Below are 71272 nucleotides of genomic sequence, written 5' to 3'. Positions count from 1 at the left end.
GCTCTTTCCCCACAGGTACTGAAAACCAGAAGTTCATGGGGGTTTATGTTTCCCTCCTCCAGCCCCACCGTGCGCCCGCAGGCCCCTCAGCCAGTGCCTGATTGAGCAGGTGTGTTCAGACCCAGCTTTCTTGCTTCCAGGAGGGGCAGCTCGGACATGGGCCTGACCCTCCAGAGCCCCGCGTGGGCTCAGGCGGGGGCCACCCTCAGCAGGGCCTTGCCTGCCTCCGCCCCCTTTCCTGGCCTGCTTCCCCATGCCCTGACCAGTTTGTCTTGGGATCACTTCTTTAATAAACCACTTGTACCTAAATTCTTGCCCCATGGTCTGCCTCTGGGGACCCGGACAGCGGTGAACACAACAGCCGAGACCTGCCAGCTCCTCCTGGACACCCTTGGGTCCCCATGTAGATTCTCTCACTGTCTGCATGCTCAGGGCCACCCCTTGGTGTGGCTTTGTCACCTGAGACAATGCACCGAGCGTCTCCCAGATCCCGGGGTACAGGCTCATCCACTCAGGTCCCCTCCAGCCAGCCCTGGAACACAAATCTGATTGCGGCCTTTTCCCACTCAAAGCCTCCCAGCCAACCTGACAAAAACACGGGCAAAAACATAATCCACTCCATACCCATGAGATGGCTAAAATGAAAAAACAAAATGCAATGAAATAAAACCAAACCCAGCAATATGAAGTGCTGTCAGAGATGACGAGCAGCTCTGACTCTCATACACTGCTGGTGGGAATAAAAATGGTACAGCCGTCCTTTAAAAATGGACAATTTCTTGTAAAGGTAAGCATAGGTTTTGCCCTTTGGGCATTTACCCTAGAGAAATGAAACCTGTCCACACCAACACCTATGCATAGATGTTTATAGAAATTTTATCCACAAATGCCCCACACGTAACAACCCAAATTTGGTGGTGGTTATGCAACTATACGTATTTGTCAAAACCAGGCACAAAAAAGAGAGTGAATATCACTGTGTGTAAATCATACCTCAATAAATCTGACTTTAAAAAAAAACCCTGCCCTGTTAAGTGTGAATTGGCACAATCACTTTGGAAAACTGGCAATATCTATAAGAAGTGAAACATACGCTACCCTCTGACCCGGAAATTCTACCCTTAGGGACACCCCCAACGAAAAGGAGAGCGTAGGTCCACCTGAAGATGTGCATACAATGCTCACAACCTCTTGCACTGTCATCTTGAAATTCCAGGAACAATTCAAATGTCCCTCAACAGGAGAATAGATAAATAGATCCACTGGTGATATAGTCACATGAATGAACACTCCATGGCAATGAGAAAGAACAGAGCACGTCTACGCACAGCAACATGGCTGAATCTCATGGACATGTGTTCAGTGAAAGAAGCCAGACACAGAGAACACACTGATTCTGTTCATGTGAAATTCAAGAGCAAACAAAACCACTCCCAGGTGACAGAAGTCAGGGTAGTAATTTCTTCTGGAGGGTCGGTACTCATTGGGAAGAGAGGCACGGGAGCCTTCTAGGGGCATGAAATTGTTTTGTCTTGATCTGAGTGGTGGTCGCATGGGTGTGTGCCTAACTAAAAAATCATTCAGCTGCATGCTTCAGATTTGTGCACGTACTGCCTGTATACTAGGCTTTAATACAAAACTAAATATATTCAGCACACAGTGGTTTCAGTGACCACTGCAAGTGGCCGGGGGTGGTCAAAGAAGAGGAATTCATGATCCCAACTGTGGGGCCAGATGGGATTGCTTCCTATGAGGGGTACAGTCACCCACAGAGGAGATCAGGTGGCCCAGGAAAGGAAGGCAGCTTCATTAGGTCCTGCTTAATCTAACATACGTGTGATGATAATCCCTCTGTCACACCCTTGGCACCACCTGTGCATTAGCTGTCACATCCTTACTTGCTCAATGACCCTGCTGTGTCCCAACATACTCAAATCTCTCATTCAAGAACAAGTCCCTCTGAAGGAAAACTGAAGGAACAAAACAGCAGCAGAATCACAGAACCCAAGAATGGACTAATAGTTACCAAAGAGAAAGGGACTGGGGACGATGGGTGGGAAGGGAGGGATAAGGGGGAGGGGAAAGAAAGAGGGCATTACGATTAGCATGTATAGTGCGTGGGGGGCACGGGGAGGGCTGTGCAACACAGAGAAGACAAGTAGTGATTTTACAGCATCTTACTACACAGATGGACAGTGACTGTGAAGGGGTATGTGGGGGGAACTTGGTGAAGGGGGAAACCTAGTAAACATAATGTTCTTTCTGTAATTGTAGATTAATGATACCAAAATAAAAAAAAAGAATTATGAAAAAAAAAAAAGAACAAGTCCCTCTGGCCCCTGCCTCCCCTCCTCTCTTTCCGTCCTTCCCTTCCTGGGTGGCCTCCCTCTTCTGACCACCTTCTTTCACAGAGGTCCCCCAAAGCCCCTTGGGTGTACCGTTCTTTCTTCATTCCGCTTCCAACTTTTCTGCTCACAGCCCGTGGCTGCCCACTCCCTCCCTGCAGAAATGCTCTCCCCCCTTATTGCAGCACATCCCCCTGTTGCCCCCAACCCCCACCTGGACCTTCCCAGGTCTCTTTTCTGGCCTTTTCTTCTTGAGCCAGTGCCACTGTCCTGGTGAGGCCCCTGGATTCTTCTCCTCAGTGTGTGCTCAGCATCATGGACTGTGTCTTCCTTCGTGGCTGGGAGTTCGGGGCTAGAGTTGGTCTCTGAGTTGTAGGCAGGCTACCAAAGCGCCCTGGCTACCACCATGCTGGATGCAGCTCGGGCCCCTCCCCACCGGGGTCCATCCAGTCGGCTCAGGCCTTCTTATCCACCTCCTCCGTGGTCCCCAGAGCTGCTGGCTCCAGAAATGCTGCTGGCTTCTGCCCTGTCCTCCCTGTAACTTTGTCTTGTCTCCTGTCGTGCTCTTGCTGGGCCTCCTCACCCGCTCCCTGGGTCAAAGGGCTCCCATATTCAGACTCACTCTGTGCCAGTTAGTCTCCACACAGGAATGCAAGTCACATCTCAGGCCCACAGTGCTCCCCATTGCTCTTAGAATAAACTCTGACAAGGCCCCGTGTGAGGCCTGCCCATCCCACCTCCATCCTACCACTCCTCGTCCTACCACTTGCTCTCTTTTGCAGCCACACTGGCCTCTTTGCCATTCCTGGAATATACCAAGCTTGTTCCTAAGACAGAGCCCTTGCTCTGGAGGCTCTATGTAATGGGTTGAATTGCACGCCCCAACATTCATGTGTTGAAGTCATAGACCAGTATCTCTGAATAGCCACTTGAATATATTTAGCCAATTAGCAAATACTTAGTGAGAACTGATGCTGAGGAACAGAACAGCCTGAGTCCCTGTCGTCACGATATAGATGGAGCACCCCATTGGCAGGCAAAAAGACCCACAGAAACAAGAAATCCCACAAGAAGTCAGCTATGAGGGAGAGGGACCTGTCTGTGGCTATGGGAGTGTAATGGTCTTCAAGGAAGGCTGTACCTGAGGGTGATCCTTGGGTTAAGACCAAACCAGAGCAGGCATTAGCTAGTTGAAGCAAGGGGCTCATGTCAAAAGGGAAGTATGTTCAAACAGCAGGAACAACATTTGCAAAGGCTCTGAGGCAGGAAGAAGAGGACAATGTGTAAGGGACTAACAGACTCTTGTGGTTGGAGTGTAGTGTGGAGGGCAGAGTGGTAGGGGATGAGGTTGGAAAGGAAGGCAGAGGCCCAGAATTCTGCACTACGGATTTTATTCTAAGGGCAGTGGGGAGCCACTGATTGTTCTAAGCAGTGGAGTTTGTTTAAAGCAAGAGTGACCCAGGCGGAAGAGGTCAGGGGTTATCACAGTCAGAGCAGAGTGGAAATTGCACCTGGACCAGGGAGGCAGTGGGGATAGAAACGAGGGCCTGAGAAATATTAGGAAGACTGAGCAGACTGGGCTTGGGTCTGACTGTGGGTCTCATGAGAGGAGTGAGGTCAAGGATGCCCTTCACTTCAGCATGAATGAGACCGGTGAGCTGCCAGGTGGGCATTGTTATCGGGGTGTGGAGCCCAGTGCTGGGCTTGGGCGGGCTGGACATCTGGGAATCTGTATCAGGTATTTACAGTGACGGGGTGGAGACAGTGTGGGTGAGAAGAGGAAAGGGCTTCAACACTGAGGACACAGTGAGGAGAGATCCTGATAAGGGATGTGGAAGGGAGCAGCCAGGAGGAGAGGGGAGAAGCAGAGAGGGCGGCATCGGGCACCTGGGGCAAGGCTGTGGAGGGGCAGCGTGGACGGCTGGCCGGGACCTGGACAAGAACAGTCCGGGGCCTTGGTGGGAGCCGACCTGGCCTGCAGCGTGGGAGCAGACGGTGATCTGCCCGATGGTGATGGGCAGCTGGAGGGTGTGGGTCCAGGGAGCATCTTCTCAGGAAGGTGTGGTAGGATTGGGGTCCGCTGCCAAGGGAGTGAGGGCTTGCAGGTCAGGAGGGGGTTAGCTCTGGAGGGCTGGGTTGGGTGTGGTCTGGAACCCCCAGAAGGGGTGGGTCTGGGGACACCGCCCGAGGGGTCATCCTCCCCTTGGGATTGGACAGAGGTGAGGTTGTGCGACCCTGGAGCAGGCACACAGCCATCTGGTGGGACGGGCAGGGTGGAGCAGGGGGTCCTTGTGGAAAGTGGGGAATGTGTGGAGTAGTTGCTGGGAACTGGAGGGGAAGCTTCTGGAGAGACAGGGGAGGATGAAGGCCCTGTGCCTGGCGAGGTGGGATGGGGCCATTCTGCCATGCCAGGTGGCTTCATCTCCCCCAGGCTTCCCAAAGCCCAAGATGTCCTAAACCAAACCCGTCATCTTCCCTGGGAGCTGCTCCTTACAGTCTGGCCCCGAGAGGAGCGCTGTGAACACCCAGCCTTTCTCCCAGGTGGCAGCCTGGGCATAGGTACCCACTGCTCCCTTCCTGCACCCCCACATATGATGGGTTGGCTCATCCTGTGTGCCGTCTGCCTGGTGTCAGGCCCAACCATCACAACAGGGCCCGGGGTGGCCTTGGGGGCGGGAGAATGGGCACTCACCCCTTACATGTATTAATTTTCAATTAAAAGTAGTAAATGGATGTAAGGACTGTTAGTGCCTTCCAGCATTTTCCCAAGTTGCCCCCTCCCTCCCTAGAGGAGTCACTGGCCTTACCAAGGCTCCCACGGCCACTTTCCAGAGCAGCAGAGAGGGGCCCAGCCCTGTGAGGGTGAACTCTGCTGGGCTCCCCAGGGCCCAGCCCCCTCCCCTCCAACCCACTGGAAGCTCGTCTTTGGGGGTGCCCACTGACCGCTGGAGCCCCGCTACTCTGGTTCCATGACGCTGGACAGTGACATCCCTTCAGGTCCATGGGCAGCCAACTGGCTCCTGGGGGCTGCAGTGGCATCGCCATCCATAGGGCAGATGGCCCAGGGATCCTGAGGGTCTGCGGCGATCCGGGCCCCAAATGGTGGAAGGAGGGGGCGACCTCTCATCCAAATCCGTACCCACCATTTCTACAGCCAGAGGTACTGAGACCCAGATGGGGGCCCCCTGCCTGGAATCCCAGAATGAGGGAGGGGAAAGGCACTGCGGCTGCCGTGACCTGCCTGACCTGGTCTCAGAGCCCCTGGGGCTTCCTCGCAGTCCTGCCCCGGCCTCCACGGACTGAGGGGCCGCTGAGGCAAGGGGGGCGCAGGCCTTGGGAATGCCTGCAGCCTCACCACGCGGGGCCACCGCGCGACCAGCAGCCTCGCCTCCACCCTGCCCCCACTGCCCCCCGCACCCTGCCGCCCTGCCCTTTCCAGACGTTCCATTCACGTCCTCTTGACACTCCAGTTGGTTTCAACAATTGGGAAAAAAAAAATGGAGCTGCATTTCAGACATCTCATTTCATGTCAGAAAGCGTTTCTTGGGCAGCCACCAGGATTAACGCGGTTGCCAGGTGCGGAGGGTGATTCAAAGGCGCGGGCGGTGCTTCCAGCTGAGGGGCAGGACAAAACCCAGAGTGCGAGCGGCTGCCAGGCCCCGGGGCGGCCACAGGGCCCAGAAGAGCGCCGAGCCCACGGTTTTTGGCAGCAGGAGAATGATTTAATTTTGTTTCATTCAATGAAACACGTGTTCTCGTCCAAAACGAATTTCCCACTGCCACACGGGTCCCTGATGCCCCCAGCTCATGTGTCCCTCTGTCCCAGCACTCACTCGGGGGCTCCCCTCCCTAAAGAGCTTTAATATTCTGAAATCTATTTTCTGTGTATTTACAAAGTTCCAGAATTCCACATTGTGCAATTTTATTTTCTGTCCCCAGAAGGATATGCTGCTTGCCTTTAGGAAGGGGACCTGGGGACCAGGTGGAGAAGAGTGGGAGACAGACTTTTCATCAGGCATTCTTTTGTAGGTTTTGAATTTTGAATTTTGAGAATATATTTTCTAATTAAAACTTTTCATTAAACAATGGTTTCTATTAAAAAAATCAAACCTTTCTGGAGCCTGCTGTCCTTCCTAGCTCCTCTCACGCCACCTTCCTTCAAAGCCAGACCCTTGATTGCCTCCCTGTTTGGGATTCCCACGGCTTCCCCTGAGGCTGCTCTGGCAAAGACTCTCCAAGGCCTTCCCACGGTCAGGTCGCTTTGTCTGACCTCTCTGATCACGGCCCCAGATTGGCCACCTTTTGGAGGGCCTGTCCTCCCTGCATCTGCCCTCTGGTCCCTCCGTTTCAATCTCCCTGGTGGGCCCCTCTAAATACTGGCCTCTGCCTGGCCCTTGCCCACAGTAGCACCCATTCCTAGAGCTTCCACCCCCTCCTGGAACCAGTGACCTTAGTGTGCCCTCCCTCATCTGCACAGGCTTGAGGCAAGTCAGGGTCCTTCCCTGTGTGGTGGCTGCTCTTAACCAATCTCCCCACTGAGTCCCAGAGCCTGGATCCACCTGCTTGGTGGGCTCCCCCATTTGTTTATCTAGGAGACCTCACACCAGCGTGTCCAGATTGCCTGGCTTCAAATCAGTACTCTGTCCCTTCCTTGCTGGGGGCAAGTTTCTCAACCTTTGTGTCTGTTCTTTCATGTGTAAATGGCAATCAATGAGGTAGCAGCTAATCTTATAGGTCGTAAGAATAAATGAATTAATGTAGGTAAAGTTTAGAACAGTGTTGGGCACATCACCAAAGCCAGATATATTTATTAGATAAAAATATTCCAAAGGGAACTCTAGATCTTCCTCTTGCAAACCTGATCATCTTCCAGGGTCCCCACTGCCATTTCAGTCCCTTCTGAACGCCAGAAACCCCGGGGTCTTGCCTGACACTGTTCTCCACCGCCCTTCATCCACTATGCACCCCACTATTACTAACTCTGGGCCATTTTACCTCCTAAGTCTCTCTCCACCTCCACCCCCTTGTTGGCCCATGATTCCCTGAAATTACTCTTTTTAAGCTCATCAATGTTCCACTAATTGCCAAATCAAAAGAAAATTTTCAGCCTTCATCAGTTTGGAATTTCCTGCTACATTTGGTCCTGCTGATACCCCTTTCCTAGAAAAGCTTCACTAGCTCAGTTTCCATGACAACCCGCGCTCAGCTCTGCTCACAGGGCCACGTGGTGCTGACATTTCCTTCTGTCTGCTGCTTTTGTAGGCACCCTGGGCTCTGCCAGCCCCCGAAATGGCAGGTTGGAGGTCCTTAGACGCTGGTAGGGTCCCTCTTTCTCTCAATCCTGGTGAGCTATGGTCATCAGCATGGCGATCACCCCAGCTGTGTGTCTGCAGGTGTGATGCCCTCTTGAGAACCAGACGGCTGAGCCCTGACTCTCTGCAGGTTCTCTTACCTGGTGTCCTTAGGCCCTTAAAGTCCACTCTGACCTGTGGCAATGACCCTTCCCTAGTCCACCTGCTTCTTCTGAAGTCCCAGGGAGAATCACCAAAAAACAAAAATCTCCATGAAACTCAACTGCTCGAAACTCTTCCATGGCTTCCCATTGTCCACAAGGTTACTACGTCTGAGCTAACTGCTGCCGGCTGACTTTTCCAGTCTTGTTTCCCGCCCCAAACTTCAGGAACACCCAGCTCCTGGTCCCTGCCCTCCTGGCTCTGTTTAGGGTGCTCCCTGCGCCTCTGGTCCTATCTCCTTGAGGAATCAACTGAAGTGTCATCTTCTTCAGGCATCTTCTCTCTGACCCCCACCCCCTTGACCAATTCTGGTCCCCAAAATGAGGTTACATTCCCCTTCTTGTGTTCTTATGACACTCTAGGCATCATCTCCATGCTAGCAAGAATACCTTTGGTTGTAAGCAACAGAATTTGAAACAACTAAGGAAAAAGGGGAATTTTATTGGCTCAGGACAGGCAGGGGTTCATTTGGGTTCTTGGGAAACTAAATGTAGAGATGAGGGATGGGAGGAATGTCCTTGAGACCCAGTTACAGCAATATAATCCCTATGTATTTATTTCTTAATGTAAATACTTATTTAACAGCTTTATTGAGATATAATTGACATACAAATAAATTGCACATACTCAAAGTGTGCAATTTGATAAGTTTTGACATACGTATACTCCTGTGAAACCAGTCAAGATAATGGGAACATACCCATTACCCCAAAAGGTTTCTTGTGTCCTTTTGTGATCTCTTCTTCCCTTCCCTTCCCACCTACCCATCTCCCGCTGTTTCCCAGGCAACCACTGATCTGCTTTCTGTCACTATACATTAATTTGCTGTTCCTAGAATTTTACACAAATGGAGCCATTGTGTAAAATGGAGACATTGTTTTATCTGTTTTCACTCCACGTAATTATTCTAAGATTCATTCATTTTGTTGTGTATTGATAGTTTATTCCTTTTTAATGCCGAGCAGTATTCCACCGTGTGTGTGTGTGTGTGTGTGTACCACAGTTTGTTTGTTCACTCATGGATGGATATTCAGTCTATTTCCACTTTAGCTATTAAAGATAAAATTGCTTTAAACAACAACAAAAAAATTGCTTTAAACATTCATGTACCAGTCGTTGTACGGACTCATGCTTTCATATCTTTTTTGTAAATATTTAGGAGAAGAAAGGCTGGATCAGGTAATAGGTGTATGTTTAACTTTTAAGAAACTGCCAAATTATTTTCTAAAGTGTTTGTACCATTTTATATTCCCATTCACTATGCATGAGAGTTCCAGTTATTTTACATCCTCACCAATACTTGGTATGATCAGTTTTTTAATTTTTACACAATCTGGTGAGTAGGTAGTGGTTTCCCATTGTGGCTTTAATTTGCATCTTCCTAATAACTAATGATGTTGAACATCTTTTCATGTTTTTATTTGCCATCTCGTGCATCTTCTCTGGTAAAGGGTCTGTTCAGATCTTTTGCTCATTTTTCACTGGGTTGTTTGCTTTTTTTATTATTGTGTTTTGAGACTTCTTTGTATATTCTAGATACAAGTCCTTTGTCAGATATAGGACTTACAAACATTTTCTCCCTGTCTGTAGTTGGTTTTTCATTCACTCATCAGTGTCTTTCAAAGAGCATATGCTTTTAATTTTGATGAAGTCCAACTTATCAATTTATTCTATGGATCATGCTTTTGGTGTTACATCCAAGAAATCTTCACCTAACCCAAGATCATAAAGATTTTTTCATATGTTTCATCCTAGAAGTTTTATAATTTTAGAGTTTACCCTTTTAATTTTTTACTTTTATTTTTATGCCTGAGTTAGTTGGAATTGAGTTTTTGGTATTGCAAAGAAGAGAGTTCCTGCCAATATTGTAATCTGTCTAGAAGGAAAAGCTTAAAAACCATTGGCTCCTCATGACCCTTTGGGTAAAATGCTAAACTCCATACTGTGGCTCAAAGGGTCTGCATGAGCTTTCTGGCCTGATTTCCCATCATCTTTCTCCATTCTTTGATCTGGATGTACCAACCCAATGGCAATTTCTTGAGCTCGGTGCCCAAAGCAGTCCTTTCTTTGAGCTTTAGGGCAGGCTGAACCAGATAACCGTGCTGAAGCAAGATTCTTCTCTCCTTGTCCTCCAGATTTGATATTGAGAAGACAATCAGCACCCAACTCACTTAACAGAAGATTAGTGGGCATCGTCTAGGGCTCAACCATATATTTCCCTGTCCTCCATCACAGTTTACTTGTCCTGAGTCCCATGCCCTTAGTTTAGGGTCCCAGCACACTTCCTTTCAGTCTTTTTCACATGTTTTATTTGCTTGTTTGTTTCCAAACATAAACATACAGTTGAGATAATATCCAGTATACAGTCTGCACCCTGGTTTCTCACTTGCTGTTCTACTTATATTTACATGGCATTTTCCAGTGCTTTTTGTAAAAATCACCAGTAGTTGATGAATAATAGTCCATTTGAATAGATATCAAATAATTTGTTTAATATTTTTCCAATATTGGTTATTTTGGTTGTTTCAATTTTGTTTTTGTTATAAACAAGGCCACAGTACTCTCTTTGTACATAAATCTTTGTCAATTTGAGATGATTTCCTTTTGATGGAGTGCAGTAAGTGTAATTACTGGGTCAAAGGCCGTAGTAATTTACATTCCCATCAGCAGTGTTGTCTATTTCATCACACCCTAGCCAGTATGGAGCATTCTCATTAAAATTTTTTTCTTCACTCCGTGATGGGCAAAAAGTGTTATCTCATTGTTGTTTTAATTTACTTTTTAAAACATAATTAGATATTGGAAAATAGGTTCAACCTATGAGCCATAAAAAATTAATCTTCTGTTAATTGAGTGTTCCTATCCCTTCACATTTTTCCAGCAGTGATTTGAATTTTTAAAACTCAATTTGTATGGATTCTTAAACAGCAAGGATATTAACCCTCTGCGTGACATCCTCAAAGTTGTTTTCAATTTTCATATAGTCTAAAATTTAAAACCTATTTTCTTTGTGAATGCTTCCCTTGCTTTTAAGCTTAGAAGGTAACATTCACCCAGAGTTTTGGATGAATATTTACTTCTACTTTATTCAAGTGTGATTTTTAATTTAAATCTTTAATCCGTCTGAACTCAGTGTTGATGTATGACATGAAGTAAAGAATGAAGTGGATTTGCTTTTCCACACAGCTTAGTGATCTTTCCAGCACCTTTTGTTGACTAATCCCGTCTTTCCTCAGGTGCCCATTTTTAACCGTGTGGAGTATGGTAACATTTTCCCCTTATACTGTGTGTGGGCAAAATTCCCTCCACCTCATTCCCTGCCTCACTTTCCAGGCTTTGTGGGTGCACTGCTCTTGGGGGGTAATGACAATATAGAGTCCCTGGCTTGGCTTTTAGCTCCTGGGTGGGTTTTTGTAAGTCAGTAGCACAGACAACAGTTGTGCAGACTTTTGTCTACAGGGGATGCTGCAGAATTAGGACTCTCACTTTTCAGGGCAAGGGCTGGGGCTTGAGAAAGGAAAGACTCTGGAAGCCACAAAGCTTGGAGGATCGGGAGGCAAAGCTAATAGAAGAGGCAGAGTTTATGCATAGACAATAGACTGAAAAGACAATTCACGATACTGTCAGAGCTGGGGGCCCCATGAATGAGCTAAGAGCTCAACCTGTGGGCAGAAGGAGAGAAATCCATGAGGACTGCCTAGAACTTTGGCACTGCCCTGGTCCCCAGGAGAATCTCATGCCCTGACCCCTAGGCTGAGTCCCCAAGAGGAATATGAGGTGTGTCCAAACAAGTTCGGGGATCCCAAAGCAGAAGTCTTGAGTCCAGCCTGGTACTTACATCCAAGAGAGCCCAGGCAGAGTGCCCCCGAGCCCTGTGGGGGCAGGGGAGCACCCGAGCATGTCTGGGCACCCCCAAAGGCACTGGCCGGGCTGAGTGAGCTGGCAGGCCCAGGGAAGACAGGGAAAGCTGGGAAGGATGCAGAACTGTGGGGACAATGGCCGTGCCTGCAGGCGCATGAGGATGGGACCCGAAGAGGCAAGATCCCACCCTGTATGGCTGAGCAGTGTATTTGTCCTGCCTGCGGCCATCTGACATTCCTGAGTCCTGGGGCTTGGACCTGCATCCGGCAGCCGTAGCCTCACTGATGTGGTTTCAAGCTATATTTTGATGTCCAGGAGGGCTTGTCAGACCTTGAGCCCCAGGAAATCCTCTGGTGAATGTCTTCTCTTGAAGACCCACAAACTCTGCTTTCATCTTTTGTAACTTTTGCTTCTGATTTGGACTTGATTTCTGCCAGCAGCCAGCTTTTGAACAGGAGCTGCTGTCGGAGCTCATCCAGGAATGTGCAGAGGCTGGATTGCTAAGTCAGAGGCAAGGAGAGCAGACTACTAACATGCTCGAGGTCTCCCACAGCCAGCGCCCCGTGCTGGTCCCAGCTTCCTTCTCTGCTTGTCTGTAAAGTGGGCCACGCATCCCTCTCTGCCTCACAGGGCTTGTAATGGCCACCTGGGACAATGGCTATGATCCCACTGTACCCACTGTGAAGACCTGAAGACCTGGGCCCCGGCTGGGGGTTGTCCAGGTCCTACTTCATGAGCAGACTCCCTCTCCCCACATCCCATCAGCCCTGCATGGCAAGACACCAACCATTAAGTCCAACCCCTGCCCCCCAAAACTCTCCTACCCCCTCATTTGCTCTCCCATGCAGAACTTAGCACCATAAAAGGTGTTTGTCTGATTGTTCTATTGATCACAAACTCTTCTTGGCTAAAAAAAAATGTTGACCTTCCATTTCAGACAGTTTATTTTAAGTCAGAAAATATTTTCTTTAGCAGTTCTGGGTTGGCTGCCCCAGCCTGTGAATCACCCCAAAACGAATGAGACCACGTCCCAGCCATGGGCAGGATGAAATCTCTGCTGCAGTGAGAAGTGGTTAAATCACAAATGTCACAAGTTCCCTGAAAGAAAGTGGGGCATGGGTTACTTGGTAAAAGGCCAAGTATTGGATTCTCTCCCGGGAGGCTAGATGCATGTTATTGCCCAGAATGGATCCCTCTCACCCATGTGGCCCCAGTTCCTCGGAGGCTCATTTAGCTAATTGCCCCTGTTCTGCAATGGCTCATAGCCCACAGGTGCCTTCCTCTGGAAAAATTCATATGTGAGTATTGCTCTTTTATTAAAACCAAAACCAAATAAAAAAGTCTGCACCCTTTCTTTACTCTCCTCTACACAGACAGAACTCGCTCCTGACCTAACTTCTGCAAAAAACTGGCAAAGGGCCCCAAAGGCCAAGTCCAGGGCAACCAGTCAGCCTTCATCTCCACTGACCTGCTGCCCATGGCCCACCAGTGGCCACTGTGTTTTGGAAACTCTCCTCCCTGGGCTGATGGGGAAGCCCCACCACTTTCCCCCTCTCCTTCTCAGAATCTCTTTCCCATAGCCAGTCCCCTAAATGCTGGTGCTTGCCGGGGCTCAGCCTCTGTCCTCTGCTCGTTCCTGTCATACTATTCCTTACTGTCACACACAATCCCCTGAGCTCCTTCTGCAATACCTCCTCCAAAGTCCGCCCCCATCTTTCTTGGGAAAATGCCCTAAACTTCTCCAGCCTGCTGAGGTCCCAGCTGACTTGCCAGCCTGCTTCCCTCTATTCCCCCAGGCCCTGCTGGCTGGCTGCCTTTCCCTCCCTGGAACATGCCCTGCGCTGCCACTGCAGGGCTTTTGCCTGTGCTGTTCCCTCTGCCTGCAATGTGCTTTCTGATTCCTTTTAGGCTGGTTGATACCCATCATCTTTCAGATTCCCTCCGGGAAAGGTCAGCAGATGCTCTCAATCCCTGAGTCCCGGCTCCCTTGCTGCCCTCGGCATGATACACCTCTGCTTGGCCATTATCATTGGTGGTATTTATTTATAATTTCAGGGGATTGCTTGATTCATGTCCATTTCCCAGTTGAGACCATCAGCTCCATGTGGGCAGGAATGTGTCTGTCTTGCTCACAGGGTCTCCCTCACAGCTAGCCAGCACATAGGAGGTGTTCGAAAATATCTGTGGAATTGAACTGCGAACTTTCTCTTGACTCCACACTTCACTCTCCAGCTTCCAGACAATCCTTTCCAAAAGTTTTCTAATTATCTAAAGTTAATTATCAAAACTTCTGCAAAAGGGGTGTCTCTGCTGACTATCTACCATCCGCAGGCACTGCAGTCCAGGTTCTGCTCCATCTCACCCCCAAAACTGCTCTTGCTGAGGGCTCCGATAACCTCCTAATTACCAACTTCAGTGGGTGTTTTTCCATCCCTATCTTATTGGAATTCTCTGCAGGGTTTGATATTGTTGATCACTCTCGCCTTCTTGAAACGCTCCGCTCTCTTGGTTTCCGTGGCAACACCAGCTCCTTGTTTTTAACCGGTCTCTCTGACGACTTTTCCTTCCCAGTCTCATTTATCAGAGCCTCTGACTCAACCACCCTTGAAATGTAAGGGTCCTGAAGACTCAATATGGTGAAGATGTCAATTCTTTCCAAATTACTGTACAAATTCACTGCCTTCCTGATCAAAATTCCTCCAGGATTTTTAATGGAACTTAATAAGCTGATTCTAGAGGTCACGTGGAAGAGGAGCCGGGCAAGAACAGCCAAGACAATTTTGAGAAAGAAAAACAAGTGATGGGAAGACAGTAGGAGGAAAAAGACTGGACTGGCCCTACTCAGTGACATATGATAAAGCAACTGTGATTTAACAGCATTGCCAGGAATACAATGAACTGCAGAACTGAAGAGTTCAGGATCAGATCCGTGAGCAGAGGGAACTTGCCATATCATAGGAAAGGCACTTCAAATGATGGGCATTGGTCACCAGGAGCACGAAGCTCCCTTTCCTTAGTCCCACCTGGCAGCCTCCCTCCTGCTGGACCATATTCTTCCTTTACTGACCATCCCTCCTCCCCCTCTTCAAAACTTGACTAATGCAGGTTCCATTCCCTTAAGAGCTAACTCTTTTTTTATTTCTTTTTCCTTGATTTTCCTGTTACAAAAGCAATATATGATCTTGGATGGTGAGTATATTGTTCATTATATTATTCTTGTTCTCTTCTGTACTTCTGAAATATATTATAAAAACTCTGATACCTGAACATTGCAGAAAACTTGAGAGTAATTAAGCATGAAGAACAGAGATATCTAGACAAGAATCTCAACACCCACGGTTATATTATGTGAAAACACATCTGAAAAGCACGTTTCTTCTTAGTCTTTTTTATGCATTTGTTTACAATAAATTATTTTATTATCTATATAATTTTGCATCATACTTTAAGCACTGATTATATGTTAAGCATTTCCCTGTGTTAGTCAACATTCTTTGTAATTATTACATTTAATGGCTGCCTAATAATCCATTTAACGAATAAGACATAATTTGGCTAACCATTCTCCTGGGGCTGGAGATTTTGATAGCTTCCTTTTTCCCCCCTTTTTCTTTTCTGCTATTATAAATAAAGCTGTAGTGCACATCTTTCTGCATCAATCATTGGACGTTGTTTTAGATCATTTTCTTAGGACGAGTTTCCTGCAAAAGGAATTCTCATGTCAAACAGTAGAAACCTGTTTGAGGCTCTTCACACATCTTAAGCAAATTGCCTTCTACAAAGGTCTTGCCACTTCACAGTCCTGCCAGCTGTGCTTGAGAGGTCCCATGTCACGGGGACCAAGCCAGCACTGTGAGCTTCTGTTTTGTAGCACTCCTTCGATGGGCCCAAGTGGGATCTCTCCATCCTAATTTACATATATTTTATTATGACTAAATTCAACATTTTCAACTGAATTTGCCTTTTGAACTTCATCTTTTGTAAATGGACTCTTACTCCTTTTATTGCCCCAGCATTTCATTATGACAATTCTTACTGCCTCTGTGAATGTTTTATTTATGAGAATTTTCAACACACAGAGGCTTTATGTTTCCTAGAGTCAATTACATTTGCGTTTTCCATTATAATTCTCTCCATTGTTGTGAAGCTACAATGGCCTACCTCAATCAGTTTGGACGACGAATCATTCCCATTTTTGTTCTAGGTAGTAGTATACTTTTTTTTCTGCATTTAATTACCTGGCATTGATTTGGGTGGTTAGTATAAAGGAGGTAAAAATTGTTTTTTGTTTTCCAAATAGATAAAAATCATTTTCTAGACCCACAGAGTGACAGATCTTTCCATTCTCCATTAATCTGTGATGGCTCTGCTTTCATAAGCCACAGTGGTAGGTATTCTAGGGATCTGCATCCAGGGGCTTTTCTATTCTATTTCACTGAGGTGTTTTTCTTTTACTGACAAAAAGTTTTTTTGTAATTCTGTGTTATATTATACTGTAATATCTGTTAGGATTACAACCTTTGAAATCTGCATTTCATATCAGACCAGTTGTCCAACCATCTGACTCCTTTCTGGGTACTTCTTTCTGGGTATCCTCACCTTAGGTTTCCCACAGCACCACTATTGGACACACCTCTCATTTTCCTAGCTACTTCTCCGGGGAAGTGAAGTTGTATCATGGTGCTCTGCTCAGGCAGGTGCGTGGTGCGGTGTGGCTCTGAAATCTGGAGGCAGGGACTGGAGATGTGGACTTGAGCACTGTAGCTGCTGGCTGTGCACCCTGTCTCAACCCCTCAGTTTCTTTCCTGTAAAGTGGGTTGCAATGACCAAATGAGGTAGACAACATCAGCACAGCTTTGTAGTTCACTAAACAAACGTGTGTGAGGTACAGGAATACCAAAGTGTGCAGGGACAAGATGGTCTCTGAAGAAATGGCTGTCAGGGAGCTTCCAGGAGAGGAAATAAGGTGGGGGCTCTTTTAGGGGACAGCCCTTCAAAATAGAGGAAAACAGTGACTCTGGAGAAATTACTACAAGGGCCATGAGGGAAACGGACAGAAGGCTGAGGAAGGGATGGGCAGGGGCCCTGCTCTGGAGAGGTGGCTGGGGAGGGCCTCTCTGAGGGGACGTGTAAGCCCAAAAGACTGAGAGGAGGGGATGGGGAGAGCTTTCCTTGGATGAGGAACAAGAAGAGCAGAGGCTGTAAGAGAGAAATGAGCTTGGTGCATTTGAGTCGCTGAAGAATATGCTTGTGGCCTCCGGGTGGACAGTGAGTTGGAGCATCCGAGGGGGACTGAAAGACAGCTGGGAAGATCTGAGCCCTGAGAAAGAGACCGAGTTTTGCTGTAAAGGCAGTGGAAGTCACCGAAGGCTGCTGGTGTGGAGGAAAATGATTCCACCCTATTTATGTTTTAAGAAGTCTGCTCTTACTTCTGTGTGGTGAGTGTTGGGTGAGGAGAAAGAAAATCACGAGGCCACTGTCATAAGGAAGTGGGAGATGGAAGGCGGCTGGAAAAAGCAGTGGTAGTGGGGTGAGGAAAGGGCCAGAGCGGGGGGGATTCTGGAAACAGAACCACCAGGGTTCGCCGGGATTGGGCAGGACGTGTGAAAGCAGGGATGATGCTTAGAGGTTGGGTTTGGGAAACCTGGTTGAAAGGTAGGCCTTTTAAGAGAAAGGAAGACAAGGGGGTGGGAGATAAGGTTTTGGGGAGAAGCAGTTAGCATTCGGATTGGCCATGGCAAGTCTGAGGTGTCTGTGAAAAACATCCAAAGAGAGCTATCGGCTGGGGAACTGGGCAGGTCAGGGGATATAAAATGAGAGTCATTAGAGACCATCCAGGGTGAGAATCTAGAGGAAGATGGAAAGAGCCCATATGTGACACTCGAGAGAGCCCACGCTTAGAGGATGGGTGGAGAAGGTGCAGGAAGGGGCCAGTGAGGGTGGAGGTTAATCGTGACGTCTTTGTGTCATGGTAATGTCATGGAGGCCAAGGAGATGTGCTTTCAGGAAGGAGTGGTCAGCTGTGTCAGACGCTGCCACAAGGCCAGTGAGTTTAAGGACAGAAAACATCTGTTGGATGGACAAAGGCAGTTATAGACAGGAACAGCAGAGGTGAACAGGTGAGCAGGGGGCAACTGGGAGAAGTCCTAGCCCTTCCTCCAGTGGACATCCGCTGAGCACATCTTCTGGTGCCCAACCGTGGAACTAACCTGGTGACTTTCCCAACCTCCCAAGCCTTCCACCCCCACCTACCCTAACAGCTTCTTTTCCTGTAATCTCACTCCCTCAGTGTTCCCCTGTCTTTTTAGTCAAAAGAAAATGTTCTGAGCCTCCATTTCAGACATTTGATTTCAAGCAGAAAGTAATTATTCTGCCTCTACCCAGCTTGCTGCCTGTTGCTAGGTGCCGAAAGGTACGAAAACGAGGAAGACAGGGACCCAGACACCAGGCAGGATGAAACCACAGCTAATTAGGGCTGTAGTCAGTGCCCAGAGGGCAGAGGAAAAGCCTCCAGAAGAACATGAAGATCAGGTTCCCTGGTAAAATGTACATGATTTAATTTTGCCCCTTTCCACCAACGCAACTAATCCCTTCACCTCTACACCTAATCCCACACCTCTGGGGCCCCGTTTCACAACAGGTCCCTGCTCCTCAAACTCGGGCTCACACAGCCGTCCTCCCTCCAAATGTCAGCGTGTAAGAGTCAGTGCCCTCCTGGACTCTGCAGGCCCCCCAATAACCCTTTTCCCTCCTGCTTTCTCAGCCAGACTGCAGATCATCCTCCACCCAGGTGGGCTTCTGCTCCTCCCCTAAAGTTGCCGTGGCTAAGGTCCCCAAAGGCCGGGTCCAGGGGTGCCTCACCCTCCTGACCTCTGTGCATTTGGTTCACCCCTAGGTCCTTCCGGAAACTCTCCTCCTTGCGCTTTTGAGATCCTTTCTTTTGTTATGATGCCCTTTCCAGTCTTTCTCAGACTCCCTTTCCATGTCCATTGGTTTCCAGACTTCTTCACTGAACACCTTCTCTCTCGATCCCATGCATACCTAGTCTGCCCTTCTCCTGGGGGCAGATTCCCTCCACTGATAGTTCAATCCAAGCTGTCTAGACCAACACTTGCCTCTTTCTCTTTAGTGGCCACTCTTCCATTTGCAGTCTCCTCTCAGAGTTCTGAAGCCGAGACCAGTCATTTACCAGCATTTCAGGTGTCTCAACCACCTGACCCAGATGAAACTCCTGGTCTGTTTTTTTCAGTTGATTATCTCTCTTTATTCAAATTCCTAATCTTTCTTCCCAAAATTTGTCCTTGTGTGGTGTTTCCTATTCTGGGGCATGACCCCACTGCTCTAGTGGGAGACACTTGTCATCCTAGAATCTTCTGCTTCACAGGCCACATCCTGTTGTTGGTTGATTTACCTCTTGACTGTCGCCAGCAGCAGCAGCAGCAGCAATAGTTTAGTTCCGGCCATCATCTCTTGCTTGGACGACTGCAGTTACCTGCTTATCGGTCGCCCTAAATTTACTCTTTCCTCTGATAATCCAACGCACAGAGAAACCAGAGTGGTCTTTTCAGAATACACATCTTTTTTATACCCACTTCCTACTTAAAACCACTGACTGGCTCTTAGAGAAAAATCACCTTTGATTTCTCCAGCCTCCTCATACACCGTGCCCACCTCCCACCCCACCCCTGCTCCTACACTGTTCCTGCCTAGGAAATCATTTCTCCTTGGTTCTTGCCCCCAGAAGCCACTCTCCATGTAACATAGATTGATCTCTGTTAATCAGGGTGGTCAGGTCCACTTCCTTTGCCAGTGATTGGTTTATGAATAGGCATTTGGTGCAAATCTGATCAAGAGAAATAGTGGTGAAGGGGATGTGGGGGGTCTTCAGGGAAAGGTTTCTTAGTCCTTAAAAAAAGGTATAAGGAAGACCCACTTCATTTCATCCATCTCTGGACATGAGTATGATGGATGCAACCCCTGGAGTGGCTATAGCCATCCTGGGACCATGGGAATAGGAGCCCATAGGCTGAGGATGAGAGAATTGACAGATGAACAGAAACTGGCTTCTTGGTGACATTAGAGCTGCCTCCTTTGGGTCTTCTCATTATGTCTCATAATAAGTCTCTTATTGTTTAAACATTTCTGAGTTGAGTTTTTTGCCGCCTGTGTTAGAATCATTCTTGCTGGTAAGTGCCATAGTCAGGAGGGCCACCTGGTTTTCGGGATGTACAACCCTCTCACCACAGAGCTTTGCACAGTCTGTTTCCTTATGTCAATGTTCTCCTCATTCCTACTTAATTTCCACCCGTCTATTTCAAATGTTACTTCTCTGATCTAGAAAGATTTCTCCATGGCACCTATCAGAGTTTGAAATGATGGGTTTCTTTACTTGGTTAGTATCGGGCTCGCTCAGTGGACTGGCGGCGTATGCAGCAGAGACCTGGTTTGTCTTTGTTTGGCATTTCATACTCTCCTATGAGTCCGTCCCAGTGCTTAGCCAAACCAAGTTTACTGTTACAGTCAGGATCCTGGTAGGAGAGTTATGTCCTCAAAGGACTTAAAGGAAATGAACTGTAAGAGGGCTGTTCACAGAGTGCGGCAGGGAGAAGGGTTTCAGAGCTGACAAAGGACGAGTGATGAGCGACAGCTGGGAGCCATCGCCACTTCTAGGCCTGAAAAGATGGGGGAGTGGGTGTGGGTATCCAGAACCTGGAGAGAAGGCTGTGGCTTCTTTTTTTTTAAGTAGAAGGGACCCCATCTATGACAAGTAAAGGAAAGCAGTCCCTATCACCCCACAGCCCACAGGAAGGCAGGCAGAGACCCTCCCTCCCCTCCCGCCCTCCACTGTCCTGCTGGGTTCTCCATTGGTCAAACTCAACAAGAAGCCAGAGCACCAGGAGCTTGGCTGCCAAAGGTTGGCCGTCCAGGGCACAGAACAGGATGGGGAAAATGGAAAATGGCCTGGAAGGGCCAGTGAAGAATATCTGGAATAGTCACCAAATGATCTTCTAGTTACTCAATTGACCTTTTCTTTTTTCTTATCAGTCTCAACGAGACTGACAGAGTTTGACAGGGTAGGCGACTGTACCACCAGGGTTTTCAGGATAAGAGTGCCACAAGGAGTTTTTTCCATTTCTCGCCCTCTTCCCTTGAGATTCTCCAATCATACCCACTCGTTTCCCTGTGAGCAGGCTCAGAGGACGGATCCCAGCTCATAAATCGCTCCTCTTCATCTACTCCCTTTTTCCTGGTGCCTTTTCAAGACGAGAAAATTCTAGGGTCTCTCATTTTCAAAAACCATCCTTTGATCACCCACATTTTTCTTGCTGTCACCCAGCACCTCCCTTAGTCGTCCTACCTTCTCTAAGCAGGGCCTGCATCTCCCCAACAGCATTGCCTCCTATAAGATAGCTTTCACCCCACACCCCGAAAACAGTTCCTGCCAGAGTTCATAATAGCCCCCTGATTGCTAAATTCAAAGGACTTTGCTTCTTATTTTCTGAGATTCAGGCCATATAACTCTGTTGATTACTTTCTCCTTGAAACTCTTCACTACCTTGGTTGCCGTGGCAACCCCCTCTCCTGGTTGTTTCATCTCTCAGGTCCTTCCTTCTCTTTCTCTTTTGTCGCCCGCCCACACCTCACTCAGACCCTCAAATGTTGCTGCAACTCATGATTCTGCCCTGGGCCCTCTCCCTACACTCCCCTCCGAGTGCTCTCACTCATTCCTGGGGTTCCCATTACCCCCCATTCCTGGGTTCACCCCTCCAGTCGAATCTCTTCCTGAGCCTCAGGCTCTGGGAACCAGCTGCCTGCTGGGCCCCACCTGGCTGTGTCCCCCATCCCCACCCCTCAGCTCTGAGACTGAGCCCCTTGTTGCCCCCCTGAAACTGGCCCTTGTGCTGTGTATCCCATTCCAAGCACCTCCCCACCGTCCCCCGAAGGCCCCACCCAAGATACACAAGGATCACCTTTGGCTCTTCCCTTCCCCTTACCAATAGCCAAGAATGATCATGCATTTCTGATGTTATTTTCTAAAGGTTTCTGCATTTAGTCCATTCCCCCTCATTGCTCCAGGCAGCCCTCATCCTATCTTACCTGGACCATGCCCATAGTCTTTTAGTTGGTCTCCTTACCTAGAGAATGTCACCTTACAAATAACAGCCTTCACACTGGTTACTACAGTGATCTGCCCAAACCATGAATCTGGATTGTCACTGGTGTAAAAGCTTACAGCAATGCCAGCTTCTGCAGGATGGTGCCCAAACTCCTTGACCTGGCTGGTGGGGGATGGGTGGGGGTAGAGTGTGCATCCAAGGCCCTGCAGAGCCTGATTTCTGCCCACCTTTGGCCTCCCTCTTCCCATCCCTCCTTCTCTCATATTCCAGGTGCACCTCCTCAGTTCCAGGACTTTGCTTGTGCTCTTACCTTTGCTTGGAATGTCTCTCCGGTCCCTCTTATCTTGCTTATTCCTACTCATCTTGAGGAAGTCCATAGCAGTAGTCACCTCCTCTGGAAAGCTCTGTGCATATCTCTGTTCCATTATTACACTTACCATACTGTAGTATACTGGCCCACCTAAATGTTGTGTAATAAGATAACATTTTATATATTATTCAGTGTGCTTTTTACTCCACACTTCTTTGTTTGTATTTTTTGTACAAACAAATGACCCCAAACTTTAGAGGCTTAGAAACACAATTTATTACTTCCCAGAGTTCTGGGGGTTGACAGGGCTCAGCCTGGTGGTTCTTGCCTGAAGTGTCTCATGCAGCTGCAGTCAGATGGCCACTGGGGTTGGGTCATCAAGGGCTCGGGGGAGCTTACTGCGCAAGAAGACTCATGCACACAGCCGGCAGGCAGCGGGGAGTTCAGGTGAGGCTGGCACCTGGAGTGCTCACACATGGATCCACCCACAGATTGGATTTTGCACAGCATGGCAGGTGGGTTGCAAGAGGAAGCATCCCAAGACCAAGTGTTTCCAGAGGGCTGTGCAGAAGCTACAAGGCTTCTGATGACCTAGTCTCACAGTTCCAGAATGTCCCTTCTGCTACATTCTGTTGGCCAAGAAAGTCACTAAGGCTAGCCCAGATTCACAGGAGGGGAAGCACACTCCACCTCTGATACGAGCAGGAGTATATGTGTGGGGGGAGGGCGGACTGATGGTGGCCATCTTTGCAGACTAGCTACCACGGTTACTCTCTTCCTTTTCAGAGCTTCAGGAAGGACTGTGGTGTTACAGCACGAATGCAATGAGAAAGACGGTCAATGGTTTCAAACAGTTTCTGGAAATTTTGAGCAGAGGCAGGGCATTTGGTTGTGGTTGCTGGCCTTCTGTAAAGAGAAAAGAACCTGAGGGACTCAGAACTTGTGAGTGATGCCATGAACAGTAAATAGGCAAGAATGCACAAGTTGTATTTGTATCTAGAAGGAAAGTCTGACCAGCTAGTGGGAGGAAAGGAATCATATGGAACATAATAGTAGTTACTAGATCTCCCAGAAGAAATTTTGGGTGTTCTAGAGTGAAGGGGCTGTTGCCTGGCTCCTCAGGCTGGAGAGGTTGAGAGCCCGGATGGGAGGAGATGTCTGAGAGAATGGCCTAGGGGTGTGCTTCAGGGTCGTGTGTGTCCCTGTAGCAGGCTGCTGGTGAGCATACAGGGAAGTGGGTGAGGAGCTGGTGGTCTGTGTCTATGTCAGGACAAGGACCCAGAGGGAATGTCAGCTCAGTGGGTGGCAGCAGATAGATCCTGATGATCCAGGATCAGACACTCACTTGGTACCAGGGCAAAACAGAAGATCCCAGGGCACAGACCACCCTCGGGGAGAAGGGAAGGGGCAGTGGGAAGGAGAGAATCCGGAAGTGGACTGAGAATCTACTGAAGAGAGATGTAGGAACAGTTCAGATGCGACTGCATTTATCTGGAGCTCAGACGGAGGCTGGGGCTGATAGTTAGGAGTGAATGTGAGTCATGGGGTAATAGAGAGGCTCTCTTGCGGCAACGCCCTGTGGCAGTTTCTGGGCCAAAACCTGGGGCCATCTTTAACCTTTATTCTCTCTTGTCTTGTGCTTGGTGGGCACCATGCCCCCATCTCTACATCCAAAATTTCTCTCAGATCCACCTCCTCCCCATCTGCACTGCTGTTGAGCTCAGCCCTGTATCACTTCTACCTGGATAAGTGTGGTGGCCTCTTAGGTATTCTACCTGCAGGACTGTGGGGTCCTCTTCAAACCCTTTCTGCAGGGAGCCAGAGAGGGATAATGGGACACATCACTGTTTTCTTTTTCTAGATCCAACTCTGGGAAATCATTCCACACTCCAATCTATCTGTTTTGAATGGAATTTGCCATATTACATAACCCACCTTACTGGCCATCACTGATTGGTCAGGAGTGACTGGGCCCCTGACTTAGGCTGAGCCAGTCAGAGCTCAGCCCCAGATGTTTCAACTTAGGAAAAGAGAGCGCTCATAACAAACATTCACAGAGCACTTACTACAATGTCAGGCTCTGGGCTAAAAATTTTACAGGCATCATCTCCTTTGACCCTCGCAGTACTCTAAGGCTAGTGCTGTCATTATCTTCATTTCACAGATGAGGACACTAAGGATAGAGAAATTAGGCAAAACAGCAAGTTATTAAGTAGCAGACTTGAGAGGCCTCTTAACCAAACTCCTGCACTCCCGCTTCCCTCTCATTTTGGTCAGGAACCTGAGGGATGTGAGACATTGTAGCCATGAGGGCCAGTATGTGGAAGAAGCTGGCATGTATGATGTGCAGGTGTGGAGATGAGAGAGGGAGCGTCAAGTCTCTGGCTCCAGGGGACCTGGAGGCCCAACAGTCTGGCCTGTGGTTTGGTTATGGAAGCCAATCAAGTTCTCATTCTGCCTGAGCTGGTTTGAATTGAGCTTTTTTCACTGGCAAAGTAATGAAATGTGACTAAATGAAAATGTGATCACACCCATCTCCCCGCACATCCACCGGTTCCTCATCACCCTGAGGATAAAAGCTCAAGCTCCTTGGCATGACACATGTGCCCTGCATGTGCTGTCCAGCCTGGTTTGTCACTGCTCTCCCTCCTGCTCTGTCCATGTCCCCAACCCTGTGTGCCCCACACACGCTGGACTCGTGCTGTCCCCTGAATGCCCCATGGAGGTTTTTGGCCTCCCAGGGACCAGGTGAGAGGTGAGATCCGCGCCCACTCTGCCTACTCCTCACCCAGCTCTCAAACCCTTTGAATGCAAAGCCTTTACCTAGGGTTTCACCTGGGCAGTCTAAGCTCTGGGCCCACCCTTTTCCTGCATCAAAATTTACCTCATGTGTCATCTCCTAAGAATCTGGATCTTTGATTTTTTTTTTTAATTACAAAAGTAATTTGTGGACATCTTAGAAAATTGCTAAGTACCCAAAGTACCTGGGGGGAACCAGTGTCCATATCTTGACACACTTCTCATCAGAACTGTTAAAAAATTTTTTTTCTATTTCTCTTAATGTTACATACATAGAGTTAAGAGGATAGAAGGGCTTTGATGAAAAGCAGCCTTCTCTGCCTTCTCCCCATCCCCAACCTTTCACCCAAGAGTATGTGATCTGCACCCTGAGGCCAACTCTCTAGTTCCAAAAAGCTCTTCAGATGCTGTCATCAGCATCCAACAAAACACCTAAGAGTGGCTTAAACAGTAAGAACAGTTATTTATTTCAAAGAACGGAAGGTCCTGAAGACAGTGGTTCCAGGTGTCTGGCCTCATGAGTCCACACAGAGCTGTGCCTCCAGGCCTTTCCCTCCTGGTCACAAGACCGCTGTTAGAGCTCTGGGCGTCACATGTTCATCCAACAGCACCAGGCGGAAAGGAAGAGACAGCGCCGAGGAAGCCCTCTAGGCGCATCTCTTAAATCAGGGAGGAAAGTGCTTCCTTAAAGCTGCCTGAAGATATTCCCTACTCATCTTGTTCCCTTATAAGATCCCAGTCAAAACTGGGTCGTAAGAGTTCTCCGAGCAGCATCTGGTACACCCCACTTCTAGTTCATAAGATACACTGATGTCCCACTTTGGGCCACTTGGAAACTACTGACTCCATTCTTGCTTCTCCCAACACCTTTTTAAAGTATCTCTATTGGTTATCTTTTTTAATTTTAAGAAATCTACTTGCCACTTTATTCATTGTTCCATTGTGTGTCCACCGAAGCTCCTGCCTCCACACTATCTATCCTCCCTGTAAGCCCTCCTATCCACTTCCTTTCATTGCTATCTCCCAACTTTTATATCTTTACTTTCACATTACAATGGCTAATATTAACATTCTATTCTGTAACCATAATAAACCCAGGTCAATAAAAAAATAGTGTATCAATCAAAACTGGAAAGGAAAAGACAAAATCCTCATTATTTGAGACACCTATACCATACATTTCCTGCGGGTACCTATCCGTGTATTTACAAGTTTTTAGAAAGTCAAGAAAAGTACACATGGAGCCCATTACTGTGGTCACCTCTGGGAAGGAGGAAGGAAATGGGATGGCAATGGGTGGCCAAAAGGGACGTTAGTTTCATCTGCAATGTTTTATTTTTTATAAAGGAGAATGTATTCATGTTTCGCTTGTGTCATTAAACTTTAATTTGAAAAAAATTCCCATTCATTTGCAGCCAATTATACCGGCTCTCTGTGTTTGGCAGGGCTCGCATGTTTGTGTCCAGGGAGAAGAACGTTTACTCTGTGTGTACCAGTGAATGAAGTACGGTGATTAGTAAGTAGATTTTTAAAAAATGTAGCAAGTGCAAGTAATACAAGAAAGGGGGTGCAGAGGGAACTCATGCACAACAATAGAAGCTATAGGAATAAACTCATTAGGGGATGGGTTGATTCTTTATGGAGAAAGCTATAATGTGACTGAAGGACATAAAACATGATCAGAATGAATGTAGAGCTCTACTGTATTTACAGATCAAAAGGCTCAGTATTGTATTGATGTCAATTTTCCCCAAAATAATCTTTAAATTCACAGAACTTGACAAGCAGATTTTAAAATTCATGTGGAGGCGTTAAGGTGCAGTAATAGCTTAGCTAACTGAAAAGGCAGCACAGTGAAATGGGGCATTTTCCCTAACAGATATCAAAAGGTGGCATAAAGCTACAGCAGATAAAATGGTCTGGTACAGACAGGAATATATAGATTGGTGAAACAGACCAGGGCCCTCAGATCTACCTAGACACCCTGGGACAGTGTGATGGAGTTTCACTTCTGATCAGTGGAGAAAGGCTGAACTAGTCAATCACGATGCAATAATCAGCTGTACATTTGGAGAAAGGATAGATCACATCTCATTTCAATCATAAAAATATATTCCAGATGCATCAAAGACCCAAATAAAAACAAAATTATTAGAAAAGAATACAGAATATATTTAAATCTTAAGAAAGAAAGGCCTAAACATGATATACCTTTGGCTTGAGAAAAGACTGGTAAATTTGATTCTGTCAATATTAATCATTTCTCTCTAAAGGATCCTACAAAGAGTTAAAGGCAACAGACAAGCTGGAAGGATGTATTTGCCTTATGTATACAAAGGATTAACATGCAGATTATAATAGGAAATGCCATAAATCAATAAGATAAAGACAAACAAATTTTTTTAATGAGCAAAAATAAACAGATAAATCAGAAAGGCAAAAATACAAATGCCAATACACATATGAAAATATCACTAGCAAACAGGTATATGCAAATTTAAAAAATGATTCAAACTTTCACCCATCAGATTGGCAAATATTTAAAACAACTGCTTATGGTGTGGAGATTAGAGCCCTCTCATACCCTCTGCCTGGAAATTTAAATGATACAGAAATTACGGAGGACACTGGGTAATATCTATTAAAACTAAAAATGTAGAAACCTTGAGACCCCAAATTCTTAACCATTATCCTAGAGAAAAATTACTAAAAGAGAAGTCATGTGTGTGGTTGTTTTCTTCAACACTACTTATGATGGGGGGAAGAAAAGAAAGCAGCTAAACATCCACGGATTTTAAGGAGAGAAAGTGTGGTATGTTCAAAGGAATGAATACCATACAGCTATTAAAAGGAACAGTCGAGAACCGTTCCTTTTGTATCAATATATCTTAAAGATATAAGATTGAGGGAAAATGCAGCTTACAGTAAAAGCCCTATAAAGTGGGATGATTCATTCAAAATACCTACTTCAGTACTACCCACTTCTGCAGAAGGAGACACATAAAACTTGGGAGGAGGAAGCGGCCAGGGTCTCAGGTGGACAAGGGAAACTTAAGCTATATTCATATTGTTCTACTTTTAAAAAGGAGAATGTATTCATGCTTTACTTGTTTAATTAAACTGTAATTTGAAAAGATTCTAATTTGTTTTCAGCCAATTATGTCAGCTCTGTGTATTTGGCTGTGCCCAAATGTTTGTGCCTAGGGAGGACGAACGTTTACTTTGTGTGTGTGTCTGCCGGTCAAGCACAGTGATTAGTAAACAGGTTGGAATGGGAGGTGGAAAAACTAGGGCCAAAGAAATAAGGTCCTATTCTCAGCTGACAGCAAAACCTATAATAAATATAGGTATAAATGTACGAAGAAAAATGCAAGACTTTAACCAGAGAAAACTGTAAGACTTACCTGAAAGACATAAAAGATGACTGGAACTGAGTGATATGGCCCTCGGCATTGGTAGGGAGACTCAATATTGATAAAGATGCCAATTTTCTTCAAATTATCTACAAACTCAATGTAATCACAATTAAAGTCCTATCAGAATTTTTCCCAAAATAGCAGGCTGATTTTAAAACTCATGTGGCAGGACAAGTATGCAAGGATGACCAAGGCAGTTTTGCAAAAGCAACAAAGAGGGTGGGCTTTGTGCTGCCAGGTAGCAAAGCATATTATCAAGCTGAGGAGTAGCAAATGGATCAGTGCACTGGAAAGAGCTCTGACGTAGACTGGCACTGGGATTTAATGTCAGGCAAAGGTAGCAATTTTAAATCAGTGGAGAAATGGTATATTATTCCACAAATGGTATTAGGACAATTACTTATCCATTTGGTGCGGGGGATTTTAAAGTTGGATCCTAATATTTGTGCATATGGAATTTTTTGTATATAATTTAAAGGCATAGGTGTGTGTATGTGTGTGTGTAAATTGAATTTTAGAGAAAAAGCCAGATGTGCTTATGAACTTGAAAACTTGATATAGGGAAGACTTTCTTACGACTGTAAAAAAGTTATAAAGACTAAGAAATTTGAATGCATCAAAATTTAAATTTCTCTCAAACAGAAGATACCATACAATTAAGTGACAAGAATCACAATGTAAAAAACATTTGCAATATACATAACAAAGTATTAGTATTCAAAGTATGTAAAGAACTCCTAAAAACCAATGGCAAAGAGACAAAAACCACTTAAAAAATACAAAAGAAATAGGCAAAGGATGTGGACTAGCAATCTGGAGGAGGAAATATAAATGGACAGTAAATACATGAAGACTTCAGTCTTGCAGGTAATTCAGAAAAATGCAAACTAAAGCAAGATACTATTTTTCACTCATTAGACTGGTTTAAAGTGTAAAACTTGGAATGGCCTGCAGAAATGGACACTCAGACACTGCTGGCAGGAGATTATGTTAGTAAGGCACTTTGGAGAACATTTTAGCACTTTCTATTAGAATTTAAGACGTGCATTGCCTATGACCCATCAATTCCATTTCTAGGTATCTCTTCCAGAGAAACACTTATAAATGTGCAAAATGGGCAATGTACAAAGGATGCTCTTACAGGTTTGTCTTAATGGAACGACATTGGAAACGTTTTAACAGTCAATCAATAGGAATGAAGGAACTCAAACATGGTGTGTTCAGCTGTGACTGCCAGTCACCAGCTGCAAGGAGCCCTGGAGTGGGCTGTAGCCGCTACACCAGGAGTCCCGTAGGTGGACTAAGTTGAGAGCAACACCTCCAGTGTGTATACACTGTGTCTAGGCAAACACACACACACAAAAAGAAAAAAGATGTGTTTCAACAGGCATAGGAAGACATTTTGGATAAACAGCAAAAGTGTAAGAGCAGCTACTTCTGAAAGGGGGGAAGGGACCTGAGGTGAAGGCGGTGGGGACAGGTCAGTAGAGACTTCTTTATCTGTCATGCTCTGATTTTATCTAAAGGAAAATATATTCATGTATTACTCATGTAATTAAAATTTAATTCAAAAATTCGAATTCATTTCCAGCCAATTAGCTTGCTTTACACGTGTGCTGTGTTCTCATTTGTGTGCCCAGGGACAAAGCACATTTACTCAGAGTGGGTCTGTGAATGAAGCTCTGTGATTAGTAACTTGATTAACATTTGGAAAGCAGAAAGAGAAAAGGGAAAACTTTTCCCGCTCACAAAAGCAACAAAACCGATAAGGTACTCAGGAATAAACTTATTAAGAAATGTGAAAGACCTTTATGCCAAAAGCAACTGACCTTTATTAAGTCATTAAAAACCAAACCAAACAAATAAGACTGATTAAATGCAGACAGAGACCATGCTTACAGATGGGAAGACGTAATAGCCTAAAGATGTTATTTCTCCCCGTGGTGCAGTCCCACTCAGAATTCCAACAGGACTATTTTTCATGGAACTTTGACAAGCTGATTCTAAAATGTATGTGAGAAAGTAAATGTGCAATATGACCAAGGTAATTTTTAAAAAGAATAAAGGGTCAGAGAGGGAGGGGAACTTTATCAGGTAGTAAGACAAAGCTTTGCTCATTAAGATATGGTATTGGCTCAGAAGTAGACAAATAGACCAACAGATCTGAACAGTCTAGACATAGGGATCTGGGAGAAAAGATGGTGCAGGAGCAATAAATAGTACCAGTTAGCAAACTGGTCATCCATTTGGAAAAAGATCAAATTAGATCTCTGTGTCACACCATACACAAAAATACATTTCAGATGGGTTAAAGTTTTAAAAATATAGATGTTTCAGATGTAAACATAGAATGTATATATCACTCATGTGGTGGTGGGGCTTCTTAAATAAGAGCACTCCTGTTCTAGGGCTAGCCCTGCAGATTTCATCAGTGCACTTTGATACGATGCTTTAATATCTGGTAGGTGTCCAATTGGAACTGGACCTCCAATCTTGGCAAGTGCCTGTGGGGCATCCCTACTTGGACCTCACAGACCCTTCTTCCTCTCTCTTTCTCTCCAGCCCGTCCTGGCGCTGGGAAGGACTGTGATACACGATGGACCGAGGTCTGAACCCAGCTCCTGCCACTTGTGCTGTGTCAGTAAGGCATTTCCTTCTCCTGTTTCCGTGTTCTCTTCCACAAAATCGACTGCTCTGTCTCATGCGCTAGGGTGGGAAGTTCATGAGATGATGACTGTGAACATGACTAATGGCAGAGCTTACAAGGCTGAGGGGAGCTGACTCTACTTCTTCTCCACCCATCTACTCAAACCCTTGCCTCCTATGACTTGATACCCCAATTCTTTCCTGCAGAGTAACTTCTGGAGAATCGTCATAGGTCCTTTTTTGTGGCAAAGTTTGAGTGCTGACTTCAAGTATTTGCTTCCAAGACAGAGAATACTGATTTGGCACCCAAAGAGCCTACTGCCTGTTGCCAGGGGTTGAGAAACACAAAAAGTAGTAAGACACGATCCCAGCCATGAGATGGGATAAAACTGCCACTAATTAGTGTTGTAGTCAGTACTCAGGTCAGATAAAAGCCCCCGAAAGAACATAGCGATCAAGTTACTCTCTAAAAGGTAAATAATTTATTTCTGCCCCATTCAGTCAAATACATATTATTGCCCCCAAACTAATTTATCCACCTCCTTACTTGATCCCAGCTGCTTTGAGAGCTCATTTCACTATTGTCTCCATCCTTCATCGCTTCATCGCTCAGGCTCGCTTCCCTCAGAATATTCATATACTAGCATTGCTTTTTCCTTTAAGACTACAATTAAGAAGCCCTAGGCCTGCCCCCTTCGGCCCTGCGGGGGGCCAGTCAGCAGAGCCACTACGCTGCCCAAAGCTGGTGGCGCCACGGTGACTGCCCACTGCACACTGGAGGGGCTCACAGATCGGCTTATGCCCCCCTGCTCTCATAGCACACACCCACTGCCGACACTCCATCTTTCTGCCAAAAGACCTCTCAGGCCCTTTCTTTTTTTTAAAAAATTTTTTATTAAGGTATGATTGATATACACTCTTATGAAGGTGTCACATGAAAAAACAATGTGGTTACTACATTTACCCATATTATCAAGTCCTCACCCATACCGCATTGCAGTCACTGTCCTTCAGTGTAGTTAAGTGTATGTGTCACTCGTCCAGGTACAGGCAGATCCACTATGTCCCTTCTCTGTGATACACTGTTCTCCCCATGACCCCCACACCACGTGTCCTGAACATAATAACCCCTCAGTCCCTTTCTCCCTCCCTCCCCTTTGGTAACTGCAAATCCCTTCTTGGAGTCTGTGAGTCTGCTGCCATTTTGTTCCTTCAGTTTTACTTCATTGTTATACTCCACAAAGGAGGGAAATCATTTGGCAGTTATTTTTCTCTGCCTGGCTTATTTCACTGAGCATAATGTCCTCCAGCTCCATCCATGTTGTTGTTGCAAATGGTAGGAATTGTTTCTTTCAAATAGCATTCCATTGTGTATATGTACCACCTCTTCTTTATCCATTCATCTATTGATGGACACTTAGGTTGCTTCCATATCTTGACTATTGCAAAAAGTTCCCTGGCCCTTTCTTTTCGGTATCCTAGGAGGACTCTTCTTTCCTTTTGCTGTTCCCAAATGTAGGTGCTTCCTGGGCTTGGTTTCTGGCCTCTTCTTCCCCAGTCATCCTCACAGCCTCGGAATGCTCCAGAAACCTGACACCACTGAACTACATTTCCACTCAGGATCCCTCAGGAGCTCTGAACCAGTCTCTGTAAAATCTCACTCTGTGCTCCAGATCTGTGCATTCAGTCACTTTCATCCCATCTCCATTTGGATGTCTCAACTGTCTGCCACCACACACAGGGTCTGCTCTACAGACCCAGTCCTTTCTAGGGCGCCCACTTCTGAGAACGGCACTGCCATCACCAGCAGGACAAGCCAGAAACGTAGGGGTCATCTTGAATAACCCATCTTCATTCCATCCAGCACCAAGACTAACCGGGTATGTTGACTGTCTCCAAATCCTGTGTACCATGACAACAAAACTTCTTAACTGGCCTCCCTAAATTCTCGCTGTGCTTCCTCCAAGGTTTCTCCAAAAGGTAGCCAGCCTCAGATCAGATTACTGTGGCACATTGAGCAGGTCTCAGCACTGCTTCCCTAGCTTTCATGATGTACCGGAAGCCCCCACTGGTCTGCAGAGCTCAGCCCAGCCAGCACTGTCCACCTCTCTGATCTCATCTCATCTTCCTCTGCACAGGCCGTTCCCTCTGCCCAGAATACTATCCCCCAATGTGCTTGGTCCAGTTGACTTCTCCTTAACAACTTGGTTCAAGAATCACCTCCTCAGGGAAGCCTCATGGAGCCAGCCTAGGGCAGGTGACCTTGTTGTACGTCCTCCAACACTTAGCACCTTTCCTTCAGAGGGGCCTGTCATGCCGGTGATCATACATTTATGTGTGTGATTATTTGATTCATGTCTTCTCCCCTACTACCATACAAGCTCCATGAGAAAAGGGACTCTGCCTATTTTAATTCATTCACCAAAGAACCCACAGTGCCAGGCACGCAGGCACCTAATAGGTGCTGAATTAGAATATGTAGAATGAATAAACTTTTGCCACTAACAATACTTCATGCACTGGAGAGCTGACATCTGCCTATAAACTTGTTCATGTCTTTCCTACACTCAGTCTCCCCTCCCCTATCTTTCCCATCTTGAAGTCATCTTTCCAGATTCCTCAAAGGACTTTTAGTGACGGGTTTACCACCCCCTCACAACTCGACGTTATTCCAACTTGACTCCTCATTCCCCCAAAATGCTCTTACTAAGGTCACCAAAAGCTTACTAATCATCAAACCCAAAGAAAAAAGTCTGTCTTTATTTTATGGGAATTCTCCACTGCATTTGACAGTGTTGATTACTTTCTCCTTGAAACTCTTCACTACCTTTGTTGCCACGGCAACCCCCTCTCCTAGTTGTTTGTCGCATCTCTGGGGCTCTTCTTTCTCCTGTCTCTTGCCCACACCTGGACTGGTCGCTTCAGTGTCACTGTAACTCATGACTTTGCCCTGGGCCTTGTCCCATTCTCTCTCTGGTGACCTCACTCATTCTCCAGGTTGCCGTCACTCCAAGTGGCCATGGTCCTCGGCCAGTACTTCCAGTCAAATCTCTTCCCGAGCCCCCGACCTTGGATCCAAGTACCTGCTGGGCTTCACCTGGCTGTGACTCTGACCCCTTGGCTATACTGAGCCCACCATCCTGCCCCGCAGACTGGCTCCCCATGCTGTGCTTCCCACCCCAGGGGTCCCCTAGCCATCCACTCAGGCCCCACCCCACATAGGCGTCACCCTTGTCATTATCCTCTCTCTCACCCTAACAGCTAATCACTCACCAATTATTTCTGGTTTCTATCTACTACATGCTTCTGAACTATTTCTCTCCCTCTCCACTGGTCTATTTCAGGCCTCTCACTCTCTTATCTGGACCATGGCCTCCTAATATGTCTCTCTGCTTCTCGGCTGGTTACTTCTTATGGATGTTAGGGGATTGGGTTTTCTAGTATCTTATTCCTCCTTAACGCTCCTTGTTCCAGTTGGGAATGCTTCTGTTCCCTATTTTGTGTGGTTGTAGTGGGACCTGGGCAGCTCTCTCACACAAAAGCCACAAAGGCCCCCTCTTCCAAGTCCTGTTTCTCACCACCCAGGTCTCATCAGGGGTGGCACAAGGCCTGAGCTGTCAGTCAGGCCAAGGCTCTTTCTTAACTTAGATTTCTGTCCAGATATGAAAAAAATAGTTAGAATTACTCAATGTCTAGGAAACATCACCAGGTAGTGGTGGTTAAGACCCTGAATGCAGCATTTAGTCCCCACCCACTTCACTGCCCATCATTCTCTCCTATTTTGCTTCTCTGGGTCTCAAATTTCCTAAATAATGAAATGGGGCAAATGGGGGCTGTTGGCCTCGCTGGGGTTGGGTGGATGAGGTTGCAATGAACAGATGAGACAACGGCCATGACCCCACCATAACTGTACAGAGTCATACCCACACTGGAGTGCGGGTTATAGTTTCTGAGACCGAGACTGCCTCACACCTAGACAACCTTAACCTTGACTTTTATTTTCTTGTTTGGATTCCCTGGGAATTGCCAAAAAATCTTTGTGGTAAAAAAAAAATCTGAGCCTCCATTTTAGACATTCGATTTCAAGCAGAAAGTAATTATCCTGCCTCTACCTAGCTTGCTGCCTGTTGCTAGGTGCCGAAAGGTACGAAAACGAGGAAGACAGGGACCCAAACACCAGGCAGGATGAAACCACAGCTAATTAGGGCTGTAGTCAGTGCCCAGAGGGCAGAGGAAAAGCCTCCAGAAGAACATGAAGATCAGGTTCCCTGGTAAAATGTACATGATTTAATTTTGCCCCTTTCCACCAACGCAACTAATCCCTTCACCTCTACACCTAATCCCACACCTCTGGGGCCCCGTTTCACAACAGGTCCCTGCTCCTCAAACTTGGGCTCACACAGCCGTCCTCCCTCCAAATGTCAGCATGTAAGAGTCAGTGCCCTCCTGGACCCTGCGGAACCCCCAATAACCCTTTTCCCTCCTGCTTTCTCAGACTCCAGATCCCCCACCCAGGTGGGCCTCTGCCCCTCCTCTAAAGTTGCCGTGGCTAAGGTCCCCAAAGGCCGGGTCCAGGGGTGCCTCACCCCCCTGACCTCTGTGTATCTGGCCCACCAGTAGCCCCTCTAGTCTCTGGAAACTCTCTTCCCTGGGCTTCTAGGACCCCCACTTTTTCATCTTCTCCTCTGGCTCTTCTGGTTTGTTCTGCTCAGTCTCTTCAGCAGGATCCTCTTCCTGCATCTGCCCACAAAATGTCAGTCAGGTTCACTGTCTTGCCTGCTCCATGACCTCTGCACCTTTCCTTCAGGCTCATCCCTGCTTCTCTATCTAGCTCCACTGGGAGATACCCACACTTCCTCTGTGAGCTCCAAATTGGCATATATACTTTCCTACTTGACGACAGCTCTAGTCAAGGTCACCAATGGACATCTATCCTCTTTACCACCCTTGCTCTTTGATCTTACCTCTGATTTATATAGACAGGAAGATATTAGGTGACAGCCCTTTCAACCTCTCTTCTATCATGCCTATCCTTATTTCCTCTAAGCCTAGCTCAGAAGGCCACCTGCCTGCTTTTACTTCTCCTTTTATTTTCCTCTGCCCACTTTGTGGGGGCTTCTCCCCCATCTCTCACAGGAAACTGCTCCTGTAAGGATCTGGGAAGCCCCCTATTTGCTCTGTTCAGTGGGCTCTCAGTCTTATCTAACTGGCTTTTCTGTCTGCTGATTATTCCCTCCTGGAAACTCTCCTTGGTTTCCATGCCAACACAGGCTCCAGGTGCTTTTTCCATCTCTTCCTAACTTCTTTTTTGCCTTTGTGGGCTCTTCTCTTTGCCCACCGCTTAAATGGAAGGGAGGTTCTCTGTCTGGACCCCCTTTCTCTTCTCAGCTGCCCCACTCTCCTAGGGCCAGCTCACAGAAGCCCAAGGCTGTAATTACCATAAGTCACAACTCAAAACTTTTGGTCCAGTCTCCTGCTGGATCCAAACTTCCTACCTAGCTCTCTGTAAGTCACTACCGTCTGGATGCCTACCTTTCTTTTTTTTATTTTTTATTTTGGTATCATTAATCTACAATTACATGAAGAACATTATGTTTACTAGGCTCCCCCCTTCACCAAGTCCTCCCCACATACCCCTTCACAGTCACTGTCCATCTGCGTAGTAAGATGCTGTAAAATCACTACTTGCCTTCTCTGTGTTGCACAGCCCTCCCTGTGCCCCACCACGCACTATACATGCTAATCGTAATTCCCCCTTTCTTTTTCCCTGCCCTTATCCCTCCCTTCCCACCAATCCTCCCCAGTCCCTTTCCCTTTGGTAACTGTTGGTCCATTCTTGGTTCTGTGATTCTGCTGCTGTTTTGTTCCTTCAGTTTTCCTTTGTTCTTATACTCCACATATGAATGAAATCACTTGGTACTTGTCTTTCTCTGCCTGGCTTATTTCACTGAGCATAAAACCCTCTAGCTCCATCCATGTTGTTGCAAATGGTAGGATCTGTTTTTTTCTTATGGCTGAGTAATATTCCATTGTGTATATGTACCACATCTTCTTTATCCATTCATCTACTGATGGACATTTAGGTTGCTTCCATATCTTGGCTATTGTAAATAGTGCAGCAATAAACACAGGAGTGCATCTATCTTTTTCAAACTGGAGTGTTGCATTCTTAGGGTAAATTCCTAGAAGTGGAATTCCTGGGTCAAATGGTATTTCTATTTTGAGCATTCTGAGGAACCTCCATACTGCTTTCCACAATGGTTGAACTAATTTACATTCCCACCAGCAGTGTAGGAGGGTTCCCTTTCTCCACAACCTCACCAACATTTGTTATTGTTTGTCTTTTCGATGATGGCGATCCTAACTGGTGTGAGGTGGTACCTCATTGTGGTTTTAATTTGCATTTCTCTGATGACTAGCGATGTGGAGCATCTTTTCATGTGCCTGTTGGCCATCTGGATTTCATCTTTAGAGAACTGTCTATTCAGCTCCTCTGCCCATTTTTTAATTGGATTATTTGCTTTTTGTTTGTTGAGGTGTGTGAGCTCTTTATATATTTTGGATGTCAATCCTTTATCAGATCTGTCATTTATAAATATATTCTCCCATACTGTAGGATACCTTTTTGTTCTATTGATGGTGTCCTTTGCTGTACAGAAGCTTTTTAGCTTGATATAGTCCCACTGTTCATTTTTGCCTTTGTTTCCCTTGCCCGGGGAGATATGTTCATGAAGAAGTCACTCATGTTTATGTCCATGAGATTTTTGCCTATGTTTTTTTCTAAGAGTTTTATGGTTTCATGACTTACATTCAGGCCTTTGATCCATTTCAAATTTACTTTTGTGTATGGGGTTAGACAGTGATCCAGTTTCATTCTCCTACATGTAGCTGTCCAGTTTTGCCAGCACCATCTGTTGAAGAGACTGTCATTTCCCCATTGTATGGCTCCTTTATTGTATATTAATTGGCCATATATGTTTGGGTTAATGTCTGGAGTCTCTATTCTGTTCCACTGGTCTGTCGCTCTGTTCTTGTGCCAGTACCAAATTGTCTTGATTACTGTGGCTTTGTTGGGGAGCTTAAAGTTGGGGAGCGAGATCCCCCCCACTTTATTCTTCCTTCTCAGGATTGCTTTGGCTATTCGGGGTCTTTGGTGTTTCCATATGAATTTTTGAACTATTTGTTCCAGTTCATTGAAGAATGCTGTTGGTAATTTGATAGAGATTGCATTGAATCTGTATATTGCTTTGGGCAGGATGGCCATTTTGACGATATTAATTCTTCCTAGCCAGGAGCATGGGATGAGTTTCCATTTGTTAGTGTCCTCTTTAATTTCTCTTGAGAGTGTCTTATAGTTTTCAGGGTATAGGTCTTTCACTTCCTTGGTTAGGTTTATTCCCAGATATTTTATTCTTTTTGATGCTATTGTGAATGGAATTGTTTTCCTGATTTCTCTATTAGTTCATTGTTAGTGTATAGGAAAGCTACAGATTTCTGTGTGTTAATTTTGTATCCTGCAACTTTGCTGAATTCCAATTAGTTCTAGTAGTTTTGCAGTGGAATCTTTAGGGTTTTTTATGTACAATATCATGTCATCTGCAAATAGTGACAGTTTGACTTCTTCTTTACCAATCTGGATTCCTTGTATTTCTTTGTTTTGTCTGATTGCCGTGGCTAGGACCTCCAGTACTATGTTGAATAACAGTGGGGAGAGTGGGCATCCCTGTCTTGTTCCTGATCTCAGAGGAAAAGCTTTCAGCCTCTTGCTGTTCAGTATGATGTTAGCTGTGGGTTTATCATATATAGCCTTTATTATGTTGAGGTATTTGCACTCTATAACCATTTTGTTGAGAGTTTTTATCATGAATGGATGTTGGATTTTGTCAAATGCTTTTTTAGCATCTATGAAGATGATCATGTGGTTTTTGTCCTTCTTTTTGTTGATGTGGTGGATGATGTTGATGGATTTTCGAATGTTGTACCATCCTTGTGGATGCCTACCTTTCATTCAGCCTGTCCAAGATTGAGCCCATAATCCTGCAGCCACACAAGACTGCTCTTCCTCCTGGGTATTCTATCACCCAGTCACCCAAGATGGAAACAGGGAGGGCATCCTTGACTCTTTTTAACTCCAGCAACCAGTTGGTTAGCTGGTCCACCTAATTTTACCTTCTCTCCATTCTCTTGGTCCCTGACCTAACTCAGGCCATGCCATTGCTACCTGGACCAAGACAATCATCTCCTCATTGGCCTTTGTACCTCCAAATGACAACAAGCAACCAGAGCCATCACCCTAACACATAAATTTTACCATGGCACCTGCCTACTCACAATGCTTCAGGGGCTCCCTCTTGTCAAGAGGAAAAAGACCAAACTCTTTAATTAGACAGACATGTATTATGTGATGTGGCCTACCTTTTCTATCCCCTGACTCTTATTCCATGCTCTGGCAACTCAGAAAAAATGTCTACAAGTTCATCTATGATGTTTCTGACTTCTGTCTCTGCTCTCTACCTGAATAATACCTACTCATCCAGGCATCTCTTCCTGGAACCCCTGGATACTTCCATAAAGCTTCACTTGCACCACCCAACTCAGCTACTCCATGCTTTGTCCATGTCCCAAGCATTATCTCTGGCCTTCTTTTTACTATGCATCATTTTACTATCAATCTGTCTGTGCGTCTTACCTCTTTGACTATATGCCTAAGGGCAGACATCACATTATTCATCTTCATATTAACAACTATGCCTAGCACCATGCCTGACAAAAGGCAGAAAACATTCACGAAGTGTTGGATTAGTTACACAGGCCATTTGCCCTTTTTTGAAACTTTTATCTCTTTGCTTCTCTTCAACTATCACATTACTTTCCAAAAAGTTTATACCAATTCACATTCCCCTTTGCACTGAATAATAGTGCCTGTTCTACTGTATCCCCATCAACACTGGGTATTCTTAAAACTTTTTCCCCCTAATTTATATTTTCTTATTGTTTTTTTTATTGTTGATTTTCAGTTATTAGCAAAATTTAATATTTTTTCAAAACATTTTTTAGTCAATTCTATTTCCTCTCCTATAAACTATTTAGGCAAATAATATACTTACCTGTTGCATTTTTATTGTTAAAGTCTTGCATGTACTCTTTTACATATTATAGATATACAGATAGTTTACCCACTCGGCTTTCTGGTTCTGTTTGTGATATTGCTTAACTTTGGAGATATCTAGTTTTGATGTAGCAAAATCGGTTGGTCTTTGCCTTTTTGATGTCTTCTTGTTGCTCTTTAGCTTAGTGGGGCTCCCCCATTTAGACACTTTTAAATACCCAATTCCTTTTCTCCTTGCTTCTTAATGGGCTCGTATCTCCTTTATGCCCTTTAAAAATAGTTTTTGAATTTGGGTGCATGCTCTTCAGTGAGGTTGGAAGTGGATTACTATCTTTTGTTTCAATAGTCAGAGCCTCAGCCTTTCCTTTGCGGCCCTGACTCTGAGCTAAACTATTCCTGGCTGATTATGGCATCAGGGCCACAACCTTTTCAGAGAACATGCCATCTGGATAGGGAACCAGAAGGCTTTGGGAAGGTATGATTCCAGGCACAAAACAATGAAGTATAGGAAGGTATTTCAGGGGTAGGAACAGACAACCTTTCTGGAAGCCCTGCCAAGATAGTGTGTAGAAGGATGGTTCACTCACTTTGCCAATATGAATGGCTGAAACTAGTTGGCACCAACCACTCCTGAAGGCTTCCAATTCTAGGGAGCATTACTCAGGGATCATAAGAGAAGGAAGAACCCAACCCCACCCCTCACCTGCATCAACCTACCTGTGCAGATTCTGCTAGGACATTTCACCATCAGCAGAAAACTCTCAGCCATTTCCTGCCAAGTTCATCCTGTAGGGGGATGCAGCCATCACCAGGATTCCTCCATGCTCCAAGACGTGGACTAGACCCAGATCCTGGGGTCACTATGCCCCCAGTCCAATTACCGCTTTGCAGGGGATCTGAGGGTGATGTGGGAGCTAGAAAGGAACTTAGGGTTATCCAGTCCAATGCTTCGTCTTACAAATGGGGAAACTGAGGCCCACTGAGAGGAGGATACCAGATGTGGAGCCTTTTACGATGTTCTTCCCATGTATCTTTGCAAGATACTAGTCTCTGTGACATCTGCATGTAAAATATTACTCTGGAGCATGGAAAATATTGTCACTTGAGTTGCCAAGAGGAGACTTGGGAGACAAACTGAATTCCCTTCTAAGAAAGACTAGGCCACCTAATTACTTAGGGAGTCTAGAGATTGACTGAGCCATCCATTCATCCACCACCTCGCCAGCCAATCAACAGTTTCTATGCCAAGCCTGGTCAGGCAGACCTTGTGCCTGGTCAAGGGACAAAGACCAAGACCCCACTCTCAAGGGCCTTGATGGCCAAGCTAATGAGTTGAGACCACAATCAATAGGGAACTACTGAAGGGCCACGTTTGTCTTCTTCCCTCCAAGACCCTCCCAAGTCTGCCTTGGCTCTGGGATTCTTGACAGTTCTGCACCCAAGAGATTTAAAAAGCATTCTTTAATACAATTCCTTGGATTAAACACTTGCTTGTTTTAACACTTTCTTTCAACCAGTATCTCTAAGACTGAAGTAACAAGGGTAAAGTTCACTGATGCTTCACAGAAGATGGCTTTGGAAATATTAAAGACTTCCTGGGTCTAGCGTATAGAAGGAAAAACAGAGGCCTGGAGAAGAGGGAGCAAAGGAGAGCAAGATCACATGGCAAATGGGTGGGGATCTCAGGGCCAGAGCCTCAGTTCCCTGCGTGCCCTTCCCTTCCCCCTGGGATGGCTGCGATGACTGGTGTGGGTGGGGAATTGGCAGAGGGCTTAACTTTGGAAGTGATGATCTGTCCAAGTGTATACTCTCTACAAGCTGCCCAGGAAAAGAGGTGAGAGGCCAGACCTGGCTTTGTGATTACGTGCCTACAGGACTGCTTCATTGGCTCCCCTTCTGCTGAGCTGAGCTCCTCAAGGGCATGATCTTGTTCGGCATCAGGTTCTCCAAACTTGGCACAGGGCTCAGCAACAGCTCCTTGTGTGAATGAACAAGTGGGAAGAGTTGGATGATCAGATCGCATCCCTGAGAGGCCTCAGTCTGACCAGATTTGGAGTGGATGGCCACAGAACAGTGACATGGGTGAAGACATTGCCTTCAGCCAGGCTGCGGTGGATGTTATGGTCTCCGTTTCACAGGTGAGGAAATTGAGGCTCAGGGAGGTGAGGTCACAAAGGTGGGAACATCAGGCCTAGGGCTCCCTAAAGCCTTGCCTCTTAAGGTTCATCAGTCCTAAACTGTTCCCCCAGTCCACCTCCACCCACTGTTTGAGTCTGGATACCCCAAAGGGAGACTAAAGGCTTCTTCTGTCTGCAGCCTTCAGCTGTTGCTCAGCCAGCTTCCCACTCTGACTTTAGCGCACTCTATAATTACAGTTTTTCTCAAGATAGAGAATTCCCCCCTGAGGCCTGGCAGACCAAACTCTACCACTCTTGTGGCTTTCAGGAAGTCACAAGGGCCAGAGGGTGCTGGGCTGGGGATGGAGAAGCCCCTTTTAGTCAGGATCGTCTTCCATCCCTCACTGAGAAGAGCGCTTCTTAGTTCTCTCCTTTCAGCACAGTGGGCTCTGCACTGGATGCCAGGAGACTGGATTCTGGCTCTGCCAGCTGACTGGACCCAGGTGACAACCCTTCTCTGGCCTCCTTTCCTATAGCTGCTCAGTGGGAGTCAGCTTTCCTTGTCATCCTTCTGCTGTCCTCCCTCCCTAGCCCCGCCTTTGCCTGCCTTCCTCTCCTCGCCCACCATCACTCATAGACCCACTGCTTTCCGTTCCCTGTGGTCTAGCTGGGCCATGCCCCTCTCAACAGTACTGCTGTTTTCACTGCGCAAATGCTGTCTTCTTCCCTACTGAAAGAATCCTAACTTAAAAATGCTCTTCTGATTGGGTCACCCCCTATTCGCTTGTTTAGAACCTTGTTTGTGATGGTTCCATGAGCTGGAAACTTAAAAGAGTTCTCAGGACTGAGTTCTGGGGCCTGTCACCAGTGTGTCAGCCTCAGACCACTTCAGTGTGTCCCAATACAATCCTCCAGCTTTAAATAGACTAACCTTCTATTCCAAAAAGCCTCTTTGGTTCTGAGTCTAGGGCAGCCAGATATTGGTACCCCTTCATTTTACTCTAAGCCTAGTCTCTTCATCTGTAAGCACAGAGATGCTTGATTAGATGGTGAGAAATGACATCTCATTTATTATTTCACTGCTCAAACATTTAAAGCTCTCTTCAGGTTTCAGCCTGAATATCAGTCCTCCCCAGCCTACATCAGATCCCCTCTTAGGCTCCTCTTATGGCATCTGCTGCAAGCCATAGTTTTGTTATTTATCTATCTATCTGCCAATGTCATCCCTTTTCCCATTAGCCTGGATGACTCTCTGATGGTGGGACTATCCACCCTGTCTTCCATGTAGTCCCAAGTCCTGCACAGGACTCTGTCAAGTAAGTACCCACTGACTGAATAGTAGTGTAGGCCCCTTGGGAGGTGGGAGGAGCCCAGTCACGACAGGACTGGGTCACTGCAGTGAAGAGGAAGTCTGCCTAGCATGAGCACCAGCACCTGCACTCAGCACAAGGCTGAGTGAACGGCTCTAGGCAAGTGGATGTCCAGTGAGAGGGAAGAAGTCCGGGAAAGCTTCCTGACAGAGGCATATCTGAGCACATGTGGTATACTGCCTAAAGCATAAAGCATATGCAGGCTGTCCTGCAGGGGTACTACCACCTTCCCAGAGCTCAGTCACCTTCCTCAAGTGCATCCAGGAGGACTGTAAGATCCTAGGAAAGGATTCCCAGTATATGAGGGCTGTGTTTGCTCCAGAAACCAATTTTACCTATAAGGAAACTGAGACCCTATAAGGAAGAAGGCTCACATCAGTTTCTAAAGAAGCCCAAACCTAGGCCTCATGGGGTCTTGTGGTGACGAGTACCATGTGAGCAACCATTTCACCACTGGAACCTTAGGGACCAGAGGAGTTACAGGGTGTGGTTTTCTAATGCCTGGTCCAGCACAGGTGTCTACTTCTCATTTTCAGGAAGAGGGCACAGGGTGCTGACAGTGCTGTCCTGGCAAGGTGGAAGGCACTGCTAGACAGACAGAATGCTGATTTGGCAGTCACCTTGGGAGGGGGTGGGCTACAGGCTCCTTGCTGGAAAGGGCCACAAATCTTTCAGAGGAAGGCCTGTTTGTGACTCTTAAGTGGGCCTGACCTACGACAGAGAGAGAGAGCTGCTTTCGGAGGGAGACCAAAATAAGCAATAATCTTGGCTTCAGTCATCACCCAGGTGCCTCCACAGGAGAGCGAAGCCACAAAAGCCCTTTTTGTTTGTTTGTTTTGTTTTTGGAATTTGCAATTGTCGGTTTTCCTAAGTCTTCCCACTAGGCTAGAATCATGCCCTCCTGGAGAGACAGGCCAGGGTCTCACCCCTGAAATCCCCTGCAAGCCTGGTACAGGGGGGCTCAATGTTTGCTGAACAAACCATCCTTTCCACGTGTATGACTCTTCAGCTTGTCAAGACTTTGCTGAACCAGGAAATATATCTAGAAACCCAGAAAAGAAGAATTCAGAGATAAAAGCACAAAAGAATCAGATAGGAAAAATATTCAGCAGGTATAATCAATAAAGTTCAGTTCTTTGAAAACACCTTTAAAATAGACAAATCTTAGGCAAGTTTTGATCAAGAAAAAAAGAAAACAATGACAGGCAATGTTTTTAAAACAATTTAAAGCAATGTGGTGATTTAAAAGCGCAGGGAAAAAGCACACAAAACTTAATAGCAATAAATTTAAAAATGAAGGTAAAACAGGTTATCTCCTATGAAATTACCAAAGCCCTTTCACAACTGTTATCTCAATAAACCCTCAAGCAGCCCTATGCCTTGGACAGACAGTGCTCCTGTTATGTTTTCTAGAAGGAAAAGGGAGAGGTAGACACCTAGCACAGGGCCCTGACAAGCTACTCGGCTTTGTCTCCAAGGTCACAGCCATGGGATCATGTGTGCACCGACGACACGGAACCACACCACTCACACTTGCAGCCATAGCCTTAAGCCCCCTGGGTTGGTGGGCCTGCCGTATTTATTTTTCCACTTGAAATGCCATAAGGGGTTTCACTTTATTTTTACTTCAAAAGCAGCACCATAAAAATCCTTGATGATTAGAGCTCCAGCTGTCTTAAGCTGTTTGTCAAGGGATCGGTTACTCAAGTCTCCTATGGAGGGAACAGTTTCAGGCGAGAAGCCATAGGAGCTGAGAAACACAAATGTCTCGTCTCTGAGAACTTTCGGACTCCCTCCCGCTCACCGCCTGGCCAGCCCGCCTGCTCCTCCTCCCCTGACCCCACCATCTGCACATTTTCGGCCTAAGGTACTCTGGTGCCAAGGACTCAGCCCCTCCATGCTACCTCCTGCCCCAACCAGCTTAGAAATCCAAAGCGTGCACTGCAGCCATATACGACCACAAAGTAAAGTTTATAAAGCTTTATTAAACATTTCAATCAGCTGTGCAATGAACACACCAGAAATAAAAGCTCCAGAATAGCAGTCCAAATATTCCACAAGTGTGGCCTCAAGGTCCCATCTCCTAGATGGACAGCCTCCAGTTTTGTCCTCTGCCTGGCCCACCTCCTTATCCCCTCAGGCAAGATAAGATGGTTTAGGCTGGAAGGACAACCTGCTGGTCCCCAGTGGGCAGGGGCCAGGAGAAAGTCTCACTTGCCAACACTCATTATTGAAGCGCAGAAAAAGCAAAAAGCAAGTGACAGTCAAAGTCTTCTTTTGTATTCTTCGTAACACAGTCTATATGTGTAGGACTGAAGAAGCTCCTGGCACGAGGACGATGGCCTTTGTTCCCCTCTGTCTTGTCTGAACCACCTTGGAGTCCAGTGTGCTGTTCACTCTGCAATCCCCATGCCAAATAAAAACTGCAGCGGCACCTACTATATAGCTAGCTATTGCTAAACCTCAAAGTCAGACACGTTCGATAAAGCTTCTTTAAAAGGAATATACACATGTATTTGTACACGTACACACACACGCACGGCACACCAAGAAATATCCAAACACCTATCAAAGGGATCATGGCTGTTTTGAAACACAAAAGTACTCTCCATTCACTCGGCTGGGGACTGCTAGATCTATGAGGACACACCACATCTCCTGCAGGGCATGCACGGGAGATACACTGAGGCTCCCCTCCTCAGGAGTTGAAAAGGCAGGAGGAAGAGCAAAGGAAGTGAGGCTGAGCTGGTAAGCATGGAGCCCAGGCACCCAAGTGAAAGAGCAACAGGTATCTGTTACTTCTTTCTTAAAAATGAAGTGGAGAAAATACTAGAGGTTCGTGGACAACAAACAGTCAAGACATGTTTCTATCTAGCCTGCAGACCAGGAAAAGAAGATGAAAAAGCGAGGCTCTCGGGCGTCAGCAATCTCTTTAAATTCGAGATAAGTGCAAAAATGAGCCCTGTCTTGGACAGGTGCTTCCCAAAGAAGGAAAGGGATAGAAGGGAACTAAAGAGAAACTGGGACAGGATGAGGAAGCCATAACATTCTGGGAAGGGAGGAGACCCTGATAAGGAGGAGGTCACATAGGTGACAAGACTGGCATTTTATCTGCCCAGGTCATGCTGGGGTGGCTGACCAGGATGGGTGCAGACTCCTCGCAGGAATGAGGCGAGGGGGGTGGTGGTTATCCTGCCAGCCAGGGACCAAGATGGGGACAGAACACACACAATCACAAGACCACCCATGACTATAGGACTCTACAATTAAAGCACTGGTCAGTGCCATTATTCACATTGTAAGGATAAAACATCACAGGCCAAAAAGGCAGCGTTAGGAATGTGGCACCCGCAGGGCTGCGGGATTTGAACTCCAATGCTTTTATGACCTATGTCAATGCCTCCCCTCCCGTCTTCTGCTTCCTTGGAAAGCTAACCGGGCAGGCTGTTAGGTGCCCACAACACCAGGGTCGTGCGCCGAATCTGGAAGCGGGGAATCAGAGCAGTGGTACAGGAAACAATTTCCCCAGCAGCTATAGCAGATGAGAAACAGGGCTGCCAGGAAAACCAAGGCACAAATTGTGCAAGGCTTCCGCTCCAGGAGGAAGCTGAGTAGGTAGAAGCCCATGAACATGGAGTGGCTGAACCACAGGGCGGGGTTGAGGGGCTTGGGGATGAGGAGGACGGGCAGCAGCCACTGGAGGCAATACATGATCTCTGCCGGGCAGGGCCTTCGCCAAGGCCGCCGGGCACCGCTGCAGGAACCAACCTAATGGGAGCCAGCGGGCGCGGGTGGCTGCCCTCTGCTTTCTTCAACCCTCACTCTCCAGGAGCTGAGCCGCTGTGCTCTCTGGCTGTCAGCCCGGGATCACCAAGGCAGCAGGGATCCTGAAGAGAAAAGTCAACACAACAGACAAACAGACAAAAAACAGACAGACAGACAAAAAAAAAAAAAAACAGGAACAGAATGTATACTTATTTGGGAAAATGGATCATGGTTAACAACAGCAAATGTGAATGCCCTTTCCTCCCTGCCCACCCATGGAAGTCTATTCCTCTCCAAATCACCATGGCCGGAAGCCTTCTGGGGTGTCTCCCCTGGGCTTTTCGGGGGCTTGGCCAGAGGGCTCTTCGGCAGGTTCGGCACAGTGGACTGGCTTTGCCTGGGCCCTGCCCAGCAGAGATCATGTATCACCTCCTGGGGCTGCGGCCCGTCCTCAAGGGGCCCAGACCTCACAATACCGCCCTGTGGTTGCCACCAGATGGCCATGGGCTCAGTGCTGTGACCGCATGAATTAAGGGCAGGGTTTGTATCTAGTATCTCTCAAGCAGAGGCTCAGAGGTGAGCTAAAGCAGGTTCCAGAGCACTGCTGGCCAGAGATCACAGACAGTGGATTCGCCTAAGCTCTGGGAAGCCTCAGTAGCAGCACCATCATCAAATGTTTTGTTTTAAGATGGTAGCCTGGGATGAGTTTTTTTTTTGTGTGTGTGTGTGTTTCTGTGTTTTTTTCAAAATGCCCAGTGTCATTTGCCAAAACTAGACAACTTCTTCAAAAGTCATCATAGGAAAAAAAATATCACCACTTTACTTTGTCCAAGTTAACCTTGCTTGGATCTCTTACACTCTCCATCTGCTGTTGGCACTGTACAGAATCTGACCTCTATGAGCTTTTAATCAAAATTAATTTAGGGGCAAATACCAGTTCGCCCCTGTGCTAGGGAGCTTGAGGATAGAGGTACTCTAGAGTGGCGGACCACGAGTACGCCGGGGCCATGCTTGCAGACCCTGTTCGGGTCTTCCCACCGCCCTTCTAAGCCAAGCTGCAGCAGATAGCAAAACCCCGTTCCAAAAAGGGTACAGAGAACCTCGGTGGCAGAGTTAAGACCTACCAGAGTCTGGGGTGGGGAAGAAGCAGAAAACAAGAGGTTGAAATGATCTGTCAAGCAGAAAACTACCCCAGAGCACATTCTGACCGCTCCTCGGGAGAGCTCATCCCATCCTCGTTTGCGCATACAAAAGCGCCAAGCCCTCCTGCATCCCTTTTACAGAGTTAGATACCCGGTGACTATCGCTTTTGTGCCTAGAGCTCAGTGCCTGGACTCGGCTCCCTACAATCGCCACCGTGGTAGATCCTGATCTAGTAACCACCAAGAGCGGGACACGAGGCATCAGGGAAAGGTTAGAAGGTCGGGTACTCTCGTGAAGCTGAGGACATGGGCTTTCAAACATGTTGAATACTTAAAAAAGTGCGGAGCAGGGGCCTGTGAAGCCAAGGCTCCTGGGAGCGACACCTTTTTGTTCTGCGGGGCAGATGATCCCTCTTTAAGTGAGGTTTTCCTGGTTTTCCATCCGCACCCAAGGTGGTTCTCACGTGGCACTGGACCCTGGGCTTTAATTTGCAGCCTAGGACTTGGAGAGAGGGGTTCAGCACCAAGAGGCACGCACCCCCTACTCTCGTGCTATGCATTACTCAGAGTTGCAGTTCCACTCCGTTTTACACTAAAATTCAAAAGCGGGCACAGCACGGAATCTTCTGGAAAGGGGATCTCTGGAGGCGGGGGTCGGTGTGGAAAGAGCAGATGGATTATTTTTTCCTCTTCTGGCGAATGAGGAGCGCCCCCGGCCACCCCTCCTCATGGACAACCCCCCCAAGCACGCATGCGCACTTAGGTGGCAGGCGGATACTTAAAGCACGGCCACCGCGGCTGCGGCAGTGCGCCCAACAGCGGACTCAGAGAGACCAGCGGACCTCGGCAAACCGGTAGCCTCCGGCGGCGCTACATCTCAACCACCTACCCACCCACCCCTCTTGAAACCATGGCGGCAGTGGCGGCAGCCTCGGCTGAACTGCTCATCATTGGCTGGTACATTTTCCGCGTGCTGCTGCAGGTAAGTGCTCCGGGTTCTGGGTGGGAGAGGGGTTCGGATGCTTGCCAACTGAACCGTCAAGCCCACGTCGCGATTGCCGCCTCCCGAACCCGTCCTATCTTGAGTGCCGTGATCCCTGCCCTTCCGAGTGCCGCGGCCGGCTCCGCACGCCCCTGCCGCTTCCCTGCGCCCTCCTCCTCGCTCAGACCCTTCCCAGTGTGCCCGCGCCCAGCTGGGAACAAAGAGTTGGGGCGCGGCGGGCGCCAGCCGCGGACGATCGCCAAGGCTCTTAGCGACCAACGTGGTAAGAAAACCCCGCTACACCCAGACTAGACCCCAGGAGGGAGGCGGGGCACTTCTGTTTTGCATTTAGGGCTCGAATAGCGAAAATTTTCTGCTTAAAAAATTGCGCATTGCGGGGGGATTTTCTTTGAAAATATGTATATATTGCGCTTGCAGGGGTGGAAGAAGAAATAAATTGGAAAAAGGCACTTCTCAAAAAAAACCACTTAAAAACACCATCAAAAAACACCCACAATTTATTAGAGAAAAATAATTCGCTGGAAAAAATTAGAGAAAATGCGCATTGCAGGAAGAATAAATCAGACAAAAACTCTTGGCGGAAAAAAATATATTAGATAAAAAGCGCACTGCAGAAAAAAATTAGGCACAGGAGCTAACAAAAAATCAATTGGATAAAAGTGATTTGAGAAGGATAGAGGGAAAGGCTTTTGCAGGAAAAAATGCAACAAAATATCACTTCCAAAAAAGGACAATTCGCTTTATTAGAAAGAAAATCAAATAGAGACAAAGCGATTTGTGTAAAAAAAAAATCAGAAGAAAGTGCTTTGCCCATAATATTATTTACCCTAAAAGAACCCATTGCAGGAAGAATTCCCTGCTAAAGGAATCCTTTGCCAAAGGAATCGCATATTTCCTTCAAGGTGTTCCTGGAATGCTGCATTTACTGGGTAGGATTTGCTTTTCGAAATCCTCCAGGGACCCAGCCCATTGCGAGAAGTGAGGTATACCTAAGCTGTGCGTCCAATCAGCTTGCCGACATGCAGCCTTCAGCACAGTTGGAAAAGCTCCAGCTGCCCTGACTTGTGGACAAGCTGCACCCTCACCGCCTCTCCTAGTAGGACAGGCGGGCGGGGCAGGAGGTGGGGCGGGGGCGGGCTGGCAGCGCTGCAGACACACTGCGGGTGCTTGCTTGCCTTTAAGGGTAGGCCCTGGCTCTCTCACAGGTGTTCAGGTACTCCCTGCAGAAGCTGGCGTACACCGTGTCGAGGACCGGGCGGCAGGTGCTGGGAGAGCGTCGGCAGCGAGCCCCCAACTGAGGCCCCAGCCCCCACCCCTGGGCGGCTGTGTCACCAGGTGCTCCTGTGCAAATCGATCAGCATGGGAGCCAGTGCCGCACAGGAATGGGGGGTCCCCTGTGCCCTCTCGCTAGAGGAGCACCTGCCAAGGTCAGTGAGGGGCTGGTAGGCCCCCAGAGAAGCAGCACCGACGACGACAATGCCAGATCCCTTCCAAACCCCTTTGCACCTGTCCCACTGCGGGCCGGGGGGAGGGGGAGGGGTCATGGGGAGGAGCAGACCCCTGAGATCTGGGATCGGCAATGCATTCTGATCTGGATCAAGTCGGGACAGCAACATCCGAGCCCAGTAGCAACGGCCATGCCAGCAGGCGCCACCGCAGAGATCCAGACAACTACACTAGCCAGCAGAATGGACATTCCAACATCACCAGCCAAAGCCCTGAATCTCAGTGCAGCAGACAAGGCAAACTGCGTGCCTGTGTGGCAGGACTGGAGGGCATGGATAAGGGAGGAGAGTTGCTAAGACTGGGGCCCTCTTGCCGGTCCCTAGCCTATGCACGTGCATTCCAGCCTTGCTGCCTTTGCTCCCTCCAATTCCCTTTCCCATTCACTGTCCCCCAAGCCCTCCCACTCAAAAGAAATGTGTCACTCAATTTGGACCTATTCAACCAGAAAACGAATCCCATCTTTACTAAAACACCTTCTCTGAGCCCCCAGCCCCTCACTGATCTTTTCCCTGGTCTCATGCAGTTGTGGTCAATATTGTGGTAATCGCTAATTGTATTGACTGTATAAGTGTGCATTAGTTGTGTCTCCCCAGCTAGATTGTAAGCTCCTGGAGGACAGGGACCACCTCTACAAAAAATAAAAAACCAGTACCTCCCCCATCTCGCACAGAGTCCCAGGACCCTGCGGGGCGGTGAAGGTGCACCAAAAAATTGTCTCGTGTGACTTCTTTTGTGGCTTCGACACATACCTCTAAGACTGGGCTGATGTACCCATTATGGAAAAGGCACACTACTTGGGGCAGGGGGAGGCAACAAAATGGGAATAAACTGGAACCTTTGTACACTCAGTTCCATCTCAACCTGTCCTGAAATAAAGGAATACTTTCCCTTCCCCAAAGTTAAAAGTGGACATCTTCACTTGTGTTCTTGGAATAAGGGACCACTTCACCCTCCCAGAGGGGTGGGTACCTTCACATAATCCTGGGATAAGGGCCTTGGCAGGCCAGGCAGTCACTGGGCAGGGGCAAAGGTGGGAGTAGCTCTCACCAAGGGGGTGATCAAGACTTCAGAATACAAAGCTTTATCTCCGTTCAGGGGTTCCAAGGAAATGAGCACTGTGGGGAGCAGGGGGCAATGGCAGTGGCTGGGACAGTGAGTGTGGGATAAGAGGTGCGGTGTGGCATCTTCTCTGCCCAGCTCATCCCTTCAGGCCCTAGAACCTCTATCAGGGCCACCACAATGGCATCCTGCAGGCCTTGCTATTTTCTGGAGAGTCCTCCCACCCCCAGGAACTTCTCTCCAGCTCACTCCCCCCTTTACTGGGTTCTCTGCTCCTCCTAGCATGAGCCTCCATATTTTTAGGGGCATTTATCAAGTCCCTGGCCCTCTCCCCTGCCATTATCAGGGTGGGCTGGCTGCTTGGCTCCTGACTTCTCTCCCCTCTCCCACCCCTCAGTGAGTCAGGGCTTTTACATGGGATAAGCTGCCTGCCTCGCCAAAGGGCCCTGCCGCCTGTTCAGCCTCATCTCTGGCTTTATGTGTCCCTGTCATTACACACCTGTTCCTGGGTCAACACCAAGGGAATGAGTTGGAGGGCCATAAATCTTTCTGTCACTTCCTCAAATCCCTTAGTCACAGTTGTCACAAATGCTCTGGAACACAAAGCACCTCTCCCCCTTGAGCCTGATAATGTTTTCCTCTTCTAAGCAAGTCCCTTGCCTGTCTCAGCCCAACCACCAGCACCCTATAGGTACATAATTCCAATTCAAAACCAGTGAATCAAGGGGTGCAGGCGCAGACCTAAGTTCTGGTAATTGGTTTTGCCATCAATCAGCCTAGGAAACCTGGCCAGTTCCCCTTTTTAAAAGTGCAGCCGAGATCCCAGTAAACCCCAACATACTAGAGACATTCTGCCATCAAAATGACAATCAGGATTCATGGGGACTGGGGTGGAGATGTGTAATCAGAGACTCCATCTTCCTTGGGCTGTGAAGCTCCTGCTTTTACCACCGCCTAAAGGTGAGGCAGGCCTCCTCTTGCCCCAGGGTGACTCAGCAGCAGCCAATGTCCACACCTCCCTTCTGAGCCCACACCTTGGCAGCCTCAAAACTGGGAGTTTCTGTGGCTTTCCACACTACATCCATGGAACCACGAACATATTTCAACTTGTGTTCTCAGTGAAGGTCACCCCACCCCTCAGAACCTCCAAGAGGTGTGCCTATGGCCCCAATGCCCCAGACGCTCTAACCTCAGTCCAGTTAGACGTGGCTGGGTTCAGGGAGATAAGCAGCAGCAGCATGGAAGGGTATGGCTGCTCTGGACACAGTAAGGCCCCCTTAGCCTCCTGTGCCTCCTTTAAAAGGCAAGGGGCTTCTGGTAGCCCCAGAGCCTTTGCAGATGGTCTTGGCAAAGCCCATCGGAGGGCTCCTTCCATCCTTCCACCAGTAGGGCTCTGGGCATGGCACAGTGAGATAACAAACTTCCAGGCACAGGCTGCCCTGGTGGCCTATACCCACATGGGTGGGCTTGAATAAGCAATGTCCACTCTGCCCTTTTGTCCCCCATCCCCAAATTCTCATGTTCTGGCAGCAAATACAACCCACCACAGCAGATGAAAAGGATGCATTTGATTTCTATTCCTGTGCAATGCCTTCAAGTCTGGTCCAGACATTATCTTGTTTATGAAATTTTTTCCAGAAGTGATACCATTAAAACATTTTATTCGGAGAGCAATGGGAAGAGTTGAAAATGACTAGTTTTATTGCAAAGCCCTTAGTCCACAGGCCTCTCCTTTTCTTTAAACAGTCTTTACCACCCCCACAATGCTTTGCCTCCAAAAAGCCAAGGACAAAGCAGATGAGTTGTGAGGGGACTGGAATAGCTTTGTGGGACTCCAGCAACAGGCAGGACTCTGGGGATGAATGCCCCAAGATGTTGGTTTCCTAGCCTAACCAGTTGAAGTTAAGCTGTGGGGAGTATAGGTACCACGACTTTCAAAGGTTGGGGGTGCTATGTGACACTGTTAACCTTTCTCTGTGGAGGATTTGGATTATAACTGAAGGCAGACCTGGGGAGCTTCAGCTGCAGGACAGCAACCGCATATTACATGTGGGTTGGATGAGGGAGCAGGTTTGCTGTGCGCCACTTGCTAGATACCTATTTTCAAACTAGTATCTACTCAGGAGCCAGCACCCTAAAGTGAGATTCTGAATTTGCAGTTATTTTTACCTCCAAAGATTTAACCTGCACACACACACACACACAAACATGAATCTAATAACAGTCTCTTTTTCCCTGATGACCTCTGACTTCCTCTATATGCCCCAGAGACATGTCACCGTCTTCTCTGGGAATGATCCTGTTCCCCCTCGCCCTCCCGTAGGACCCATACCCCAGCAGGATGCAGATTCCTAAACACTCCCAGAACAGGAAGTCAGAGGCAGGCAACACATGGTTCTTGGTATATCACACAGTGACAGGCTTGAAATGGAATGCATATGTTTCAAAGATTAGAGAACAACAAAAGAGACAGCCAAACCCAGACCTCCAGATTCCTTTTTGAAACTACATATTATAGACAAAAGGTTAAAGTGTTTTTGGCAGCAATTCTAACAAGACCAATTTCAGATACGGAATTGGTTTGGTCACTGCAAACTGACCAGGGCTCTGAATCTTTAACAAATATGCTTGACATTAATTAGTCTCTGATTTAAAACGAACAAATAAACAAAACCTAACACTTGACAATAGCACTTAAGGTGGAACTTTTTTTTTTTTGGTCCTGGTTTTGGTGTTGCTGTCCAGAGGGCTGAGGGAATGGTTGGACCATGTCATGCAGGGCAAACAGAAGCTGTCCCCAACACACCAGTTTCCTGAAAGGGATAAAACACAATCCGAACCCATAAACTGAGAGACCATTTCTTTCCTAGGACAGACCCCAGACTGTCCCAACATTTAACGGTGAAAAGGGATACGGAGGCTTGGAAGGAAATTAAAGATTTGGAAGAGGGAAGGAAAAAGCAACTGTCCCCCATCCCCCATTTTTCTTTCCAGGCCATTAGTGTGTCAGCATTCCGTTCCTTCAGCTGCCCTTGAGGGCCACTCCTCGTACACATTGGAGGAAAGGAAACGGGTGTTTAGACTTGCTGTAAAGTTGGAGGGGGACCCGTGACTCAAAGCAGAGCGTCAACCTATCACCCCATATACTAAAGCGGAGGCCCGGGGTGGGAGACCCTTTTCTCCCCTCTCCCCCACGCCCTTCTGACTTAAAAAATGCAAATGAAGTGGAAGGGACAGAGTGACAGGCCTCCCAGAAGCTGGGCTTCCTGCTTTGGGCCCGGAGGCGAAGAGGGGGTGGTCGCAGGCCACAGTACCGCGCTTCCCGACTCTATACGCCCGGTCCCTGGGGCAGACCGGCGAGCACTGACCTTAGGGCCAGGACGAGAACCTAGGAGTCCACTGGCCCGCCCTCAGGCCAGGAAGGGACACCTCGCCACCCCAGGCCCAGGCTAGGGTCAAAGCGGGCGATCATGTGACACCGGACAGGGGTGGCCCCCAGAGTGCGCGGAAAGAAAACCCCAGAGAGGTACGGGTGGACGCCTAAGGTGACCCCGAAGGGACAACATGGCGGCGAGGCCGCATGGAGGTCCTCTCACCCCGTCCCCAGGAGGTCGACGCTACAGTACCTGCGAGCCCTGCCATGGCACCGCCACCACTGTCGCCTTCGCCGCCGCAGCCTCCCTCCACCTCAGTTGGCCACCGACGCCGCAGGAAGCAGGGGAGACGCCCCCTTCGTCTTTAGTCTTGCCGGCCGAGGACCCCTCCTGGGGTTGGGCTGCCTAAAATATATGCCTGATCTCACGACCCAAATTAGGGCCGCCCTAGCCCAATATGCCCCTAACAGTACTCCAACATGACTGTTGAAGGTTTTTTACGTACGTGTTTGGAACTCTGAGGGCTCTGAAGTCTTCAAGCCTGAAGAATTTTCAATCAGGCACAATATAGGCAGTCCCAAATCACGAGTTCATGGTCCCTTCATGCATATGCAACAGATTGTGATCGCTACTCACTGAGAGCAGAGGGGCCGTACCTTAAGCTCTGTAGGTGAGCTTCAGGCCTCCGTGGCACACGTGGGTGACTCGTGTACTCTGGCCAAACCTCTTGGCTCAAAGTCCGCCCCCTTCCTGGCCTTTTCACCCAGGGGTCAAAGCTCAGAAGTGGAAAGATCTGGGCTCACAACTTAGGACCGACTTGGGTCAGGACCTGACTTCTCCCCTTACCCTGTACCTCGGGTAGGCCACTTAAGCTCACAGACCCTCTGCTTCCACTTGTCTGATGGAATGCCTACCTCATAACAGGGTTGTTAGGAGGATTGGATGACTCAGGGTATTCATTTATTTAGGTAATTAAACACATTCCTTAAGCGCCTGCTCTGTGAAAATGCAGTGCAGTGTTAAAGGCAAGAGGGCAGACTGGAGGGTAACAGGCACTGTTAAAATCTCAAGGCGCTGCCAGTCTGGTCGCGGGAGGAGAGTGTGTGTGAGTGTGTGTGTGTAGACAGTCACCAAATAATCACTACATTTTAATAGTTTTAATTGAATCAAACTATAATTCTGCATCATGGGAAGTGCTGTGGAGGGAAATAGAGTGTTATGAAAAATTAGTGGAGCCCTAATGTAGGGTGAGAGGTAAGGGTAGATTCTCCTCAGGGAGTTGGCATTTACGCTGAGAAACCAAGGCCAATAAGGAGTTGTGCAGGGCAAGAATGAGGGGGAAAGTGTTCTAGGCAGAAAGAACCACTGTCCCAGATGTGGAGGTGGGAAGGGGCAGGGTGCAGGGTGAGCAAGGAGTAGTGCAGTTAGCACTACATACCACATTTGGATTTTATTTTGAGAGTAATAAGAAACCATTTTCATCAGGGCAGTGATACCACATTTGGGTTTCTGAAAGGCCACCCTATCTGCATGGCTCAGAAAGCCCTTGGGAGTGGGGAGTGGGAGAACACTTAGCAGTTTCCAGGTGCAAAGTAGTGGTAACTCAGGCAGGGTGGTGAAGTGAAGGATGTAGGATTGGATGTGGGTGAGTGCTAAGGCATCTTGAGTATGAAGGAGTGAAAGAGTCCTTGGCTAAGGTGCTGAAGGCTGAAGGAGGATCAGATTGAGAGGGAAGGTAAAGAATTTGTTTGGCTTTGAGGAGGTAAGTCTGGCTTTGAAATGGTTGGGTAACACCTAGGTGGGGAGGGTCAGTAAGCCCTCAGTTTATATAAGACTGGAACTCACAGTGAGTTTGAGTAACATAAGCATTCAGGTGGCATATCATGCCACTGGATAAGATCCCAAGGGAGAGAGGTAGATTTTTAAAAAGTAGGCAGAGGAGGAAGAGCCAAGAAAGGAGGCTGAGAAGCAGTGACCATTGGAGTAGAAAGAGGGCTAGGTGAGCATGGGATCCCAAAGGGAAGGTTTCAAGGAGTGTTTGGTGGGGCTGGCTGCTGTGGAGGACAGAAGTGTCATCATGGGGTTTGGTTACAAGGAGGGCTTATGGGCTGTAGCCTTTATGTTGCAAGTTCCAAAAAACCCTAAATCAATTGGCTTGAAAAATAAGTAGTGTGCTACTCAGTGGCAGGGTGATTGAGTAGCCTGGTGATGTCATCAAGGACATTCCATCTCTTAGATTCGTTCCATCTCTGTTCTGTTGTCCTCATGATGGTTTCATGCTCATGGTCCTCAGAGGAATACCCCAGTTCCTGGGGTCACATCCACATCAGGATGTCCATTCCTCCTCTAGCTGAGACTCAAGCAAACCAGATGTAGCCTCTCAGTATCGTGCTGCTTATGGGCTAAGGGATCAATGCACCCATGCCAGTCACACCCAATATTCAACACTGGTGGAAAAGAGGAGGAGTCTTATAGTAGAGGCAAGGATGTGGAGCAAACGAAATTCTTGCACACTAATGGTGAGAGAGGAAATTGGTATAACCACTCCAGAAAACTGACAGTTTCTACTGAATTTAAACATACACCTATGCCAAGACCTATAATTTCCACTCGTAGGTATTCGTTCCAAGAGAAACGAGTACCTCTATGAAAGGACTTGTGCAAGAATTTTCATGGCAGATTACTTTATAGCTTAAACTGGAAATAGCCCAATGTCCATCAAGAAGAGAACTGATAAATTATGGCATGTTCATCCAAAGCAATACTACACTTTACATATAAAAGTACAAAATACTGACACATGTGACACCATCCATTAATCACACATACAGTATGTGGACTAAAAGAATCCAGGCACAAAAACAGTACCTATTGTATGATTCCATGTATATAAAGTTCAAGGTCAGGCACAACTAATCTATGGTGATAGAAATCAGAACAGTAGTTACCTGGGTTAAAGGAGGAGTAGAGATGGGAAAGGAGCAGGAGAGGCTTTTCTGGGTGCTGGAAAAGGTCTATAGCTTCATCTGGTTGGTCATTTCCTGGGTAAAAATTCATTAAGCTATACCTTAAGATTAGGGTTCTTTTTTTATACTGTAAAGTATGCTATACCTTAGGAGAAATAAAACATAATAAAGAGAAGAAGGGACCTGCCAATTGAGAGCATGTGATGTGTGCTGCTGAGTAAGAATCAGCAGATTCATTTTGGATGGGCTCTACCTGCCAGGAACCTTCATTCTGGCATTGACAAGGCCTTAGTGGCCAGCCCTCTCCCCCATGGGGCCCCAGAAAACTGGAAAAGGTGAGGTACTGTTTCTTACTTTCATGGGGCTGGCTTCTTCCCAGCTGACTACCTTCCTATGGACCCACAAGACCACTCCACCCTCCAAGCTCAGTTCCAAGTGGGAGAGGTCACACCAAAGCTGGGCTTTGACTTGAGGGACCTGGAAGGTCTTTCTGCCCTAAAAGTTTGCTCAATAGACCTCAACTTCAGCCAAAGCCTCTCCAACTTGTTCCGCTTGACCAGACACTTGAACTCACTCATGACTGTTGCTCTGTCTTGCTCCACTCTCCCCAAGGCTTGTTCATTCCTTCTGAATCCCCCTTCAGGCCTTTTCTGTCCCCACTGCCAAAGCCTTGGTCCAAGCCACCATCCTCTCTCCCCTGGATCCTGCACCAGACTCCTTGCTGGTCTCCCTTCCCCCATCCACTCATATCACTCAGAACCATCATCCTTGGTAGAATAGCCAGGATGATCTTTCTAAATTGACTCTGTCACTCTTCCTCTTGAGAATGTGTCCCCTCTCCCCTGTTTTCACCTGTCAAGAGCTTCTCTTGTTGTCAAAGCCCCATATCAAACGCTACGTTCCCCACGAAGCCTTTGCACTCATTTTTCAAACATTTACTGAGCACCTAAAATACTGGGCACCGTGCTAGGGAAGGAGGATAGAGTCGTGCGTGAATCAGACAAATGCCATCTGCAGACAGTCAGGGGAGGTGAGTGATGAAACAATGCCAATGTGCATTCACTTCCTGTGTCTGTTAACTCCCACTACACTGTGAACTCCTTGGGCAGGATTCACCCGGGGTCCTCTCCTGACTTCAGATCCCAGTACAGGGACTGGCTGGGAGGAGAAGGTTGTAACTACTGAATTAATGAAAGACAAGACCAAGCCCCTCCCTTTCTCATTTATCCTCAAAGCTCTGACTTAGCTGGTACCCAGGTCATGTAATTCAGTTGGAACATTGGCAAACCTGGAGCTAAATGATAAGAATCAGCAAAGGTTATGTTATTTATACAGCAATGTTTTGTGAAGCCACAGTACCTGTTTTCCGATATCACCACTCCATTTGACAAGTTTTTCAAAAATCAGTATTATTTTCCTTACCAAGACTTAGATTCAGGAAATTCAACCTGTAATGGAGCAAGAGTTACTTGTTAAATCACCAAAGAAGCTCTGTGGTATCAAAAGATTGAAAATGGAGTAAGAAACATGATTACCAAGATGAGCAAGGAAGTAAGCCCTGGGAGAGCTCAGACTGCAGCCAGAACGCCAAAGTTTTAATCCCACTCTGCACTGATTATCTGTGTGTCCTTGAGCAAGTTATTTAACCTCCCTGTGCCTCACATTTCCCATCTGTAAATGAGGAAAACATTAGTATCTACTCCATAGAGCAGTTCCTGGGAATTCACAGTTCCTATTTTAAAATGCTTAGTGTAGTGTCTGCCACATAGTTAACACTCAGTTCCCTGTTACCGCAAATGGATAAAACGAGCTATCCCAGGGCGAATGACTGTGGGAACCCTGGTGGGGACGGTCCCGAGGGTCCCTCCCGACATGGCTCTTAAGCTTGATGAACTTAAGGAGGCAGAACAAGTGGGTTCACCTCCCAGACTTGCTTTCATGACCGTGAGAGGGCCTTGCCTATTTTGTCTTCAGTTTCTCCAACTCCAAGGCCCTTTTGTTCCACCTTTCTTAGGGCTTCTGCTCTTGGGGCCGAAGTGCTGCTTTTTAGTCAAGTCTTTGGCGACACCTGGTGGCAATATGGGGAAATGCCTACCTAACATTCTTATTAAACTCACCAACCTACTAATGATACAAACGGCCATGGTATTTATATTAACTTCTTCTTACGTGCCAGACACTGTTACATGAGCTGACTCAGTTAACTTCCAATGTACTTCTATAAAGAATAAATTGTTATTATCCTTGTTTTACAGAAGAGGAAAGGAAGATTCAGGAGGAGACAGTTGTCCAAGGCTCCCCAGCTGTAAGTGACAGCTGGATTTCAAACCAGGCCATGTGGACCTGAAGTCTGCATTTTTAACCCCTCTCTGTCAGGACCCTAGATGAATACTGGGAAAACATAGAAAATCATATTCCTGCCTCATGCAGAACATAACTGTAATCTATAGCTACTTTAGGGAGAATAAATGAGGTTTAGACACTCATGCTTGGATAAGCTATAAAACGTCTCCCTAGAATCCCTCAGAGAATTTAGGATCTAGGGAGCTTTTCCTTCCCAAGGGGACAAGGCCACTCCAGAAGATTATGGGATCCTGTCAAGGACGAGCTATTAAGCCTAGATTCCAGAATCCCAGCTGTCACTCATTCATTCATCCCTATAGCAAACACTGATTGAGTACCTAGTATAAGCCAGGCATCATGTTAGGTTCTAGGGATACAGCAGTGAGCAATAAAGGGGGAGTCCCTGACTTCACTGAGCTCACAGTCCATGGCAGAGGAGCCAGACCTGGAACACGAGATTATAAGCATGTCAGTGTATGAAGGAGAAGAATCATAAACAGGGGAACCTAAGTTAGTCTAGGGGTGGCCAAGGAAGGCGTGCTGAAGGTGATATCATTTAATATGAACCCTGAATATGAAGAAGCAATTTTCTGGATCATGAGTGTGGGTGACAGCATTATAGCCAAAGAGTACAAAACCTGAGACAGCCCAGAGGTGAGAGATCACAGCAGTTCCAGAGACCACAAGCTGGAAAGTGCGGCTGGATTCCTAAAGGTGCAAGGGGAGTGACCTGGGTCATGGTCATATCACATAGGGTCTTACAGGCCAAGGAGAGGAGTTTATATTTTATCCTGACCATGGAGAGCCACTGGGAGACTTTAAAGCAGAAGATTTGCCTCTTTAAGAGATCACTCTAGCTCAAATAAGTGGATTAGAGAGCAAGAGAAGTTGTGAGATGGTGAGGAGCCGAGACCAGTGTCTGGCTGGTGGTGGCGGCTTGGTTGAGGGTGGAGGCAGTGGTGTCAGAGGGAGGTGGGCTAGTTTGTGACGTATCTTGGAGGGCTGTCAGGATATACTGATTACTTAAATGTGAGGGGGTTAAGAAAAGGAATTGAGGGTGATTTTTAGGATTTTGGCTTGACAAATGGACTGATTTACTGAAATAGGTAAGAGGGGGGAAGAGCAGATCTGGGGAGAATTGAGTTCAGATCTGCCCCAGCCGGTCGAGATTCTTGGGTGTTTGTTTTTTGTGTTTTGGCTTGGATCATGCTGGGAGATTACTCCTGACCCAGGTATAGGAGGAGGTAATGGGTGCCAGAAATGTTGCTGGGCTCTGCTGCCCTGGCAGTGTATAGAATAGTGCCAGTGACTCATTTTGAAGAATCAACCTAAGGAAAAAAGGAAATCAGATTGCTCTTCAATACTTTGTTGCACAAAAGGAAATTCTTTTGACTTTTCCTTGGAGAAGCCAGGTGGGCCCACATACACATTAGCACAGGAACTTCTTTCTGGCCAATGAGTCCCTTGAAGTGGGAATTTCTTTGAGAGACTCAGGTTGATGTGACCCCAAGAAAAGGGGGCAGACTGTAGCTAAAAAAAAACTCCTGCCTAAAATATCTAAGGTATATGTTCCTTTTGTGGAAAGCAGTGGACTTTCAACTAATCTAAGTAGAGAGGTAATATATCAGCAGGATCTTGGGGCTCCCAGAATCGAGAGGCAATTGAAGAAGCAAGCTTGGAAAGTACAGGAACCCTTCCTGCCCCAGGGCTTTTACACTTGCTGCTCCCTCTGTTGGAATACCTCACCTGCCCTTCTTTATTCTGCTGCCTCAAACTCTTTCTTAAGGTCTTATTTTTTCCAGTTACTTCTCCAGAAGCTATGCCAAGTTTTCCAGATAAAGTCAGGTATCCTTGGTAGATGCCGTCCCAATATCAGTGCTTTTCCTTTGTAGCTCTTAACATAATTATCACTAAGTAATTATTCCTCTAGTTAGCATCTGCCTTCCTGAGCAGACTGTGAGCTCCATAGGGCAGGGACTAAGTCTGTTGTGGTCCCTGTTGTATTTCCAGAACCTAGGACAGTGGGTGGTAGATGAGGTTACACTGCAGGGCCAAACCACTCCGAAACCTCAGTGACTGATAACCACAGACGTTTTTTTTCTCATTCCTGCTGCATGTGCTCTGCGGCTCAGCAATGGCTCTGCTCTTCATTGTTTCACTCTGGGACCCAGTTAGGTGGAGCAGCCTCGATCTGGCAGGGGCCCAGTCTTGCTGATCTGTGTGTGCCAAGCCCCTAGCACAGGACCAGGCAAAAGGCTGGCACAGCTTGAAGTTGGTTAAGTGGAATTGTTCTGAGGTCCTGGCAGGGAATGGGGGTTAGTCCTAGGACTCAGAGGAGTGGGAATGTTACAGACTTTCTTTTTAGAATCTTTTTCATTCATCACCCATGCCTATTCCAATATGAAAGGTGAATTTTAGGGAACTTAGGTGATTTGCTCAAGATAACACAGCTAGTAAGCATCGCGGAGCATAGAAGAGTGGTCAAGAACAGGCTGTAGGATCAGAAAGACTTGGGTGCAAATTCTGCTTCTTTGTGACAAAACATTAGCGTAAATGACAGCCATGTATTATTTCCCACTGAATAAAATAAGAATCCGTGAGTCTGTACTGTAATAAAGAAATAAATGGAGAAGGGAGAGCTCTTTCTTACAGCAGAGTGCCAACTAATAAATACAGGAGGGATGATGGCACTAGAAAATCACATGTTGTAACCACTACAGCAATATATATGACTATGAATAAGAAGAACCAACGGGTGCTTAAACTACTGGCCAAGAGTTTGATGAGGAACAGAATATTCACCGTCTCAAAGCGTCTCCTTTCAAATAGTTTATTACTTACAAAGGAAAAAATGGTGACTACAGTGAAGAAACCTGATGGATCCCACCTGAGCCCAGTGATCAAGGTTAACGTCACAGTGACAGGACACACTGGGATGTGTGCCTCTCAGCATGATGTACCAGGAAGGAAATCACTTGTGTGGTTTTCTTGCCACAAGTGGGTAACCTGGATCTTACAGTGAGAAAACAATTAAACAGAAGTTTGGGACATTCACAGAATAACTGGTCTGACCCTCCCAAAATGCCACAGTCAAGAGAGAAAAGGAAAGGAACTTAAAGGAGACTGCAGAGGTAACAATTAAATGCAACATGCAATTCTGAATTGAAAGCTGCACTGAAAAAAAAATGTCTATACAGGTCGTTATTGGGGAAGTTAGCAAAATTTGAATATGGACTATGAAGTAGCTAGTAATAGATTGTTCAATGTTCAATGTTCTGATTTTAATAGTTACACTCTGATTATGTGCGGAAATATCCTGTTCTTGGGAAATATTTATAGGAAAAGAACTATGATATCTACAACTGACTTTCAAATGATTCATAGATAGATGATGGCTAGATAGGTAGGTAGCTATAGATACTGATATATGGCCAATTGTCTACAGACAAAAGTGTCTTTGTGGGAGCTCTGGGATCCAGGTAGGAGATTTCAAAACCCCAATAATGGCAAATTGTTAAAATATTGCTCTGTAAGTAGATATGAGCAGGACAATAGTGAGGAGGAAATCCTCAAGAACAATTCTGCCTGCTGGTCACGTCCCACGAGTCTGAAGTGCCCGTTCCACCACCAAGACACCAGAACTGGAAATTATAGATGTAGGTAATGAACTGGAATTCCGATCAGGGGACCCCTCGAAGAAAAGGCCTTGGACCTACATCGAAAGATGGGAGAGTAGACACACATTTATGTTTTAAGTTAAAAGAAAACTCTAAGGATTCATATGTAACTTTTAATGACTTTTTGTTTGTTTAGCAGACTAACCTCCAGCCCATATAATATCTTTGTGTGAATCAGAAAAAAAAATCACCACTTCCCCTGGGTGGATTCAGCCTCACAGGGCAGCAAGGGCTGGATTTCAGTCTCTTTGGCTGGGTGCCCTTGTGCAGTTCACAACCTGCTCAACAGTCAATGGCATTCCAGCAAATGATCTCCAAGCACAAATAGTAAGAGGGCTGTGCATGGTTGCATCACCCTCCAAGTTTAAGGAGACCTCACATTTAACAGAAAGGTCCTTATGAAAATGCCACCTCCCCATCTTCCCTGGGTCCTAATTCCATGATCACCTTGATGTCCTCCTTCTATCTGTCCAATGAGGCTGGAGATCATGGGAGGAGGATAGAGAGGATGTCAAGGATTATCAGGGTTTCAGACAGGGATAACTTGATTTTTCTGGTAGGAAAAAGGTTAATAGCACTCAACCTACCCCCACGCCCTACTTTTACCTCGGAAATGGATGGAAGAGCATTCTAGATGGTGCAAGGAAAGAGGTCTGGGCAATGAGGATAAACGAGAGCAGGGGCTGTGAAGGCCTCTCTTTTTGGTCATTAGTGCTCTCCCATCTAGCAGCAGCTGCCCCGCGCCCATAGTCTCTCCACGGGAACTACAGGCTAGCTGGGGCGTTGATCCTGAGGCCAGGCCCAGGTCCAAGTCCTGGAGTGCTGGGTGGCCGAGCCCTCAGCCAAGGCTCAGACTGGGAAACTGTAGCCTCCATCCCTCCTGACCTGGGATCAGCCCTCCCTGCACCGGCCCAGCAGAGGGCAGCAGCTTCAAGGACACCTCTAGGGTCCTTCAGAGCATTCCAGTCCTACCTCCAACACTCGAGTTCACTCTGTGACTTGGGCAAGTCACTCTATGTCTCGGAGCCTCAGGTTCCATGGGTAGAATCAGATACTTCCCTCCCGTCACACTTGGGACACTTCAGCGTGTTTATGCGGGTATGGCAATTGGCACACTGCCTTGCACAGCACCTAGTAAGCATTAGGGAAGCCGGAGCTGCCCTTGTGACCTCTGGGATCCCACACAAGCTCTTGCACCCTAGGAGAGAGATCGCCAACCCAACACCGTCTGTCAACCCTAAGACAAATGCCGAAAACGTTTTTGTGGTCTCAGTGATCTGGTTACCAACTCAACTGAAGAATTCGCTGAAAGTATTTCACAAGATGAGGAGACACTTAAAAATGAATCAAAAGATTGCCGTATTTTCCCACACTGGAAAGCAGTTGTGAGTGAATAAGAACCCTTTTCCCATTACTTTGAGGACATTGATAAATAACTTGACACACTCAATGGAAGGATAGATTCGGGAGACTGGAGATTGCTTCAGAGGGATTACAAAAACAAACGTTTGTTGTACAAAAGTCATGACATCAGTCTGATAAGGAATTAATTCTCAGTGTCCATCCCTGTCAGAGAAGGGGGTTAATATCACTCTAGATGTTCTGAACACTAGACATTCAGCTGCCTACCAGGTAACTGTCACTTAACTGACAGGCACCTCAAACTAGTGTGTCCACAACAGAAATCCTGGTTCTTCCTGCTTCTAGATCTGCTCCACCTGCAGCCTTTTCCATCTCAGCTGAAGGCAACGCCGTCCTTGCATTTCCTCAGGCCAAAAACTGTAGAATCACCCTTGAGTCTTTGTCTCTGGTCAATGTCTGTGACTCTATCTTTGACATAGCTCCAGAATCCAACCACTTCTCGCCACTTCCACCACTGATACCCTGATCCAAAGAACCATCATCTCCCACCCGGATTACTACAAATGCCTCTTGACTGGCCTTCTTGTTCCAGTCTTGCTGCACTGTGCTCAAGACCCAGAAGCCAGAGGGATTTGGTTAAAAACAAGTCAGATCAGAACGTCTCTCCTCAAAATTCTCAATGTCCCTTTATTTCCCCCAGAATTAAATCCTAAATCCTACGAGACCCTCCATGAGCTGCCCCCCTCACCCCCTCTGCTATCATCACTAGCCTCTGGCCTCATTGTTCCCTGAAGATTTCACACATGCTCCCCCCTTATAAGTTTGCGCCAGGTGTTTCCTCTGCTGGACTGCTCTTCCCTCAGATTCCGCCATGGCTCACTCTCTCACACAGTATAAACCTTTATTTCGGTAGGACCTGTTGAACAAAGTTGATCCTGACCATCCTATGTGAGACTACAATGCACCCCTACACTCAGATCCCTCTCCCCTGTTCTATTTTTTTTCCCGTAGCACCTACCACCTTGTAACATTTTGTAATTTACTTATTTAGTATGTTTATTCTTTATTAACTGTCTCCCCCATCTACTGTTTCCTGTGGACAGGGATGTTTGCCTGTTTGACTCACTCATGTTAACATTCTTTTCTAGCAGAATGCCTGGTGAAATAGTAAATATTTGTTGAATGAATGAATCAAAGGACTTTCTAACTGTACATATGTGTGAAGAGGGATTCTCACAGCTGGATTTTTAAAAATCCGAAAATGAGAATCATCTACTTACTTCATTGTTGAGAACATCATCTGCATCCAAAACTAAGCAGCATTGGAGTGAAGGGCTATTCTGGCTGATCATAAATATTCCTTTCTTTTTACGGAGGAGTATATGCACTAAGATGCTACACTCGTAAATTTAAAAAGTGAGTCACTCAACACAAGGAAAACTGGAAAATTCACAAATTTGTAGAAATTAAACAGTGTGCTCTTAAACAACCAATGATCAAAGAAGAAACCACAGAAGAAATTAGAAAATATTTAGGGATGAGTGAAAATGGAAGGACACATATCCAAACTTACAGGGGGTAGCAAAAGCAATGTTAAGGGGGAAATCTAAGCTATAACTGCTCCTATTTTTTTTTAAAGCAAGATCTCAAATCAACGACCTCACTTAACAACTTAACAAACTAGGAAAAGAACTAAACCCAAGGCCAGCAGAAGGAAGGAAATAATAAAGATTAGAGCTGAAATAGACAAAAAACAATAGAGAAAATCAGTGAAATCAAAAGTTGGTACTTTGAAGAGATTCACACATTCAACAAATCTTTCATTAGATGGACTACAAACAAAGGAAGACTAATTACTAAAATCAGAAATGACAGTGGGGGCATTGCTACTGTTTCTAGAGAAATAAAAAGGGCTGTAGGAAAGCACTAGAGCAATTGTACACTAACAAATAGGAAAACCCAGATGAAATGAACAAATTCCTAGAAACCAGGAAACTTCCGAGGCTAAATCATGAAGAAACAGACAATCTATTCAGATTATTATAACTCCTAAGGAGACTGGATCAGTAATCAAAACTCTCCCCACAACTAATTCCTGAATAACCAATCCGAATTTCCCTCCAACCTAATGGTAGATGCCCCCCTGCCCACGTCTCCCCCTTCTGCCTACTGCAGCCCAGGGCCCCAGCCTAGCGCAGGCAGCCTCCTCCCTGCCTTCCCTAGCCTTCCCCCTGACCTTGACCCTGACCCTCCCCTTCTCTGAGCCCTGGAGATCAAGCCCACACTCTTCAGGCTGGCATCCAAGCCCACCCCCATCATCTGCCCCAGACCCATTTTCCATGACTGAAGGCCACCTGTCTGGCACTTTACAGCTTCCAAGAAGCTTCCAAGAGGCAGGGACACCCTTTCCTGGCCTTGTCGCCTGGTCTGTCCCTGCTCTTCCCAGACACCTCCCAGTGGGCTCTGGGCAAACCCACTTCCTTCCTCTTTGTTTAGAATCCTGTTCTCTTGGCCTTTGTTCATACTTTGCTCTCCACTTGGATGCCGCACACACAACCCCCTCCCTTGAAGTCCCCCCATGTCATCAAGTCCTGTTGCAGACACCTTCCAATTCCATTGAATTCCATAAGCAGCTATGAGCACCAGATACTTGCGAGGCACTGCGCTGGGCATTGGCTCCTCGTGAGCCTGGGTGGCTGTAGCAGTGCCTCCCTGGTCTCCCCCCCAGTCTGGATGCCCACAGCCTGTTCTCCTCAGGGAAGCCAGCCTGATGCTTTAATAAGACATCAGGCCCCCACCCCTCTGCTGGAAACTCTTCAAGCTCCTTCCATTGCCTTTCATGGAGTTTTTAATTCCTCAGTGTGACCCTCCAGGCAATGTTTCTCAGCTCAGGTTCCTCCCCAAATGGACCGAGACAAGGATTTGGGTGCAAGAAGGTCCCAGGAGAGGTGATCACAGCAGGCATGTGTGGGAGTTGGGAAGTGTGATTGGAGGAGAGGGGATAAGGGCACCAGGGTGGGCGTGTTACTGCTGGGGGCAACAGGCTCAGTCCCACCAGGGACCTTCTGAAGAACTACATGGTGATAAATGTGTCTGAATCAGAAAGGCCCCATGGCGGGTGGCGGAATCCCACGCCAGGACTAGTGGGGGGGAAGTGCAGTGCCCAGGGGGCCAGACTCAAGGAGAAGCCCCAGGAGGTGGTGCTTCCCACCCCCACTAGATGGCTGCAATCAGCGACAGGATGCCGAAAAGCTGGAACCTTTGTGCATTGCTGCTGAGGATGTGAAGTGGCACAGCTGCTGCGGGGAAGAGTCAGCAGTTAGTTCCTACCAAGGTTAAACATAGAGCTGCCTTGTGACCCAGCGTGCCACCCCTGTGTCTACACCCAAATGAAATAAAAACATTCATCCTCACAAAAGGACATGAATGCTCATAGCAAGGTCTTACATAACAGCCAAAAAAGTGGAAACAGCCCAAATGTCCATGAACTTATAAACAGTTAAACAAAACATGGTTGGTCCGTACAATGGAATCTTAGCCATTACAGAGAATGACGTACTGATATCTGCAACTACATGGATGAGCTTTGAAAGCAGAGCAAGCTAGACACAAAAGGCCACATAGTGTAGGAATCCACGTCTATGGAATGTCTGGAATTGACATTTCATAGAGACAGAAAGTAAATTAGCAGTTCCAGGGACAGGGGATGGGTGGTGAGGTGAGATAGGGGGTGACTAACGGGTACAAGGTTTCTTTTGGGGGGATGCAAAGGTTCCGGAATTAGATAGTGGTGATGATCGTAAAATTTTGTGAATATACTAAAAACTACTGAATTGTACACTTGAAGAGGGTGAACTTTCTGGAATGTGAATTATATCTCCATAAAGGTGTTATAAAAAATTTAAGAAGGCCCTCACTTTCAGGTGCAGACTCTGTGCTTGAACGACCTGAGAGTGAGGGCCTTGGATTTTGTGCCCCAGGTACATGCCTTCTACACCCTAGTCCAGGCTCTGGTGGAAGACGGGGTACTTATCCTCTAAATTCTGATCCTCACTGACTGAAGGTCACCCATGGGGTTTAACTCTCTGGTTTGCCCTCTGCATCTGGCCAGCTCAGTGCTGTGGACAGGTGACTCCCGCAGGCAGAAAAACACAGGTAGCCGACAGGCTATGTGGATGCTGGTGGCCAAGACACCATTGATGTAAAACGGATCCTTCCTGCTCTCCCCCTCACTGCACTGCTCTAGCCACCCTGGCCTCCATTCTCTTTGAGGAACACACCACTTTCCCACCTCAGGGCCATTGCACAGGCTGTATCCTCTGCCTAGAACACTGTCTCCAGACTTTCTTCTTTCTGGCTCCTTTACATCCTGCAGGACTCAGCTCAAATGTCACTTCCTCACAGAGGCCTTCTTTTTCTGCCCTAGCCAAATGGATTTCCCATTATTCTCTCTTGAAACACCCAGGATGCTTTCTTAATAGCATGTATCACAATTGAGAAATTATATACTCATTTGTTTATCTATGTATTTAGAGTTTGTCTTCCCCAAGGAGGCTGTCAGATTCAGGAGAGAGGAATTGGTCTACCGTGCTTGTGCCTGTATCCACCATACCTTTCACTGTGCCTGGCATATAGAAGAATCTCAATGAATGTTTGCCAGATGCTTTATAAATAAGACACACCCCAGGCTCTGCTCCTTAAAACAAGCACTCTCGGGCATGTAAGGAGAAAGGCATCTGAGCAGGCATTTTTGGCGCCATTTGGCGCCTCATGGTCTGTACATAACAGGTGGGTGAACAGAGGGGTGTGTGAAGCCCATTGAGGGAGAAATCAGTTCTTCTGGGAGCTCAGAGAGGGAATAACATCTAGAGAGCAAGTGCCATTTGAGTTGGGTTTTGAAGGATGAATAGGAGAGCATCAGTTATATAAGGATGTGGGAAGAAGACATCAGGCAGAAGGAACAGCAGAGCTAAAAGTTTGGAAGCAGGCAAGTGCTGCTCTCCTGTGTGAGCGTGTGTGTGTAGACGGTAGGGTGTGAGTCTGGAGATGCAGGTGGAATCCTGGATGTAAAAGGTTTCATACCTGCTAAGGAGGCTGGATGGGTTCTAACCCCCAGCATTTCCTTTAGTGTAAAGTCAGTGCTCCTGGAGGGGTGGGGGGCTGGCTGGCTGATTTGAGGTGGGATGTCAAACTCATGATTTCGCAAGGATTTTGAAATAGTATGTTATTTTAATAGTTTCCTTTAAAGATAAATGTATATAAATCAAAGAGATAAGTCAACTTGAAGGAAAATATTAAGTAAATTAGAAATGCAGGTGGATTGGGGCAGAAGTTTGGCAAATGCTGCTGAGGACGGTGGGAGTCACAGCATGGACAGAACAAGGGACAGGCATGGCAAGGCTGGCACCGTGAAGGCCCACTCTAAAGGCTCATTAGCTGTCTGGATTGCCTGGGGAGTGGTGAGCTGGGGG

The 71272-nt window shown here is 47.0% G+C and overlaps 2 protein-coding genes across 3 annotated transcripts; one reads left to right on the top strand and one right to left on the bottom strand.

Moving 5' to 3' along the window:
- Positions 1–45569: 45569 nt before the first annotated feature.
- BLCAP (BLCAP apoptosis inducing factor) lies at positions 45570–55859 on the bottom strand. Its single transcript, XM_017646108.3, has 2 exons — positions 55706–55859; positions 45570–47491 (listed from the first exon to the last, which is right to left on the bottom strand). Exon 2 carries the CDS (start codon positions 47313–47315, stop codon positions 47052–47054), a length of 264 nt encoding a protein of 87 aa, XP_017501597.1. The 5' UTR covers positions 47316–47491; positions 55706–55859; the 3' UTR covers positions 45570–47051.
- On the top strand, positions 49057–51203 carry NNAT (neuronatin). 2 transcript variants are annotated; one of them, XM_017646110.3, is made up of 3 exons: positions 49057–49493; positions 50417–50497; positions 50720–51203. In XM_017646110.3, exons 1-3 carry the CDS (start codon positions 49422–49424, stop codon positions 50810–50812), a joined length of 246 nt encoding a protein of 81 aa, XP_017501599.1. In that variant the 5' UTR covers positions 49057–49421; the 3' UTR covers positions 50813–51203. The 2 variants fall into 2 exon arrangements, with proteins under 2 accessions (XP_017501599.1, XP_017501598.1); XM_017646109.3 differs by lacking the exon at positions 50417–50497 and having other exon boundaries at positions 49266–49493.
- Positions 55860–71272: the final 15413 nt, after the last annotated feature.

This window comes from Manis javanica, chromosome 5 (genome assembly GCF_040802235.1).
Source record: "Manis javanica isolate MJ-LG chromosome 5, MJ_LKY, whole genome shotgun sequence".
NCBI lineage: Eukaryota > Metazoa > Chordata > Mammalia > Pholidota > Manidae > Manis > Manis javanica.
Note: the sequence above shows the minus strand (reverse complement) of the source record. Positions and strands in the feature narration are given on the sequence as shown.

Coding starts and splice junctions, on each gene's coding strand:
- NNAT (XM_017646110.3), top strand. CDS start 49,422: ATGGCGGCAGTGGCGGCAGCCTCGGCTGAACTGCTCATCATTGGCTGG. Junction 49,494..50,416: donor TTTTCCGCGTGCTGCTGCAG/GTAAGTGCTCCG, acceptor ATTTCCTTCAAG/GTGTTCCTGGAATGCTGCAT. Junction 50,498..50,719: donor AGCCCATTGCGAGAAGTGAG/GTATACCTAAGC, acceptor GCTCTCTCACAG/GTGTTCAGGTACTCCCTGCA.
- BLCAP (XM_017646108.3), bottom strand. CDS start 47,315: ATGTATTGCCTCCAGTGGCTGCTGCCCGTCCTCCTCATCCCCAAGCCC.